A 69,084-nucleotide genomic window follows, 5' to 3' on the forward strand; every position below is an offset into this window, starting at 1 on the left:
TGGTCCTGAAACACATCCGCTATTGCAAAATTATTACACTTAATCCATATTTTATTTGAAAATCAGAAGACCTGGGTTTAGTGCTACATATCTACAAATGTAAAAACATTGTGTCTATGCTGAAATGTAACATTAAGCTCATAAATAAGAGACTATAGGTTTCTGAAATTAAATGTAAAATTGCTTAAAGTTTCAAAGTGAGTTTCCCTATTCTCAGGGCTAAAACAAGTAGTGCAACCCAGAATTGTCAATGTTAACATTCAGATACATATTCTACACACCCAGACCTTTCAAAAAATATATGGTGGTGAAAAAAAAATACCCTACGTGCTTGAGAAAACTAAAAGATTGTTGATCCTTTACACATTTTTGGCAATTTTTGGCCAGAAATGGGGTCAATATGTTGTCAAATGTCAAAATAAAAATGTCATTCAATTCCTGGGGTTAAAAATGTATGGAAAATGTGTTCATTTGTCTGTATGTTTTTTACTTCAAATGTTATGCCTCTTTCTATATCATTATTCGTTTTTTCGTGTTCCGGTCGGGTGCAACAAAAATGAAGCCTTTGGGACATTATTTCAGCTTGGTACCTGACAGATTCCGAAAATAGACACTTTAAGGATTCTAAAAAATCAGGTGGCATAAAAAAAGGCGGGGGGTGCGCGTGGACCCCTATTTCCATCTAGACTAATACAGTAGGTTTCTGAAATTAAATGTAATTTGTGCAGACAGGGAAATCATCAATTATATTGCTGAAGATATTTTGTCTACAGGGTAGCTGGCCACTGGCTTCTCTTATCATATCCATCTAGAAACATTAGTTCAGCTGTTTGCACCAACATGACAAGGAGGTGTTGAGCCAAAGGCATCTAATTATTACATCACTTGGGATCAAGAAAACTGTTGAGACATGTTTACCCACCAAAGAAAGCGTGAAGCCACCCACAGGGTTCCGATAATGTGACTGCACAAGCCTAAGAAGGAGATTGATTTTTCTACACCCACTGTAAGACAGTTGAGGTCACAGTATCCTTAATTAGATAACTGTGAGATGTTGGACATGCCATTCCATCTCATGTGTGACTCTTATGGGGACCCTCAGCTGTCTAGAGTCCTTGAGCCATCACCACCACTGTTGGGATGACGTCCCATCTCCTGAAGCATACATATTATTGGCATTGACAGACAGACTTGTTGTGGCAGGTGGCTACATGGACTCCCGTGACACCCTGGTCAAGCACACTGGGAGGTGTGTCTTGACTGAATGCATAATATAGTTTCCTTTTGTATGCATAACCTTGTTTCTCTACCCGTGTCCACATGACTTCACTGAGCCATGGCCGAGTTACAGAGCAGTGGTAACCCTGTGGTACCTTTACAGTTCTGTTTGCTAAGGACCATGAACAGATGTGGCATGGTCATAATCGAAGTTGTTGGATTCACTTACAGTAGTACATGTACTGTAACTCATATATTCTGCTCATGGAAGTGTATTAAGGACTTTTTTTTTTATTTTGTTAGGTTTGTGAGAGGCAAAGTGACCTTTGACCCCTTACAAAGAACCACAACACTACCATTCAAGCAAGTCAACGTCATCATGCCGGCTCAGCTGCTGATGTTGTAAGCACCTTAATTTTGACTACTACTACATGAAATAGATACATCTGAAGAGGCTTTGTAATTATGTATAGCATGATATCTGACTTTGTTTAATGTATGTGGAAAAAAATTATCAGCAGCATACTGTTTAACACTTAACAGCAATGCAACTGTTGTTATTTTGCTGTGATGGACATGTGAACACTCAGACCAGATATATGAAATTGCTGTATCAGCATGTTTTTAGCTTCAACATTTTGACAGTTTATTAATTTCACAACAGCGTGTGTCTAAAGTGGTGCTCATGGGCTACAGTTAGGGGCAGCCGTGGTGTACTGGTTAGCGCATCGGGCTTGTAAACGGAGGGTTGCCAGTTCGATCCCCGACCAGTCCACCACGGCTGAAGTGCCCTTGAGCAAGGCACCTAACCCCTCACTGCCCCCTGAGCACCGCTGGTTGGGCAGGCAGCTCACTGCTCTGGGTTGTGTGATTCACCTCACTGTGTGTTCACTGTGTACTGTGTGTTCACTAATTCGGTTAAATTGGGTTAAATGCAGAGAACTGAATTTCCCTCACGGGATATTTTCTATTCATTTTGTGGGACAGAACAGGGGTGCGTTTCTAGAAGAGTTAGCAACGGCGTTGTTAAACCACCGTGGTGCGACGCAACTTGCGATCAAACAACGACAGTGTTACACCTGTTTCCAGAAAGCATCGTACTTGTGTCGCAATTCGCTACCTCCGGTGTTCGAACACCGTTGTTGAGGACGCAGCGGCACATTTCATTGGTGGAAAAAGTGTCAACGTATAATACCCCACCCACTAGAAATTCTCTGTCACTGGATGCCTATCACTTGTCTTTTATACTGTAGATCCTCCTTTCCTTCCTCGATCCTCGTCCTCACTGAATGATGGGGCGGCAACAATGGGATAGAGGACCGAGGATCGAGGAGGGATGTTGAGAGGCACCCACTATGTGTCGACGTGTCTAATTTAAACCCAAAGTGATTCATGCTGGCATTATCATTGCTATCAGGAAAAAACGTAAACCTATGCAAGCACATGAAACACTTTGCTTAAGCTGTCCAAATGTACTTATTTGAGTGAAATATCTAAAAAATATCTGTACAAAATATATATGGCCTAGACTAATTACAAATTATCACAATACTAAATCGGTGTCTGGTGGTTCAGCTGTTGCATGTCAGTACATTGCGCGCGCGGCTCAAGTTCGCATCTTACCTCTCCATGTCACTTTTGAGTAAGAGCAGGCATACCACACACAACAATAGACCCTAAATATATTTAATTGCTTTACGTCGAGTGGCCAGGAACACGACATCAGTTTAATAGTTCCACGACATTAATTCCACGTTTCACTAGTCAGAAACAAAAGCATGTATGATGCATACGGGAAAAGAACCTACGATGTTGTGATGATAAGCCACCTGCCTTAACCACTATACTAATGAACGGTGTGCTTGATCCGAGGGTTTGTAAATATCATAACAGTAGCCTACCAAAACGCAAACCAACACGCAAATGAACGCAAGGTAACACACGTAGCAAGAATGAGCCCAACGGTATTTTAATTTATATTAGCCTACAGTATAGCGCAATCATTGAGTCACGAGAAAACAACAACTTAGTGATTTTTGGTTGGGCGCTTGTGATTTTTGGTCAGGCGATCTTGCACTGACGACATCACCAACTGGAACTCCCAAGGTACGACACAGGTGCGACTGCCCATGGGCAGTAGTTCCAACGACCAAACTTTGCGTCCTTGTTTGCGATTGAGAGTTTGAACTACCTTTTCTAGAAACACCAAATTCAAGAACGACGGAGCGAACTCCCAAGATTGCGACGCAAGTTAGCAAACGACGCTTTCTAGAAACGCACCCCTGGGGGTTGCTAACTTTTCTAGAAACGCACCCTGATGAGTGAGTCCCTGTTGGACTGCATTGCCCTCTCTTGGGTGTCCTCTAACCATTTAGAGACGCATGGGTCTGTTGCTGTCCCTCAAGCTGCTAAGAGAGTGACTTGAAGGCCTTGTGCTGTTTTGTTTACCAAGCACATGCGTGCCTCCTTCCCTTTGTCCTTGAGTACAAAGATAACCCTGTGAAATTCTTGCTAAATGTCACAGAGACTGAGAAATATTGAAATCTAATCTGCAACAGATGGTCTTGCAGATGCAACAGTATAGAAGCAGGTGCGCACATCTGAATATTTAAAAGTAGGTGCTGGACTTAAAAAAGCAACAGTAAAAAGGACAAAAAAAGTCCTCACACTAAAGCTCCAATATTATTTATTTTTATTCACCACAAAAAAAAATAAAAATAAATGTGACGTTTCGGGACACACTGCCCTTTGAAGGGCAGTGTGTCCCGAAACGTCACATGTGGTGAATAAAAATAAATAATATTGGAGCTTTAGTGTGCAGACTTTTTTGTCCTTTTTACTCTTGCAGATACAACAGACATCCAGGCGTGGATTTTTTCATACAAATACTCTATCTCTACACTCCTTTTCATTATCCGAGGCTTCTTGGGTTACAACTTAAACAATATTTTGTTCTTCAGTAATAACTGAAATGAATGTGCTTCAATGAAAGTAGGTTATTGCTGAAAAGTTTTGATTTGATCATCCAAGGAGGTTGCTATCATATTCAGTTTAGGGTTACATTAGATATGTAACCATCACCTTCCATACACACGGAGATGGGTATAGATGGCCTCTCTGACCTACTTCCATACTGAGTGTGTGTGTGTGTGTGTGTGTGTGTGTGTGTGTGTGTGTGTGTGTTGATCTGTGTTGTGAAGTGAAGCACAACAGGTGTTACCTTGTCATCTCCTTGGAGAATCTCAGTTGAGCAGCAGCCAACAGACTCCTCCTCTGTGACCAGAGCCAGATCATTCATTTCAGTACACAGGCATTTCATTGTAGGATCAGCCTAAGACAAGCACAAGGATATGGAGCAATTCTTATTGTTTTTAACCTGTACTACATGGGTTCACTGAAGTTAAGGTCAGTGTAGTAGAAGTAGTGATAAAAAAAATGCCTTAACTTAAATGCTATGCATTTGTCTATGCTATTTAAATGCTCTGTATTTATACTATTTCTCTCTTTCCGACTTTGTCATGCAGAAGAACCTTGTGGATGAGTCTTTTTTTCGGCTTTGACAATACAACTGAAGAGCTCAAATGGAAGATTTCTCTGGTCCTTGAGGTGGACCCTCCCAGTTCAGTGTCAATACAACAGGAGATTTCAAGGTGTAAAAGTAAGCAGGCTTTACTATTTTGAGCATGTGCTGTGATATAAATCTTGATTTGGCTTTTTCAATGGGTGTGGTAATTTGTTTATACTGTATTCATAGGTAATGTCTCAGTGTTTTCAAAATACTTCAGAATTATGACTATTTCTAAAGACCTGTCACCTTTTTATCACTTCAGTAGAGTTAGAATATTTTCTGACATTGTTTCTTATAGTTCCTGTGATAATTACCCCAAATAGCGTTTATTATTTTGTATAGAACATTTAAATCTTTTCCTAGAGGGTTTCCGATTGACACGTTCAAAACCAACACAATGCTTTGAAATGAAAAAGAATCAGACATTACCGGAATGCTATACAAGATATCAACTTTTTTTGTTGTTGTTATTCGTCCCCTTTTGACCATCAGCTCAATGTTGTTTTATGTGCCACTGGAAATGCCTTAGGAATGCTCGTGTTTGTTGGAAGGATCTAAAAATCTGATTGAACCAGTGGTTAACATTCTTAGCCTTCAGTATTAATCACATCATTGCATATCAAGATTGCAGTAGAAGAGATTGATGAGCTGATGATGATTAATCAACATGATATACCATTGATATATTATCTATATATATATATTATCTACACACTGTAAAATATTTCCCTGTTATTTATAGTAAACCACTGGCAGCTACAGTTGCCAGCATGATACTGTCATTCTACGGTGTAGCTACTGTAATCTAGGAATCAGGACGTTTGTTCCCAAAATGCAACAGCCCCAGTCAACACATTCTCAAAGGTATCACATATAACGCCTTCCTGAAATTTAATCTTGAAATAAAATACAACAAATTAGTGACAGTGGCAATAAAGGCTATACTGTTGTTGTCATGTTTATTGGTGCCACAAACCATCAAGTAGATGACCATCCACAACACACTAATACTGTGCATAGTTGCTCTACAATGGTGCAATGCCAGTTCGAACTTCCCAATCTCAAATGTTTTGGGCGGGGCTAAGTTCTTTGGCCAGTGCATGTAGTTCACAAAAGCAGCCACTAGGTGCTGGTGTAGAGTCAGGTTTCATATTAGTTTCAAAGCTTATACTGAAACATTGCTCTAAACTGTGTCAAAGCTTCCTTGTGTCCATCACTAGTGTGAGATTCGCCTTCATTTTTAAAAATCGAGATCCCAACTAAATTGACTAGTTGCACGAAGATCTCTCGTGGGCTTGTTTCCTGTGGAGCCAGGAGTGTTTGAATCTGCCACTAGTCTGAATGTAGTTAGTGTCTACGCTAGGCTGGGTGAACCCTGCCTCAACTTCCGGGGAATTTGAATTTCGCCCGGCAGCTTAGGCTGGAAACCAGCAGATCTATCACCTCTGTTTTACTGCCAGAACCTTTGGCTCCAATCAGAAACTAGCTTATCCAGAAGATGCACTGGATCGTTGGTCTGATTGGGTAAAAGGACTATCCAAGCGCACGGAGTCATTTGAACGATGACCATTGATCACGCCTCTTGTGCAGTAGAAACAAAGCGCAGCCTCCCCAGACTAATGTTCAGTCTTAAAACATTGAGCTTAGTATGGTGAAAACCAGACTGTCTACACTTCTTTATCGTAACATGCTGATTCATTAGGTGCAACACCTGAATGTATTTCTTGTTGGTACAGAAACTCCACCAACCAAACCAACCATTCTATGCCAATGTGCAATCGGTTTGTAATCTTCTATTGTGAGTATTTGTAAAAAAAAATCGGAAGAAATTAAATCTGCTCTGGTGGACTGTGAAGGTGTTGCAGGTGGTCCCTGACCATGTATCCTGTAACACTGCAGCATCATTATGTGCAGGGCATCATTATGACAGTGGTCTTAGTCACGATGGTGGTTGAAACACTTTTTTTGTATTTCATTTATTCTGAGATATGATGGTTAGTCATTGTCTTAAACAACTCATATTACATTTTCAGACCACCTACAGTGGTTTGACATTCTTGCTGAATATCAATGAGACTGAGTAATGTTTAAATCTATGTATATAAATGTTTAAATCTATCTATGATCATATCATACATCTTTTAAATAAATCTTTTTTAATAAACAAAAAACAGTGGGGGGGCTTTGTATGCCTTTAATTGGACAGGACAGTAGAGTCACAGGAAGCAGAAAGAGAGAGAGAGAGATGAGGTAGGACCGGGAAATGACCCAGGTTGGACTCGAACCCGCAGACTCCCTTAAAGATGCTTATAATGTCCCTTGCCGTACTTGCTTTTCTGAGTTTGCTATTGGTCTAAGGTACAGTAGATGGACAGTAGAAAGCGATAGAGGAAGGATGTCAGAGACCTTTCTGTTCCAGTCCAGTCTAAAAGGTGTAGTTTGTTATTATTATTTCTGCTACTGTAGCCCATCACAATGTCGCTTCTCCATCACAGAGATCATCAGAAGATATGGGACACATGCTACAGTAGCTCAGGGATAGTCACTATATCAAGGTAGGTAAATAACAGTTGATGAGAGGGAGATTAGATGAGTCAAGTGCATTTCATTTCATCCTTGTCATAGTCGTTTAGCATTGCCACTGTAACGTATGTTTACAGTTGACTTGAACCTCCCTTGCAGTTCTTCTCTTTAAATAAACCGATGGGGTTTTAAAGAAGAAGATGGGGATTTTAGCAATGATGTCTAAAGTATACTATACTATACGAGAGCTATCAGCCTACAAATGTTCCTTTAAGAGCTATTGACGAAGATGGTTTTCACCAAAGTCAAGTTAGTCAAGATTTTGAAGATTGTCAGTTCCTAGTTTTTACAAATGCACTCACTTGTAACAGATAATGCTAAATACATGTGGCAGTGGTATAGAATAAGAGTGCTGGAACTGGAAACAGAAGAGTCAGAGTAGGTGAAGGCTACTTCTGCATTTTGCACCTTGTATTTGAGAGGCTAAAGAAACCGGTCTGTTGGGGAGGGATCTCACCTCTTTCAATATCTCAAACTTTTCAAGTGTGTGTGTGTGTGTGCGTGTGCGTGTGCGTGTGCGTGTGCGTGTGCGTGTGCGTGTGCGTGTGTGTGTGCGTGACTGCAAATACACTCATGCATGTCTAGAGGGTGGGGGTTGACAATATCTTTGCCACTTGTCCCAGCTGAATGTAGTACTGGAAAAACTGCTTAAACCGAATGTCAGTATATTAAGATAAAACATCTATAGTAGTTGATATTGTTTTTAGTATAAAGAAACTTACCTAACCTTGTCATAAAAAACATTTCACTTAATTGAATAAGAGTTTGACTTATTTTAAAACAGCACTAAAGAAGATTTGTTCTTAGGGTCCCCATTCAGTTGAGAAGCAGCAATAAATTACTGTAACTAAAGGCGTGTCTTTGTACAATAACTCCGATACAATATAGAAGGAATGCACGGACAGCTGTCTGTAGAAAGAGAGCTACGGATCTTTGCCATTCCGTTTTCAGAGTTCATGTGCCATCAAAATCATTTTGGAAATGTTTTCAGGTAAAAAAGAGCTCCAATAGGGGTCTTTGAAGGAGAAATACTGATTTTTTTTTTCTAGTCTGTTTTTCGAGGTCACTGATTACTGTTGGTATATCAAAAATAGTGTTTTTTGATTATTTTTAATTAGTTTTCCCATATACCGATAGGACTCTGCGATCTGTTTTATCGTATACAACAAGTATATTTTGCTGCCAAATTTGTTTCGATTAGATGCCTTGAAATAATTCAAGTCTTATTAAATTGAGCCAAAATGATCTTATGAGAGAGCACTAAGTAAGTCTTTTTAGGCTACAAACAATACCAACTAGATTTGTTTTTGTCTCAATATAAGATTAATAGCACTTTGCGCTGTACTTTATACTGATTAAGTGTCATTTCAAGTCTTGTGCCTGTATTAGGCAGAGAGAGTGCACATTTTAAGAGTAAGTAGGTATATTTTCTGAGATTATATCTACATGGAATGCTGTTCTTGTCAGTCTTCTATGTGAGCATATAAATTACAGCTGATTTGGTCCCAGCAGTCTTGACTGTCAGTCTAATGAAGTTCATAATGGCCCAACTTTTTTCATAGCGTCATCATTTCCCCCCCTTCTTCTACAGTATGTAGGCCTGTTGTGAATGTATAAGTGGGGTCCTTAATGAATGTAACATGCATGTATTTTATGAGCATACAAACAACAGAAACACTTTTTAAGTGATTGTATTGGAATGCATTCCATACTGAAAACTAGAACACAGCAAACAAGAGCTTTTCAGACAAGTCAATCATGAGAGCTTCATTCTTCATCGTGTCCTTTCTGTAATACAGTAAAAAAAATATTGTCAGCAATATATGACTCCACGGCGAAACCTTCTCCATTTCTCTCTTGGCATGACAGGATGAACTAAACTCCTTTGAATGTTTATATTTCAGTAATATGACAGATAATTCATTAGATATAGGTATCGTTTTGAAGGTTGATTATGCCCTTTCGTGAAAACTTATTAACTATAATTTTGAAAATTTGAACAATGTGACTGATTTCAGTGTGGAGGGTCACATGTGGATAAATATGATTATCAAGTATTCAAATTACTACTATTAATCTACCAGCTACTTTTACGCTTTATCAGCAAAATTGGCTATGGCCAATGATAATTATGAATGACTTTAAACACTGTAGGAGTTCCTAGTGCTGCTAAAGATTGTTGCCCTCACCTTGCCACCTGTATCACGGCTCTTGGTTCTCATCTTGTTGACCTGAGACTCGGCTATATCAGCTCTCTCCTCAGCCTCATCCAGCTCATGCTGCAGCTTGCGGAACTTGGTCATGTTGCTATTGGCAGCTTCCTCCTGAAATATGCACACAAATTAGTTGTATTTTGTTCATTGTGTATTTGCACGTTCAGAAGTTAATTGATTAAACAACTTTGATGACAGATAGAATAAGGAGAAGGAAACACTAAGGAGAAGAGAATGTCACTTACAGCCTCCTCTGATGTTCTCTTGAAGGACTTGACCTTCAGCTGCAGTTTGTCCACCAGATCCTGAAGACGATGCAAATTCTTTTTGTCCTCCTCAGTCTACAGATTGGAGAGGTGGGTGAATTTTAGCATTAAGCATTATATATTATAAAAAGTATTTTTGGTATATGGTATAATTTAATATACCTGATAGGTGAGCTCCTTGATGCGACGCTCATATTTACGGATTCCTTTCACAGAATCACCGGCCTTCCGTTGCTCCATTTCCACCTCACTTTCCAGCTCTCTCACCTAAAAGTAGACAAGTAAAGCAAATGTTGTACAAATGGTGATATGTGTACCTGTAATTACATGTAGTTAAGCACTTATTATTAGAAGAAAAAATCTTTAGCAAAAGCACAGCATTTACCCTTGACTCCAGCTTCTGGATCTGCTTCTTGCCACCCTTCATGGCGATTTGTTCAGCTTCATCCAGACGGTGCTGCAGGTCCTTGATGGTCTGCTCCATGTTCTTCTTCATGCGCTCCAGGTGAGCACTGGTGTCCTGCTCCTTCTTCAGCTCCTCTGCCATCATGGCAGCATCAGTGATGGCCTTCTTAGCCTTTTCCTCTGCATTCCTGCACTCCTGCACAGCCTCCTCTACTTCATTTTGCAACTGGGATGTATCAGCCTCCAGCTTCTTCTTCTGGTTCAGCAGGCTGGTGTTCTATGTGGCAAGACAAAAATGTTCACATTGTGAAATAATCTCACCAATATGAATAAATCTGAAAAACACTATATTTAAGATTTTACCTGAGAGTGCAGCAGCTGCACCCTCTCACTGACGTCCAGCAGCTCCTGTTCAGCCAGTTTCCGGCCTCTCTCAGTCTGCTCCACCAGGGACCTGAGCTCATCCAATTCAGCCTGCAGCAGATTGCTGCGTCTCTCCACAATAGCAGTGTTCTCTTTGAGATCATCATTATTACGAAGAGCGTCATCCAGCTGCAGTTGGGCATCCTGCAATGTACACATGTTAGAAATGAAAACATGTATTCCTCAGATTGTTAAAGGTTACAGCCTAGCCTTGTTGCAGTTATATCTTGTTTGATTGTGTTCAGCTATTCAAAAAGATCGTTTTTTTCAGACAAGATGGATGGAATATAGCCTACAGTAATACAAATTATTTTAAGATACCTTACTTCATGCACAACTATCAGTAAGTGAATACACTACAAAAAATTGCTTGTTTAATAAAATCTAACCAAGTGTTTTAATCCTATATCAAGATAAAAAAAAAAAAAAAAAACTAGTTGGTATTGTTTTCACTACAAAAACAGACTCACCAAGGAAAGTTTTACTTATTTTAAGTCAATTCTTCATGAAAACAAGCAAATTGATCTGCCAATGCAGTAAGTAAATTTGTTGTAAATAAGCACTTTTATCTGCCAGTGCAGTAAGTAAATTTGTCTTGATGAAGACGCCTTAAAATAAGTGAAAGTCTTCTGAAATTAAGTCAAAATGATTTTTTGAGAGAGTGCTAGAATTGCATACTTAAAACAATACCAAATAGATTTGTGATCTTAAGTAAGGGATAATGGACGACACGCCGTTCGGTTATACAAAGTTAATGTACGTTCTAGATGGTGATAGAAAAGTGCACTGCCACCCAACTAGCTAAAAGCCACCTCCATTATATGCTAAATGTTACTGTGTTCTTCTGAACGTCTGAACGTCTGAGTTTTACTTGGATGGAAGGTGACAGTTCATTTAAACTTCACTACGAGTTACGAGTTACGTCTGTGCCACTGTTACGTCAAGTTTAGGAATTTTAGGAATTTAGGAATGCACACCAATGCAGTTAGTGATCTCTTTACTGTCAATGGGATTACGGAGCTCTGTGCTGCATTGTTTTACCAAAGATCCTTAATTACTGACAAGATAGAGCAACAAACTGCATCTCTATGGAAGAAAAATTCGAACAGTTCCTGTCTGCCTAAAGAGGTGTGTCATAAAGACGTCATAGTGGGATATCGATCTCTGTCAGATTGGCAAGCAGTTCAGTTCGAATGTTAGCAGGTCTGCTTAAAGGGGGATTTAGCCCCCCTCCCCTTTGTGAAGACAGAACGCGGAAATGATCGAACGTTTGCGCCTCTCGCTCCGCTTTAACCCTCTCTGGTTTTACCTTCATATGTCCATGGAGACCCTTGAGCTGCTTCTGGGCCTCAGCTGCCTGCCTGTTGGCCTGGCTGAGCTGGATCTCCATCTCATTGAGGTCTCCCTCCATCTTCTTCTTCACTCTAAGAGCCTCATTCCTGCTGCGAGTCTCAGACTCCAGGGAGGTCTGCAGGGTGTCCACCACTCTCTGCTGGTTCCTCTTGGCCTGCTCCATCTCCTCATCCTTCTCAGTAAGTTTGCGCTCAATGTCAGCTTTGACCTGATTGAACTCCAGCTGAGCTCTGAGAATCTTACCCTCCTCATGTTCAAGGGTACCCTATGGAGATATAGGAACATAATAATCTACTTAGTTATATATTTCTGTAAAAAACAAGCATCCTATGATACCTTTGAATGAGGGAAACTAGTTTTCTGATCATTTTGATCTGTATAATTCTACAGTACCTCAGCTTCCTCTAGGGCAGTCTGGATCTCTGCTTTCTCTTGCTCAAGTGTCTTCCTGGCCTTCTCAAGCTCATGAATGCTCTTTCCAGTCTCACCAAGTTGCTCAGTGAGATCAGAAATTTCCTCTGGAAAGCAGATGAAGATTAGTTAGTTGTGTGGTGTCACTTTGACAGTTATACGTTTTGTCTTAAGGGAGCATCAAACAGACCTTGGAGATTTTTGTTCTCCCTCTTCATGGTCTCAAGGTGATCTAAAGATTCCTCATAAGAGTTCTTGAGTTTGAAGAGCTCAGTGCCAAGAGATCTGGACTCTTTCTGGGAGCTCTCCAGCTCAGTCTGGGACTCCTCATACTTCTGCTTCCACTCAGATAAGACCTGTTCAGGCGAAAATCTTTCAGTGAAATCTGATAATCATGTGAAGGAATATTGGCCATGGTGTTTTTGATAATTTCACTGTTTTCTTACCTTATCAAAGTTTCTTTGTCTCTTGTCTAGAGCAGCAGCAGCAGCATTGGATCTCTCCACATCTACCATGAGATCTTCAATCTCATTCTGCAGTCTATGCTTAGTTTTCTCCAGGGAGGAGCATTTGGCATTGACAGCCTCCACAGCTTCCTCTGCATCTTGCAGACGTTGAGCCAGCTTTTTCCTGAGGAAAAAAATATTGAAAGTGAGTGACATGTCAAAGCAATGGTTTTAAACAATTCATACAGACTCAGTTCCCCAGGGCCTTACTTGGCATCTTCCAGCTCCTCAGTCCTCTGGATGGCATCAGTCTCGTACTTGGTTCTCCACTGAGCCACCTCAGAGTTGGCCTTGGAGAGACTGCGCTGCAGCTCAGCCTTGGCCTCCTGCTCCTCCTCATACTGCTCCCTCAGGAGGTCAGAGTCGTGGCGAGCAGACTGCACTGCATGGGCTAGTGCGTTCTTGGCCTGTGGATAGGATAAGATTAGACTGGGAAAACCGAGCCTGCTCTGCCGCCGATTGGATTTCGCCCTGCAGCTCAGGCTGGAAACCTACACATTTATCTATCCTGCTTCCTGTCCACATTTGATGGAACCAATCACAAAATAGCTCATCCACCAGGCACTCCTGGATCATTGGTGTAATTGGTTGAAGGACTATCCAGATGTGTACAGAGTAATTTGAACTATGCCCATTGATCATGCCTCTTGTACAGTAGAAACATAGCAGAAACTTCTCAGACTAATGTTCAATCTTAAAAGTTTGAGCTTAGTCTGGTAATAATAGAAATATTTTTTCTGCAAGTAATCAATACCTTCACTTCCTCCTCAAGTTGCCTCTTGAGATCCTCAGCCTGCTGCGTGTAGGACTGTTTGCCTCTTGTCAGTTGAGAAACAAGTGAGTCTTTCTCTTCCAACTGTCTTGCAAGCTCACCTTGATGAACAGAATATACATATTTCAATGGTAATGCTTCTTTTCTTCTTTTTTTTTCTTGATACATTAAATTAATAAGTTGTTTTACCAATTTGACTTACCATTTTCAGTTTGAAGCTTGGCTTTCTGCATGGTGAAGTCATTGATGGAGCGCTGGCCTTCCTCAGCCTTGGTTCTGTATTCAGTCATCTGGTCCTCCAGTGTTCTGCACATCTTCTCCAAGTTTGTCTGACAAAATAATGCAGAATGTTGTACTGATGTACTATTTCCTGAAAACTGTTGTCGATATAGAGAATTCAGTGAGACCCATTATACAGGTTCTTTCTTTTATACATTTTATACAAACCTTGGCCTTAGAGACCTGCTCCATGTTGGAGACAATATCATCCAACTCCAGACGGAGTTCACTCTTCTCCTTCTCAAGCTTTTGCTTCACTCTCTGAAGGTTGTCAATCTGCTCCCCAAGGTCAGCTACACTGTCTGCATGCTTCTTCCTCAGTGTGGAAGCAGTGGCCTCATGTTGCAGAGTGGACTCTTCGAGGTCTCTGCGCAGCTTCTGGAACTCAGCCTCCCTCTTCTTGTTCATCTCAATCTGGGCAGCAGTGGCACCTCCAGCCTCCTCCAGCCTCTCACTGATCTCCTCCAGCTCTCTGGCCAGGTCTGCCCGCTGCTTCTCCACTTTGGCTCGGGCAGCTCTCTCAGCCTCTAACTCTTCCTCCAGCTCCTCAATGCGAGCCTAAGGACAGTAAAATAGGAAGTGTATTTTATTTGTATTAAATTCTGTGATAGATATACATATGTTTTCACAAAATGTTATGTTTTCTTTCTTAATAGTTTTTATTCTTCATTTACCTGCAGCTCCTTCAGTTTCTTCTGGAGCTGGGCACTCATAGCTTGTTCATCTTCAATCTTGCTATTAAGTTGACTGATCTCAAAGTCTTTCCTGTATTGAAACAGCCAATGAAAATATCAATGGAATATATGTTTTCTCTGTTTTTGTTACCAATAGGTGACTGTCTGGTTTGTACATACTTCTTCAGCCGCTCTTCTAGCTGCTGTTTGTCATTCTCCAAATCCATAAGACTTTCTTGGGTCAACTTTAAGTCACCCTCAAGCTTCCTCTTAGCTCTCTCAAGATCCATCCTGAGTTTCTTTTCCTGTTCCAGGGACCCCTCAAGCTATTTCGGATGGGGAAAAAAAGGAATTGTGTAAGTGTCTATCAATTTCACGCAGCGATAAAAAGATGCCTCTTTTTTTATTGCCTACATCATCAACTTGCTGTTCCAGCTTGGTTTTGGCCTTGGTCAGAGTGTTAACTTTGTCCTCCTCACTCTGAAGGTCATCCAGCGTTTGCTGATGAGCCTCCTGCAGTGCTTTCTTCTCCTTGGTCAGCTTGGCAATGATTTCATCCAGTGCTGCCATCTCTTCAGTCAGATTTTTAACCTAAAAGTAAAGTCGAACATTGTCAAATTATTGCTTGATTACTTAGTTACTTGACTTGATTAGTAACATTTTTCTTGGTGATTAGAAAGATTTTCAGTTCTGCTAACCTTATTCTCAGTGGCATGTTTCTCTTTCTCTACTTTAGCTAGAGTGAGCTCCAGATCATCAATATCCTTCTTTAGCTCAGAGCACTCATCCTCCAACTTCCTCTTCTTTGCAGTCAACTCTGAATTCATCTCCTCTTCATCTTCCAGTCTCTCAGCCAGCTCCTTGGATTTGGCCTCAAGCTGGATCTTGCTCTTGATCAGACCTTCACATCGCTCCTCAGCATCACAAAGACTGTCTTGTTCCTGTAATGAAGTATTGTAGATTGTCGATCATTAATATTTAAGTTTATAATTTAACTTTGAGTAATAAATAGTTGCTGGTTAAATTGTAGAGTATACTCACAGTCTGGACTTGAAGTTGGAGGTCATTTTTCTCTTGGACAATCGAAACCATTTTCTCCTCCAGCTCTTTTCTACGAGCCTCAGATTTGGCATAGGCCTCCTTCAGCTTCAGGAATTCTTCCTTCATGTTTGCCATCTCTTTCTCAGACTCAGCAGACTTCAGCAGGGGCTTGATCTTGAAGTACATTTTCATCCAGGGCCAATTCTTGACCCCCATGAATGCACGGACGTTCCACTGAATGACAAGAAGGGCATCCCTGAAGATTTGAAAGGGGAAAAATTTGCAATGAAGAGAAACACAGATGATATTATTCAGAATTTGTGTGTTTGCATTGTGTGTTGTGGTCACACTTTCATATTTAACACATGTTGATTAAGCAATGTTTTGTTGCTTACAGAAAATAATTGCAATGAATAAATGGAATTTTCCAATAGAATGGAAAATTCTCAAATTCACCTGCATACCTGATATGAAGAATAGTTTCTTGATCGATTGAATGATTATTTAACCACTGTAACTTGCTTGCTGTGTGTACATTTTTGTGGAATGACATTCGTCATTCAATCAGTAAACCCATTTACCTGCGTTCAACAATCTTCTGGAATTCAATTCTTGCCAGCATGCCTCTTGCTCTTGATTGCAAACCAGTGATGATTAGAGCAAGACGGTCGTCTCTCATTTCCTCAAGGACACCCAGGAGACCAGCTTTGAAGAACACCTTTGATTCAACAGTTTTGTTTAGAATTAGAATGCTATATTGCTTAACATGCATTTTAGAGTTTTGGTGCATGAGATATGTCAAAGACATTGCAAACTCTGCCAGCAGCCCATTTGTTTATGACCCAAAAGCTATTTAACACTTTTTTTTATCAATATTAATTTGATTTTTCTGGGGTTTCCAACTCGAATCACCAAGTACATTGTGCTTAGCCTGCATGGTTTATGAAAATGACAGATGTGTTAATCAGTCCTGTGCTTGTCCATATACAATCAATATGAAATTGAACTGATGACACCTTTCAGAAAAGATACCTCAGAAAGTGTTGCCGTTTTTACTTTAACATTGAATGTTTATGAACATTATACTGTAAGGCACCTTAGTGTGTCCGAATCTGTACTGCTCATGGTCAATATCCAGGGATCCAAGCAGTTTTTCTGCTCCTTTCTTCGGGTCAATGAACTGTCCCTCAGGGATAGCTGCAGGATTCAGGATACGGTATCTAAAGAGTTTAAAATAGTCCTGATATAGACATGTTCTCTCAATGTTGTTATGAGAAATGTATACTAAAACATATTGTACCTCTGTTTGAAGTCAGGATACTGGATCCTGTTGGGGAAGCCCTTTCTGCAGATCCTGATGCCTTCCAGCACACCGTTACAGCGCAGCTGGTGCATGACCAGAGGATTCTCCATGGCCCCAGGAGTCTTGGTTTCGTTGGGGATGATGCAGCGCACAAAGTGGGGGTGAGTTGACCGCAAGTTGGTCATCAGCTTGTTCAGATTCTCCTGTTGTTCAGACATTAAAATGAAATCATTTATCAGTAGCACTACACAGAACCCCAGTTGGCGCATTAATTTATATAAATTGATAGATAGATAGTTAAATAGATAGATAGATAGATATGGAGATAGATTGATATATTTCATTGCCACACAACAATATTGGCAGTGATTATTTACAGAATGTAGGCTTCAGTAGGTCAAGCCAAAAAGGGAGAGAAGTATGACGGAGGATTAGTGCCACATGAAAATAATATTTTTTCAATAAATTTGAGAATAAAGTCATAATGTTACGAGAATAAAGTAATTAATTACGAGATTAAAGTCATTAATTATGAGAATAAAGTTGTTTGTTACGAGAATAAAGTCATAAATTACTAGAATAAAGTCATTAATTATGAGAATAAAGTTGTTTATAACGAGAATAAAGTAATTGATTATGAGAATAAAGTCATTAATTATGAGAATAACTTTGTTTATTATCCTCGCAGGACTCGAGTTTCAGTTTCATGAATGAGCCAAATCAGAGATTATACAAAACTAGCTCGAATCTAACGAGGTTTCAAACTTAGCTTGCGTAAAATGTGTAACGTCTATGCATTTATGGACGATTTCCAGAGAGTATAGAAATCATAAACAGCAACAACGCAACCATCTTATTGTCAATATAGGCCTACGACTTTATTCTCGTAACTTACTTCTTTATTCTCATAATAAACGACTTTATTCTCATAATTAATGACTTTACTCTCGTAATGAACAACTTTATTCTCATAATTAATGACTTTATTCTCGTAATTAATTACTTTATTCTTGTAATTAACTACTTTATTAATTACTTTATTCTCGTTATTAACTACTTCATTCTCGTAATTAACTTTATTCTCATAAGTTATGACTTTATTCTCGTAATTAACGACCTAAGGAACGAAAATATGTACGATAAAAATCATTTTAAATAAATGAATAATTCGTTTTGTGTTCAGGGGTCTGAAGCATCTCTAGCATCTTCCAGAGATGCTTAAAAGGCAGATGTCATTCTAAAAAATGCCCTCACTTAGGTTAAATCAACATACTGCACTTGTCATACTTACCCTGTGAAGGGCAGATACAGTCTGGAAAGAAGAACCCTTCTTCTTCTTGCCGCCAGACTTCTCTTCTGCGGCTATTAAAATGTCACATCTCCATCAGCTCTTTACACATTAATTCATCATTATCACAGGATTAGTAAGGAAAAGATTGACAGAATACCTGATTCAGCACCAGCATAGCCAGCGAAGAGAGCACACAACATCTTAAGAGATGATTTCTGAAAGAGTCCGACCACAGTCTCATTGAGAGGGTCTTTGTTCTTCACCAGCCAGTTGCCAATATTATAATCAACAGTGCCAGCATAGTGAACCAGGGAGAAATGGGCCTCTGGTTTCCCCTTGACAATCCTTGGCTTCTGGAAGCAGGCATTTTTCCCCAAGTGGTTGTCATAAAGCTTAGCTTTAAATGTTGAATCACTGGCCTTGGGGAACATGCACTCCTCTTCAAGGATGGACATGATACCCATGGGCTAGGGAGGAAAGAATATGGAAGTATGATTATGAAGTATGAACATTTTACAACCACACAAATAAGAAAGCTAATATAGGTGTCCTGAGTGCCATGAAAGGTGCTCCAAATAAAATGTATTATTAGTATTATTAACTCATTGAATGCCGCATTGTTTTTGGAAGCTATGTCCCAGAGTGCCGGCAAGCTAGATCGTTGTTGACTATTTTTGTAGAGCCACAGCGTATTCTATGTTATAGTTATGGACATATACTATGGCTCATTTGAAAGGTAAGACTCTGAGCTCTCAGTGGGTGAAAACCGTTTATCTCTTCGTGTCTCCATTCCTGAGAAATCGCAAGCTAAACAGTGGCTAGTTTTCATCAAAATCCCCGTTGTTCCTCTAGAAACGGAGATATAAGCCACTTAAGACAGACGTACATTTCCGGATTGTAGGATTCCATGAGTTTTTAATCGTCATCTACTTCAGTTCTCTTCATGATAGACTTCCAAAAATCACACATAAGGTGAGTTAGAGTGTCTAGTTTCGTAATTTAAAAAAAAAGCGAAAAACGCAATATTGCGTTGTTGGCACTCTACGCATGGGAGCTAAAAACGCAATATTACGTTGTTGGCACTCAATGAGTTAATAGTGATCTTTGCCTTAAAATAAATATGTCCGTAATTAAAAAAAAGTCACTCACTTTCTCAATGAGCTCAATGCAAGCAGCCAAGTCCATGCCAAAGTCAATGAACGTCCACTCAATGCCCTCCTTCTTGTACTCCTCTTGCTCCAGCACAAACATGTGGTGATTGAAGAACTGCTGCAGCTTCTCATTAGTGAAGTTGATGCACAGTTGTTCAAAGGTGTTGAACTGAAAGACAATGGGGATTTTGTTAATGTTATATATTTTGTTTAAAATCATAGTGTTTGTCTTAGCTTTAAAAACTCACATCAAAGATCTCAAATCCAGCAATATCCAGCACACCAATGAAGTGCTGGCGAGGCTGTTTGGTGTCCAAGGTCAGGTTGATCTTGACAACCATCCAGTTGAACATCTTCTCATACACTGACTTGGAGAGGGCTCCAATAGAGTAGTACACCTAAGGATGAAGGGGAAATCAATAATATGAAAAATACCAATGGATGAGGTTTGATAGCTGTACTAATGATGCAGTTAAACACTCAACTTGTTAGATAGGCATGGGTTTATATCAGCGCTGTTATTTAAAGTAACGCTAAAGCACTTTTCCTCTGTCTCATGAACACTCTTGTTTATCCAGCTAATAACAATGTCCACAGACAAGGTAGAGTACAGTATGTTGCATGATTTTATGATGCATGATGTATTGCGACATTGAAGCAAGTCAGATTTGTAGTTTCGTATGTCTTATTCCATCATACTACAGAACGGCTACCCAATCTGCTACACTTACAAAAAGGCATGGGTTTATAACAGCCCTGTTATTTAAGGTAAAAATCTTGCATAATGTACTTATAATAGCTATACCTTGTACAAAACATACAGTATTAGTGACTCAGTGTAGTTAGCTACTATCAATATGTATGATACTTCTAACACTGTAATAACACAAGAGCTCTGATTCTGAATTCTGATATTACCTGATTTACATTCTGTCCTTTGGTGACCCACTCGTTTCCTACTTTGACCCTTGGGTGACACAGACCCTTGATGAGGTCAGCAGAGTTCAGGCCCATGAGGTAAGCGACTTTGTCGGCATCTGGCATTAAAACCGCACAGTTACAGTTATCTACCCATATTTAGCTATAATATGTAAGGGATAATGCATAGAACGCTGGTCATTATCGGGAAAATATGTCCTGACAGCACGAACAGGACCCTGGTACGCCAGCGGATTTTCCCAATAATGCGGCGTTCTTTACATTATCCCGCTTATTACACGGCTGCTTGCCAAAGCTAAAAAGTATACTCCACATGATATGACTGCACATTATTTGTTACGGTTTCATCGTGGCTTTTGCTTAGAAACAAAGAGTTTGCAACACAGCTGAACTTCAATCAAACATTCTTTAGAACGCAGCAGATCAACCGATTGCTTTCACTTTTGAATGAAGTTTTGCTGGTGACCGGACTACTTGGGAACGTCCTTGACAGCGGTCTGTTATATTTAGCAACAGTCAGTTATTCAGAAATAAAAGACGAATGTTTGGAAGGCCCATTCAAGTGCATGGAGCATTCTTCAGCATTATGGAGAGTGGTGTAATAAGTGGGAATAACATCCAACATGCAAAATGTATACACACCCTCAGTGCCATCAGCTTCTGCCTGCTCCTCTCTCTGCTTGTTCTTGAACTTCATGTTGCCATAGTGCATAATGGAACCAGTCAGCTTGTAAATACCGTTTTTCTCCTCTTGAGAAAAGCCCAGCACATCAAAGGCATCCTGTCACAAAACAAATATTCCATGAAGTAACTTAAGTCAAAGAACCCCCTCCACCCCATATATGTATATGGGAAAGTGAAAGCAGGCCTACGCACATCAGTAGCCATCAGCTCATCAGCATCAACAATAGAGGCTACTTGTGTCTGTCCTTGGGAGATGAACGCGTAGTCATAAGGGTTGGAGGTGATCAACAGCATCTCTGAAGAAAGCAAGACCATAGGCCAAGTAAAGCTACTATAACTGAGCTAAGGAAACAATTTATTAATTAGACCCTGTGTCCAACAATCATCTTTATGTGCTGACAGTGCCCTCAACCACCTTTTAACAGCGCTTTGCTCTGCACTCTCAGTGTTTGTTGTGAGGTTATGATGTTTCCTCCTCTTCAATCATGATTGGCCGTCCAGAGAGAACAAGTGACATTGACTAGTCCTTTGCTGTTCTAAAAGTTGAACAGATTTCAACTTTCAGCACTCTGAGCACTGTGTAAAAATACAGTCAGCGGCGACTGCGTTTTACCACTGAGGGCGCTGAGCGTTGTGAATGCTGAAATTCATAGAATTTGTATTGAAAATAGCTGCTGTCAGTGCAAAAAACGTGATTGCTGGACATACAGTAGGCCTTTATTTCTCTTTCATGCACTCAAATGCCTGGAGATGTATGCATTTCTCACCCAGCAGCTCCGGTTTCTGTTGGGACAGGATCTGGTAGAAGATGTGGTAGTCTCTCTCAGCCTTGAGCTGAAAAGTGACACGGGACTTCTCCAGCAGATCTAGGGGATTGAAGAGTAATTATACATTTCAAGCTATTGCTTTGGTCTCCACAGATGAAGACGGTCAAAGAGGGCTTATACTGTATACTTACAGGTCTCAATATCTGCTGAGGCTAGCTTGCCACTCACACCGAAGTGGATACGGATGAATTTACCCTAGCATGGGTGACACATCAAAATTAAATATGGCAGTGATAGAAGAGTGGATTTTGAGTGGGAATTCACAAGAGTTAATTTCGAGTTGAAAATCAATAGAGGGCTTACGAATCGGGAGGAGTTGTCATTTCTGATGGTCTTGGCATTGCCAAAAGCCTCCAGAGCAGGATTACACTGGATGATTTGATCTTCCAATGTACCCTGGGAAAAAATACAGAATATAATGTACTGTATCAATTCATCTTTATAATGGAGTCTTGGAGACTCGCCTGGCCCCAGCCACCTAGTATCTCTGCGCGTTTTCATTTTACTGAGAAGATACTAGTTTGGCTCCTGTCAATGTGTATTCCTCAGCCACCAGGATGGCAGGTTAATCAACAACTAGAGTTTTAGTTTTAGTTTAGTTTAGTTAGTTTTGAAATCAGAAGTGGCCTTGGTAAAAGGTAACAGTCATACCTGCAAACATCTACAAGTTGCAGTTTGAAGAATACGTGAATTTATACAGGAAAGGTAAATACATAATTTCCTAATTGCCAAGTGTTGTTTATTAGCAGTTTGTAGAGGTTAGGCGAATTAGGAAATAGCATTAGGAATCACTGATCAATGCGATTGGTTAAGCTGGACCTGTGATTTCAAAGGTAACGTGAAATCCAAATCCAGTATGATGCAAGAGTAGGAAGCATTTCCCAATTTTGAGTGGCCAGAGTTCAAGTGAGTGAGTCTGGTGAAACCAGGATACTTGGAGACGCATCCCAAGTGGAAATTATGTCCAGCACACAGTGAGGTGATTTACCTTTTTCTCCATACTGGGGTCCTTCTTTCCAGGGGCTGCTGCTGCAATGCTAGCAAAGTACTGGATGACTCTTTTGGTGTTCACAGTCTTTCCGGCACCAGATTCTCCGCTGTTGGTTAAAAAAAAGTATGTAAAGGTTCACTCCCTCATCAACAAGTCAAGACTTTTAGAATTAAAGACTGGATTTTACTCACGTGATAAGGACAGACTGGTTCTCTCTGTCTGTGTAATAATGTACAAGCATGAAATGTTAATATAAAATCAAGAACATGTTATATTCATGAATTCACGCTATCAATTTAAATGCAACATGACGATTCGTTGATGACCTTTTGTCATTCATTTTCGATGTATTGTATACGCATTTAGTGCTAAGGTGGTTGTTTTAACAGAAGATCTTTACCTGCGAGCATGTACTGGTAAGCATTGTCAGAGATGGAGAATATGTGGGGAGGGGCTTCTGATCTTTTCTTGCCTCTGTAAGCAGCCACAACTTCCTTGTCGTACACTGGCAACCACTTGTAGGGATTGACAGTGACACAGAACAACCCAGAGTAGGTCTGTACAGATGAACATACTATTGATTATGATCAATGTAAGCAAATGAGGCAACAAAATACTGTACTGTAAGTGTATAGAAAGAAATATTTGTTAAGTTTGGACATTTGTTTTTGCTACTAATGGACAGAGTGTCATGTTTGTGCTCACGTAGATCATCCAGGCTGCGTAACGCTCTTTGAGGTTAAACAGCACAGCAGGCTCATGCAGGAAGGTGAACATCGCCATGTCCTCAATTTTGTCATACTTTGGTGGGTTTTGTTGGTGGACATTGTCCTCTTTTACAGTGACAGTCTGTGTAATAGAAACAAAATCAGTCTCTTTAGTCAAGCTCTCCTTCATCTTTGTGTATCATATATATATAGTCAGAGAAACTTATTCAAAAGAATGACAACAATTGCATTTCTATAGTAAGCTGAAAGTAAGTGGGCTTTCAAGTTAAAAATAATAGCTAAATGGAAAAATATATAGGAATGCCAGTGATTTAGTAAGGTCAATAAGTAAAACCTCATAAATAGGTTTAAAATGTATTTGCCATGCATTACCTTATCAAACTCCGTAAGAACAGTGACTTTGTCACCGTCTCTGCTTTGGACCACTCCCTTCACAAATTCAACCTCAGGGTCTGTCACGAAGCAGGCCCTCTTAATGTCAAAGGGGCGAGTCTGGGCCTCCAGACGCTCCATATCTGACTTCCTCAGAAATGGGGCCGCCCCCCCAAACTCTGCCATCAACGCATCACCCATGGTGAAGACTGCAATGTAAATTATTTGAACTAATTAATTCCTGCACAGAGAAAACCTCACACCTTATGGAGGAAGAACATGATTATCAGAATATGTCAAGCACTGACAAGTCAGAGTGTTTAAAAAAGTTCAATTTTACATCTTAAGACTAGCATGTGACAGTCAGAACTTAAGTCCCTTAGCCAATACTGTTAAGATACTGAGGTGAGTATTGTTGAGTTGTTTGAAGTAAGTAGAATCAGATTGGTGAAGTTAACCTGGTTTGAAACAAGATATTATAGTAAATGTATGGTCATAACAGTTAAAATGATGAAAAAAAACAAAAAAACACCAGTAGGTTTTATTATATTAGTTTTCATGATCTGCCTCAAATCTTTTATTCACCTCATAGCAGCATATATGCTTCATAATTTAATTGATTTCTGTCTGGCAATCTGAACAACCTTCCTATGGTCAAATTGGTATTTTGTTTACCCTTCAGTCAAGTTTTTGCCAAACATAACAGCACAAAATTGTTGGGGGAAAAAACACACTCCTAAATGCAGGCAAAATGTCAGTCCTCGTGTTATTGTAACTTAATGTAGCATATTGGTACACCAACACTGAGTTGGATTTACAGATAAAGTTATCAGTTGTCTCCAATTACACATACAACAGAGGAGCTTCTTTGTTAACATCAGCAGCAAATCTTCAAGAACAATTAGATTTCCTCATAGCTATGCTTATGACTCCCAAATGTACATGGCCCTGTCCCCTACTGACTATGGTCCTCTTGTTCTCTGGTCCTCAATATATCAATCAACTTAATCAATGTCCTTGAGACATAAAAGCAATAATCAAATCAGCTTTTTGCCACTTCAAAAACACTGGCAAACTGAGAGTTCTGATATCAAACACAACAAAAAACCCATCCAACTGTTTCAGGTGACACAAAATACATTAGTTAGGGCTCTCGTTAAAAATTAAGTAAACACTCTATCCCAATACCTACAGTCTGTCTCTACATTAGCTTCCACTCACATGATTGCTTGTTTATGAATCACTAAATGGAATGCGACAAAATTACTTATCAGACATAGTTGAATAGTACACACCCTTCAGACCTCTCAAGTTTCAGAAGAAATACTAACCCACTATTGCATGTGCACACTGAATTATCCCTGTGTATGACATGCGCTATATAAATAAACTTGACTTAACTATTTATTGTTTTAGTGATATTTTCACGTGTAAATCTCACCTTGTTTTGGTCAAGCCTGCAGTTGGTCTGTTAGGCAGATATGATGTCAATTGCTGTAAGTGAACAGACAAGAAGCATTCAGATCCAACAGTGTTACAGCAGCAGCGCTGCAGTTACACCCTGAGTCCTTGTACAGAATGCACTATGTCTGTCTCTCACTTAGAATGTGTGCCTATCTATAGCTATGCCTCTGTATCCACTACCCAAATGTCTGTTGATCCATTTAGCTATCATTCTGGCTATCCTCTTCCATCTAACTTGATCAATCTATCTGTCTGTCTATCTACAGTATCTATCTATCCTCTTCCATCTAATTTGATCAATCTATCTGTCTATCTATCTATCTATCTATCTATCCACCTGTTTGTCTGCTCCTCTTAGTAGCAGCAGATTGAATACTTACCCCTAGGTTGGTCTTTGTTGTATCTGGTGTCAAGGCCATGGTTGATTCACCCTTTTTGTAGTGGATGGTCCATCCTAATATGGACAGAGCATCAACTGACTCCCACCACATCAGAATTTTGTCAAAGGAAAACTGGCCAAAAGGGTGGAGGCACGTGGCAACAATTGGCTTATCCAGACAGGAGGGGACAGGCACATGCAGGCACAATAGGAGAGAATGGCAGAGCATCACCAACACCTGAACTTATTACCCTCTCCTAATTTGGAGTTGGCTATTGTAAGATAAATCTCTCGTGCTTTCTGTAGTCAGTTGTATTTTCAGTACATAGTGGATATAATACTTTAGAATCAGTGAGGTCTTTATTAAAACAATTTTATTTGATGCCTACTGTATGTCATTTTAGAAGACAGAAATTAATGTGGATCTCCCTTTTGTGGATTTTTTATCTTGAAACTGTACATTGTGTTTGTTGTTTCTTTGGATATACTGTAAGTATTCCCAATGTGTATAGAGCCAAGGACAATGACAAACTGATTTTTCCCCCCCTCTCAAACTTTTGTTTGTGGATAGGAGATAATTGTCTCTTGAGGACCAATAGCAGACAAAAATCTTGCCTTGTGCCCTTAAACGTCTTCTAGTTTGGAAACTGATTCAACAACAACCACAGCTGTCTTTTTTAGTAGATCAAGCACTGCACTACTGTCACCCACTGCATTATTTCCTTGAGGATAAAGATAAACCTTGTGAATTTAGTCTCAGGTTCCGCCATCAACTGTAGATAGCCTTTGACACGTTCATCAATGTTCTGCCCACCCTTATGAATTTATACAGCAGCTGCTGTTTGGACTCAGAGGTCAGAAAGCACACACAACTGCTCCTACTATGTGTTAAACAGATCCTGCTGAAACACGTAGGACAATTATTTACAAAAGTTTGATTAAGAACAAATACTTAATTCATAATTTATTTTAAAATGAGTTGAAGATCTGGGTTTGGCCATTTTTAACTGATTCGCATGACCACACAATGTTGCACTGCATAGCGACACATGCACACTAGATGCTTACAGATCCACAAATATAAAAGCATTGTTCCTGTGTTCAAATGTATATTAACATTATAAATAAGAGACTGAATGAAATGTAAGGGAAATCATCCATTATACTACTGATTATGCTATCAATCTACAAACTAGTTCAGCTGTTCACACCACGAAGTGAATGAGGTGTAGAGCTATAGGTCTCTGGGTCTTATGCCGCTAAGCAACTTGCCTTGGGGTCAACTCAAGACATGTTTACACACCAAAGAAAGTATGAAGTCACACACAGGCTTACGATAATGTAACTGGTGTTGCAAGAGAGAGGGTGATTTTTCTTCACTCTCTGTTAAACATTTGAGGTCACAAGATCCGCGACCTTTATTCTCCCAAATCCTTCTTTAGATAGCTGTGGGATGTTAGACATGCCATTCCATCCCTTGTGTAACCCTTATGGTGTTCAGTCTCAGCTGTCAAGAGTCCTTGAGTCATCACCACTACTGCCTGGAGGTCATCAAATCTCTTCTTGGAGGGTTTATAGGGGCAGCCGTGGTGTACTGGTTAGCGCATCAGGCTTGTAACCGTAGGGTTGCCGGTTCGATCCCCGACCAGCCCACCACGGCTGAAGTGCCCTTGAGCAAGGCACCTAACCCCTCACTGCTCCCCGAGCGCCGCTGGTTGGGCAGGCAGCTCACTGCTCTGGGTTGTGTGATTCACCTCACTGTGTGTTCACTGTGTGCTGTGTGTTCACTAATTCGGTTTAAATTGGGTTAAATGCAGAGAACTGAATTTCCCTCACGGGATCAAAAAAGTATACATTCTATTCTATTCTATTCTATTCTATATCATTGGCATGGGAGGACCTGCTGTGGCTGGTGGCTACACAGAGTCCAGTGACACCCTGCTCAAGCCCACTAGGAGGTGTCTGGACTCTGAATTCATCATATAGTTCCCTTGTCTATGCCTGAGCTTGTTTCTCTATCCATGTCCACATGAACTCTCAGACAGCCATGGAAAAGGGACAGATAAGTGGTAATCATTTGGGAAATGTATACTTTTTTTGCTAAGGACTGATGTGGCATGGCCATAATCAAAGTTCAGTGTTATTGTATCTACTCAGTACATAACTTTCTAGTCATTGAATATACTCTGTTCATTGTGATTTAAAGCACTGTCTTTATTTTATTTTATTTTATCACTGAACTATGATGTGAACTATCAGATCAGATGTATGGTTTCTATCTGAAACTGCTATATCAGCGTACTGTATTTTAACTGCAATATGTTTTACATTAATTTCCCAAATATATGTCAAATGGCGTGGTTTTAACATTGTTTTGGGTACAGTGGTGCAAAGGTACACAAAAATACATTATTTATAGACAACATACAGTAAGTATCAGTATGTATACATATTGTTACACTGTACTGTAGATACACTGAAACAAGGACCCCTTAAAATAAAGTGTTACCGTACATTTTATTTGTTTAGCCTACTGTTTTTTTGGATATAAGTATTGTCATTGTGTATAGAGCCAAGGACAATGGATACTGATGTAAACTGATGCTTGATTTTTTTCCCTTTGCCAAACTTTTGATGATGGATAGGAAGCGAGTCCAATAGACAGGAACAGCTGTCTCTTTAGGAGTCATGTCCTTATCGCTATCTCACTGGCACCACATTGTTTCCTTGAGGATAAAGATAACCCTGTGAAGTTCGTGTCAGATTCCTCCATCAACTGCTGATGGCCTTTGAAGCACTTGTCAGTGTACCTTCACACCCTTATGAATTTGTACAGCAGCTGCTCTTTGGACTCAGGCCTGAGTGCACACACAACTGCTGCTACTGTGTGTTATTCAAATGGTACTGAACACACATACTGTAGGTCAATTAGATTGCAAAATGATCTGTATTCTGTTTGAAAATGAAGTGAAAAAGATGGGTTTGACCATTGATTCGCATGACCACCAAACTGCTGCACTTGACTTGATACACATGTACATCTAGGTGTTACGGACCTATAAATGTAAAAGTGTTGTGTCTATGTTGAAATGTAATATTTAACAGTAAGGTATCTGGAATTAAATGTAAATTGTGCATAAAGGGCATCAATGTGTTATATTACTGAAGATATTAAGTCTATGTGATAGCTGGGTGCTGACCTCTCTTATCATATCCATCTAGAAACACTAGTTCAGCTGTTTGCACCAAGAAAAAGTCAAGGAGGTGTTGAGCCAAAGGCATCTAATTCTTACATTATCACTTGACTTGGGGTCAAGAAAAATGTCAAGACATGTTTACACACCAAAGAAGGTGTGAAGCCACCCACAGGGTTCCGATAATGTGACTGTGATGTCCTAAGAGTGAAGGTGATTTTTCTTCACCCACAGTAAGACATCTGAGGTCACAGGATCCTTAATAAGATAGCTGTTAGATGTTGGGCATGCCATTCCATCTCCAGTGCGATCTTTATGGGGACCCTCAGCTGTCTAGAGTCCTTGAGCCATCACCACCACTGTCGGCAGCACATCAGATCTTGTATTATTGGCATGGGAGGACTTGCTGTGGCAGGTGGCCTCATGGACTCCTGTGACACCCTGCTCAAGCCCACTAGGAGGTGTCTGGACTCTGAATGCATCATACAGTTTCCTTGTCTATGTCTGAGCTTTATTCTCTATCCACGTCCACATTAACTCACAGACTAACACATGGGAGAGGGAAAGAGAAGTGATAATCCTGTGAGAATTGTACATTTTTGTTTACTAAGGACCATGAACAGATTTGGCCATATCAAAGTTCAGTTCTGTTGGATTTACTCTGTACATGTACTGTAACTTATCTATTCATCATACTCTGTTCATGGTGGTATATTTTAAGCGCTGTCTTTTTCTTTTGTTTTGTTAGGTTTGTTCAATGGTCTCCTAATGTGAAAAGGTGACTGTTGACCCCCCCCCCCCCTCCATAAAGAACCACAGCACTACCATTCAAGCAAGTGAACTTGGATTTGAACATCATCATCAGAGTAAGCATCTGAAGAGGCTTTGATGTTATGTATTAAGTATATCTAATTTTGTTTAATGTGTTTGGAAAATGTACCATACTCTGTAACACTAAACAGACACTGCAATGCAACTGTACTCAGGGATATATGTTGAATCCCAGCAGATGCTAAAGTTAGTTATCTATGCTCTCTAAGTCTTTTTACTGTTATGGACATTTGAACACACAGGCCAAATGTGTGGTTTCTATATGAAACTGCTATAAGCATACTGTATAAGCATACTGTACATTTTTGGGGGGATGTTCATGGGCTATAGTTTGTAGGGACATAACAGATTTAGACTCATAGGTCTGTTGCTGTCCCTCAAGTTGCTAAGACAATGACAGACCCCTGTGCTCTTTTGTTTACCATGCGCATGCATGCCTCCTTCGCTTTGTCCTTGAGTACAAAGATAACCCTGTGAAATTCTTGCTAAATGTCAACTAGACTGAGAAATATTTAAATCTCATCTGCAACAGATGGTCTTGCACGTAAAACAGAGGTCAAGACAGATAGATTTCCTTTTCTTTTTCTTTTTTTAATGATCCCTTTTATTCTCCTTGGCTTATAAGACTAGAAGAGAACAAATATTTTGGGTAGTTACCATGCCATGATGAAGTTTGAGGTTAAAAAAAAGTTTCAAGATCACAGCACTCCTCTGTCCATCACCTCCCACATACATGGAGATGGTCTGCGTCTCTGACCTACCTCCATCCCGTGTGTGTGTGTGTGTGTGTGTGTGTGTGTGTGTGTGTGTTTAGAAATGTTGTGAAGTGTAACACAACAGGTGCTACCTGGTCATGTCCTTGGAGAATCTCGTGGAGCAGCAGCCAACAGACTCCCCCTCAGTCGCCAGAGCATTCGTTTCAGTACACAGGCATTTCAGTATAGGATCAGCCTAAGACAAGAACAAGGACATGGAAATATTCTTATTATTTTTTACCCCAGTACCAGATTGGTTGACTTAATTTAAAGCCAAGGTCAGTGTAGCAGAAGTAATCAGTAAAAACACATTGAATCATTAAATATACCTCAACTGAAATACAGGTATGTATTAATCTAGACTATTTTACATTACTATTTATACTATTCCTCGCTCTTTCTCACTTTGTCACATGTAAGAACCTTAAAAGTAAGCAGGTGTTTACTTTGTTAAGCATGTGCTGTGATATAATATTCTTGATTAGTTAATAACTATCTTAAATTTGTTGATATTCATAGTTTATGCCCTCAGTCTTTTCAAAATTATACAACATTATGATTGGGACCCATCACTTTACCAGACTTGGGATCTTCTAAAATTGTGATAGTATTGTGGTAGTTACGCCAAGTAAAATTTACGTTTTTTTTTTATTTTTTTTTTTTATGTATTTTGTAATCATTTCTTATAACATATAATGCTAAATACTTGTGGCTGTTGAATGAGAGCACTTAATATCAGCTTGAATTGTAAACAGAGAAGTTAAAGAGTATGCGAAAAAAGATGCCTGTTGATGAGGGATTCTCAAACCATTTAAAACCTGTTACCATTCAATGTTAAGTTTATGTATGTATGTGTTACTATGTGTGTCTAGAGGGTGGGGTTTAATTTGATCTTTGTCACTGTATGTAGTACTTTGTGCTGATCAAGTGGCATGTTGCATAATGCAAGTAAATCAGGTTCATTTTTCTAGGTTTATCAGAATCAGAATTAGCTTTAGCTTTATTGGCCAGGTTTGCGTAAACAAACAAGGAATTTTTACTCTCTCAAGTACGACACTCAACAATAACATAGAAAAACAGTCAGAACAGAATAAGGGCAATAATGTACCTTTACAAATAAATAGATGCTAAGGAACACTTAATTTAAGTAAGGGATAATCAACGACGCGCCGTGCGTTTATAGGAAAATAATGCACGTTCGAAGTGGTAATAAGGACCCGACGCCGCAGGCATATCAAATAATTCTGATTTGGTCCCAGCATGCATGACTGTCAGTTTAATTAAGGGCCAATTCTCTTCATAGCATTATCAGAGAAGAAAGCCCTTAGTTTAGTTTTTGTAGGCCTGCTTTGAATGTACAGTATACTGTAGGTCCTTGATAAAGATGCAAGTACCTTATGAACATTTTCCCCTAATGTTTGTATTGTGTGTTTTAGTCAATTTCACCATTGGTGCCAAATCTGCCAATACATGTAGAGAGTTCAGTATAATAAATAATAATGGCCGCATTTACCAAACATGGTAAGAAGCTCTTAACGCTAAGATCTTCTTTGGAGCGCTCTTAAGAACGCTGTGAAAGAAGAACTTGTTTCCCAGAATTGCTCTTAGCTTAAGAAGATCTTTCACTAAGAAGGAACCGTAAGATCGAGCTGACCCACTCTGTCCCAGCCTTTTTAGCGATCAAATGCTCAGTGATCATAGCCTGCCGCTAGGGGCACCTAGATTTCTAGGCTTTAGTGATCAAGCTGCGTCAAGGAAATGTATATCCTCCACTTTTTAAAACAATAAAACGATTTTCAATGTTGCAATGCACTCGTGGCTGTGGACCACTGGCGCAAGAAACATAGACTTAATAAAAAATAATATTGAATTACACTTTTAAGTTTTCAACACATCTGCATTTGAGTTTTTAATACTTCACATACAAAAACACATCAACAACCCTGTGGCATTTCACAGATACCAAGGGAACAGATGTAATTGAGCTCAGCTGAACCTAATCCAATGAGTCTTCACCTGCTACTCTAGGCATTGCCAAAGTCCGCGATGTAAAAGTCTGGTTTACATTAATGCATACGTGCACCCCATTCGCAGGCCACATGGGCTGAAGGGTTACATCTTCTCGGATATATTAGTAGACTAGCCTACATCACATGCCTACTACCACACTATCTCTAAGAGAGATGGGATGCGTCTTGCATGAGTTAATATATGAATGGCCTGAGCTAATAAAAAATAGGCCTAGGCTATATTGATAATCACTGTTTTATCAGTGAGTTTTTTGGCAGACGTAAGGAGCCGAGACTGCACAGCCCAGGCTGCAGAAGTGCCGCAAGGGCACAGCAAATTATCTTCAGAAACAATATATTTAAGCTCACAATATTCAAATTAAAAGATCAATCTAGGAAGGAAGTTGCTAACATATTCTGTTCAGGGTTACATAATGGCATTTCATGGTCAAATTTAAGGTTAAGAAAAAGTTTCAAGATCACAGCAATCATCTGTCGATCACCTCCCGAAGACATGGAGGTGTGAATGTCTGTCTGTGTGGAGTGGAGCACAACAGACATTACCTTATCATCTCAGTAGGGCAGCAATCCAGACTCCTCCTACTCCTCTGTAACCAGAGCCAGAGCATTCATTTCAGCACACAGGCATTTCAGTGTAGGATCAGCCTAAGACAAACACTATGACATGGAAAGATTCTTATTGTTTTTTTTATCTATACTATTTTAAATTCTTTGTATTTACACTGTTTCTCTCTTTCCTATTTTGTCATACAGAAGAGCCTTGTGGATAAGCCTTTTTACAGCTTTGATAGTAAAACTAACTGCTCAAAAGGAAGTTCTACTGTGAATGGAAGTTTTAGCTGGTACTTGAGGTGGACCCTCACAGTCTTCAGTGCCAGTACAACAGGACATCTCAAAGTGTAAAAGTAAGCAGATTTTTTTACTACTGTTGAATATGTGCTATGATGTAATTCTTGATTTTGGCTTTGTTAATGCGTGTTGTAGTTTGTTTATTCATAGCTTATGTCTTCAGTGTTTTCAAAAAGTACAAAATTATGACTATTTCTAAAGAGCTTTCACCCTTTCAAGATCTTTCACCTTATCGATATTTTTTTATTGTTTGCTTTTTATTGTTTTTTTGTGCCAAAGAACACACATGTTTGCTTATGCAGTTGAAAGGGTCTATACAAATCTTATGCTTGAAGCAATGGTTGAAATTCTTCAGTATTAATACAACTAATAGAACAGACTGATGAATTTATGATGATTAATCAGCAACCAGCATCTGTATTTATTTACTTATCTATGACAATAAATCAGTTATTTCAGTAATAACACTGTAATATCTCAGGTATTTATTTAACAGGTGTTCAGTAAATGGACAAATATTCATCAAGTTTAGCTTTGAAACAATGTTTAAAATCCTGAACATTCAGTATTAATCATTGCAAGATTGCAATTGGACAGATTGATTAATTAATTATTAATAATTAATCAGCAGCCTTAATCAACATTTATTTATTTATTTATTTTCTAGTATGATAATAAATCTATGATACTACTATCTATGATAATATTGTACGTCAGTGTTATAGCAGCAATAACTCAGTAGCATCTCAAGTGTTTATTTAGGCTGGATGAACCTAGCCTGACCTGCCGGCAAATTTGGATTTCGCCCGGCTGGAAACCTGCACATCTATCTCACCTGCTTACTGTCCACAACCTTTGGGTCCAATCACAAACTAGTTTATCCAAAAGATGCACCGGATTGTTGATCTGATTGGTTGAAGGACTATCCAAGTGTACGGAGTCATTTGAGTGATGCCCATTGATCACACCTCTTGTGCAGTAGAAACAAAGTGCAGCCTCCCCATACTAATGCTCAATCTTCAAAGATTGAGCTTAGTATGGTGATGGCCAGACTAGTGTTTATCTCATTTTGAATGAATATTCATCAAGTAGAGATTAGCTAGACTGCAGGGCAGGAGCTTTCTACCAGTTGTACTGCAGTGCTCTGGTGGTGTGTGAAGGTATTGCAGGTTGTCCCTGTCCAACACCGCAGCTTCACTGTGGGCAGGGAATCATTATGCGCACCTCACATTCCATAACAGTAGTCCCCAGGTTCTCAGTCGTGATGGTGATTCAAAAATGTTTTTATATTTCATTTAATTTGGGACATGATGGTTAGTATTAATTTAAATAAAAAGAGTTGTACTTATTTTAAAGCAGCACTAAAATTTGCTCTCGGGGTCCGCCATCAGTTGAGAAGCGCAGTAATGAATGAACTAAATGTGTTTCTTTGTAACAAACTATCAACATAAAGCCAAAATGATCTTACGAGAGAGTACAAGGTAATTCTCCTTATACTAGAAAAATACAAACTAGATTTGTTTTTTATCTCAATGTAATAATCATTTTTTGCAGTATACTTTGTACTGACTAAGTAGTATTTCAAGTCAAGTCCTGTATTAGGCAGAGAGAGTGCATATTTTAAAAGTAAGTGGGTTTATTGTTTGAGATTATCTATGGGACTCTGTTCATTTAGACCAGTTAATCTGTTGTGTTGTATACAGGCCTGTTGTGAATGTATACAGTAAATGGGGTTCTTGATGAATTTTACATGCAAGTATATCATGAATATACAAACAACAGAAACACTTTTGAAGTGATTGTATTGGAATGCATTCCATACTGAAAACTAAAACACGGCAAACAAGAACTTTTCACTTTTCATGTCCATCTTTAGAGCTTCACTCTTCATCGTGTCCTTTCTGTGATAAAGCAAAAAAATAAAAAAATATATAATATGTGGATGAATATGATTGTCAGGGGTCAAAATGAGCTATTATTAATCTGCCAACTACTTTCACGTTAAACCAGCATTTCACTGATCGCTAAGGCCAATTTTGAGCCCTAATGACTTTAAACACTATGAGAGAGACTATAGTACTGCTAAAGGCTAAAAGTATAGTGCAGTGTTTTATAGTAATATATTGGTCAGTGGCATCTGTTGCTCTCACCTTGCCACCTGTATCCCGGCTCTTGGCTCTCATCTTGTTGACCTGAGACTCAGCTATGTCAGCTCTCTCCTCAGCCTCATCCAGTTCATGCTGCAGCTTGCGGAACTTGCCCAGGTTGCTATTGGCCTGCTCTTCCTGAAATGTGCACATGATTTGCATTTAATGTATTGTGTATTTGCATATTCAGCAGTTAATTGATTAAACAACTTTGATAACAGATAAAATAAGGAAGAGAAGGAAAAACTGGAAGGAGAAAGTGGATGTCACTTACAGCCTCCTCTGATGTTCTCTTGAAGGACTTGACCTTCAGCTGCAGTTTGTCCACCAGATCCTGAAGACGATGCAAATTCTTTTTGTCCTCCTCAGTCTACAGATTGGAGAGGTGGGTGAATTTCAGCATTAAGCATTATGTATTAAAAAACGTCTTCTTGATATGGTATAATTTAATATACCTGATAGGTGAGCTCCTTGATGCGGCGCTCATATTTACGGATTCCTTTCACAGAATCACTGGCCTTCCGTTGCTCCACTTCCACCTCACTTTCCAGCTCTCTCACCTAAAAGTAGACAAGTAAAGTAAATGTTGAACAAATGGTGATATGTCTACCTATAATTATATGGAGTTGTGCACTGATTATTACAAAAACACAGCATTTACCCTGGACTCCAGCTTCTGGATCTGCTTCTTGCCACCCTTCATGGCGATTTGTTCAGCTTCATCCAGACGGTGCTGCAGGTCCTTGATGGTCTGCTCCATGTTCTTCTTCATGCGCTCCAGATGAGAACTGGTGTCCTGCTCCTTCTTCAGCTCCTCTGCCATCATGGCAGCATCAGTGATGGCCTTCTTGGCCTTTTCCTCTGCATTCCTGCACTCCTGCACAGCCTCCTCTACTTCATTCTGCAATTGTGATGTATCACCCTCCAGCTTCTTCTTCTGGTTCAGCAGGCTGGTGTTCTATGTGGTCAGACAGAAATGTTCGTGATGGTCTGTTTCACATGGAATCTGTGTCTTAATATATCTGAAAAACACCATGCTAAGGGTTTACCTGAGAGTGCAGTAGCTGCACCCTCTCACTGACGTCCAGCAGCTCCTGTTCAGCCAGTTTCCGGCCTCTCTCAGTCTGCTCCACCAGGGACCTGAGCTCATCCAGTTCAGCCTGCAGCAGATTGCTGCGTCTCTCCACAATAGCAGTGTTCTCTTTGAGATCATCATTATTACGTAGAGCGTCATCCAGCTGCAGTTGGGCATCCTGCAATGTACACATGTTAGAAATGTAAACATGTATTCTTCAGATTGTTAAAATACGGCCTAACCTTGTTGCAGTTAACTCTTGTTTGATTGTATTCAGCTATTCAAAAAGATAGTTAACCTACAGCAGAAATAAAAAGAAAAGTTGCACTTTTCAGACAAGATGGATGGAATGTAGTCTAATACGGATTATTTTAAGATACTTTTGACTACATGCACAACTATCAGTAAGTGAATACACTGCAAAAAAAATGCTTGTCTAATAACATCTAACCAAGTGTTTTAATCCTATACCAAGATTAACATTGTTTAATAAGTTGGTATTGTTTTCACTACAAAAACAGACTCACCTAGTGCTTTCTTATGAAATCATTTGACTTACGGTAATTTAAGGAAAGGTTTACTTATTTTAAGTCAGTTCTTCATGAAAACAAGCAAATTTATCTGCCAATGCAGTAAGTAAATTTGTTGTAAAAAAGCTGGCATATCTCAGGATTCTGATTAACGTTAACTTTGAAAGATCGCTATTTTTCTTAGCCTACTGCCACTCAACTAGCTAAAAGCCACCTCCGTCATTTGCTAAATGTTACTGTGTTCTGAACGTGTGTATTTTACAGCTTGGATGCAAGGTGACAGTTCATTTAAACTTCACAACGAGTTTGGCGAATTAATATTCAAGTGTGATACGGCCAACAATTTGGAACTACTTCATAGGTGTGCAAATCTATAAAAAATAATGCACACCCTTATAGAACGCAGGACAATGGGGAATTCAACCAAGCAGTGGAATAATATGATAATCACACTTGGTTAGATTTAAATTTTGCAGTGTCGAGAAGATGGAAAAATCATTGAGGGAAATCTTTGGTATATAATGAGTAAAAAGTGCTATAGGTGAATATGTAAGTGGTAAGGTATTGTCTTTTCAGGTTGAACCAAAACCCCTCAGCTGCGCGTCGGGGTTCTGTTCACCCTGCCAAAACGAGAAAATAAACTTAACATAGCCTACTATGCATTAAAATATGACTTGGCTACCATTTCGTGGCTTCTGCTGACAAAAGATATAGTTTGCCACACATATAGAACTTGAGAGTTTCAGGTGTTACATGGTAACATATTACTAGCTGGACTGTCAGTGAAAATGTGATGTGAAAGACGTGAATCAAAAGCACAAGGCCTATTGCTATTGACAGCAGTCATTTTACACTTTGTAGCGGTAATTATATAGATTTAATATTGGGAAGGTGCTTTCAATTATGTAAGGGATAACAAATTGTCCACCGGTAATTATCGGAAAATAAGTCTCAACAGGACGAACAGAGCCCGGAACGGAGGGGTTTTGCTTTGTCTTGAAGGGACACCAGTGGACAATACATTATCCTGTTTATTATACAGCTACTTGCTAAAACGAGAAAAGAAACTTAACACAGCGTGTCTTTAGCAATGACTTTGCTACCTTTCGTGGCTTCCGCTAGCAAAATAAATAGTTCTCCACACAGAAAGAACAGTTTCAAGTGTTGTATGGCAACATCTTATTAGCTGAGTTTCACTTTCAATGAAATTCCATCAAGCGAACAGATTAGTTGCGGATTGATATGAAAGAGGTGGATCAAAAGCACAGAACCAGTTGCCATTGACGGTCATTATTACCTCCGCCAAGGAGGTTATGTTTTCTTCTGGGTTTGTTTGTCTGTCTGTCTGTCTGTCTGTTTGTCTGTCTGTTAGCAAGATAACTCAAAAACTAATGGATGGATTTCGATGAAATCAGGTAAGGTCAGAAATGATCCATGGAAGAAATGATTAAATTTTGGGAGTGATCCGTGATTCCGGAGGAATTCATGTTTTTTTGCTTAGCAGTGTAATGGCATGGTATGGCCACGTGGTGGCAATCTGAATAGTTTAGGTTCAAATGTATGACAACCTAGGAAGAACAATACAGGCGGAGGTCTGCGCTCTCTTGAGTGCTTTTCTAGTATGCAGCGGTCATTATAGATTTAACTGACCTCGTTGTCTCATTCCTAAACTTGACACTGTTACGTCAAGTTTAGGAATTAGGAAGTTTAGGAATGCACACCAATGCAGTTAGTGATCTCTTTACTGTCAATGGGATTACAGAGCTCTGTGCTGCATTGTTTTACCTTCATATGTGAATGGAGACCCTTAAGCTGCTTCTGGGCCTCAGCTGCCTGCCTGTTGGCCTGGCTGAGCTGGATCTCCATCTCATTTAGGTCTCCCTCCATCTTCTTCTTCACCCTGAGAGCCTCATTCCTGCTGCGAGTCTCAGACTCCAGGGAGCTCTGCAGGGTATCCACCACTCTCTGCTGGTTCCTCTTGGCCTGCTCCATCTCCTCATCCTTCTCAGTAAGTTTACGCTCAATGTCAGCTTTGACCTGATTGAACTCCAGCTGAGCTCTGAGGATCTTACCCTCCTCATGTTCAAGGGTACCCTATGGAGATACAGGAACATAATAATCTACTTAGTTATACTGTATATTTCTGTAAAAAAACAAGCACCCTATGATATCTTTGAATGAGGGAAACTAGTTTTCTGATTATTTTGATCTGTATAATTGTACAGTACCTCAGCTTCCTCTAGGGCAGTCTGGATCTCTGCTTTCTCTTGCTCAAGTGTCTTCCTGGCCTTCTCAAGCTCATGAATGCTCTTTCCAGTCTCACCAAGTTGCTCAGTGAGATCAGAAATTTCCTCTGGAAAGCAGATGAAGATTAGTTAGTTGTGTGGTGTCACTTTGTCAATTATATAAGTTTTGTCTTAAGGGAGCATCAAACAGACCTTGGAGATTTTTGTTCTCCCTCTTCATGGTCTCAAGGTGATCCAAAGATTCCTCATAAGAGTTCTTGAGTTTGAAGAGCTCAGTGCCAAGAGATCTGGACTCTTTCTGAGCGCTCTCCAGCTCAGTCTGGGACTCCTCATACTTCTGCTTCCACTCAGATAAGACCTGTTCAGGTGAAAATCTTTCAGTGAAATCTGATAATCATGTGAAGGAATATTGGCCATGGTGTTTTTGATCATTTCATTGTTTTCCTACCTTATCAAAGTTTCTTTGTCTCTTGTCTAGAGCAGCAGCAGCAGCATTGGATCGCTCCACATCTACCATGAGATCTTCAATCTCATTCTGAAGTCTATGCTTAGTTTTCTCCAGGGAGGAGCATTTGGCATTGACGGCCTCCACAGCTTCCTCTGCATCTTGCAGACGTTGAGCCAGCTTTTTCCTGAGGAAAAAATAATTGAAAGTGACAAATGTACATGCCATGTCTAAGCATCAGTTTTAAACAATTCATACAGAGTCAGTTCCCCAGGGCCTTACTTGGCATCTTCCAGCTCCTCAGTTCTCTGTATGGCATCAGTCTCGTACTTGGTTCTCCACTGAGCCACCTCAGAGTTGGCCTTGGAGAGACTGCGCTGCAGCTCAGCCTTTGCCTCCTGCTCCTCCTCATACTGCTCCCTCAGGAGGTCAGAGTCGTGGCGCGCAGACTGCACTGCATGGGCTAGTGCGTTCTTGGCCTGTGGATAGGATAAGATTAGACTTGGAAAACCGAGCCTGCTCTGTCGCCGATTGGATTTCGCCCTGCAGCTCAGGCCGGAAACCTACACATTTATCTATCCTGCTTCCTGTCCACGTTTGATGGAACCAATCACAAACTAGCTTATCCACCAGGCACTCCTGGATCGTTGGTGTAATTCGTTGAAGGACTATCCAGATGTGTAGAGAGTCATTTGAATTATGCCCATTGATCATGCCTCTTGTACAGTAGAAACATACTGTAGCACAGACTTCCCAGACTAATGTTCAATCTTAAAAGATTGAGCTTAGTCTGGTGATAATTGAAAGATTTTTTCTGGAAAATATCAATACCTTCACTTCCTCCTCAAGTTGCCTCTTGAGATCCTCAGCCTGCTGCGTGTAGGACTGTTTGCCTCTTGTCAGTTGAGAAACAAGTGAGTCTTTCTCTTCCAACTGTCTTGCAAACTCACCTAAATAAACAGAATATACATATTTCAATTGTAATGCTTCTTTTCCTCTTTTTTTCTTGATACAGTACATGTATTTAATTAAAATAAAATAAGTTGTTTTACCAATTTGACTTACCATTTTCAGTTTGCAGCTTGGCTCTCTGCATGGTGAGGTCATTGATGGAGCGCTGGCCTTCCTCAGCCTTCGTTCTGTATTCACTCATCTGGTCCTCCAGTGTTCTGCACATCTTCTCCAAATTTGTCTGACAAAATAATACACAATGTTGTTCTGATGTACTATTTCCTGAAAACTGTTGTCGATATAGAGAGCTCAGGGAGACCCATTATACAGGTTCTTTCTTTTATACATTTTAAACAAACCTTGGCCTTAGAGACCTGCTCCATGTTAGAGACAATATCGTCCAACTCCAGACGGAGCTCACTCTTCTCCTTCTCAAGCTTTTGCTTCACTCTCTGAAGATTGTCAATCTGCTCCCCGAGGTCAGCTACACTGTCTGCATGCTTCTTCCTCAGTGTGGAGGCAGTGGCCTCATGTTGCAGAGTGGACTCTTCAAGATCTCTGCGCAGCTTCTGGAACTCAGCCTCCCTCTTCTTGTTCATCTCAATCTGGGCAGCAGTGGCACCTCCAGCCTCCTCCAGCCTCTCACTGATCTCTTCCAGCTCTCTGGCCAGGTCTGCCCGCTGCTTCTCCACTTTGGCTCGGGCAGCTCTCTCAGCCTCTAACTCTTCCTCCAGCTCCTCAATGCGAGCCTAAGGACAGTACAATAGGAAGTGTATTTTATTTGTATTTAATTCTGTGATATCATATACATATGTTTTCACAAAATGTTATATTTTATTTCTTAATAGTTTTTTATCTTCATTTACCTGCAGCTCCTTTAGTTTCTTCTGGAGCTGGGCACTCATAGCTTGTTCATCTTCAATCTTGCTATTAAGTTGACTGATCTCAAAGTCTTTCCTGTATTGAAACAGCCAATGAAAATATCAATGGAATACACGTTTTCTCTGTTTTTGTTACTTAATATAGGTGATTGTCAGGTTTGTACATACTTCTTCATCCGCTCCTCTAGCTGCTGTTTGTCATTCTCCAAGTCCATAAGACTTTCTTGGGTCAACTTTAAGTCACCCTCAAGCTTCCTCTTAGCTCTCTCAAGATCCATCCTGAGTTTCTTTTCCTGTTCCAGGGACCCTTCAAGCTATTTCGGACGGGGAAAAAAAGGAATTGTGTAAGTGTCTATCAATTTCATGCAGTGAAAAATAAATGCCTCTTGTTTTTATTGCCTACATCATCAACTTGCTGTTCCAGCTTGGTTTTGGCCTTAGTCAGAGTGTTGACTTTGTCCTCCTCACTCTGAAGGTCATCCAGCGTTTGCTGATGAGCCTCCTGCAGTGCTTTCTTCTCCTTGGTCAGCTTGGCAATGATTTCATCCAGTGCTGCCATCTCTTCAGTCAGATTTTTAACCTAAAAGGAAAGTCGACCACTGTCAAATTATTACTTGATTACTTAATTACTTGACTTGATTAGTAACATTTTCCTTGGTGATTAGAAAGATTTTTAGTTCTGCTAACCTTATTCTCAGTGGCATGTTTCTCTTTCTCTACTTTAGCTAGAGTGAGCTCCAGATCATCAATATCCTTCTTTAGCTCAGAGCACTCATCCTCCAATTTCCTCTTCTTTGCAGTGAGCTCTGAATTCATCTCCTCTTCATCTTCCAGTCTCTCAGCCAGCTCCTTGGATTTGGCCTCAAGCTGGATCTTGCTCTTGATCAGACCTTCACATCGTTCCTCAGCATCACAAAGACTGTCTTGTTCCTGTAATGAAGTATTGTAGATTGATAGATTGAAGGTACAAATAAAAGTAGACATGCGGATATGTATATGCTTTTGGATATTTCGTGGATATAGGTCGATCTTTCATTAATATATAACTTTACAATTTCACTTTGACTAATATATAGTCACTGGTTAAATTGTAGAGTATACTCACAGTCTGGACTTGAAGTTGGAGGTCATTTTTCTCTTGGAGAATCGAAACCATTTTCTCCTCCAGCTCTTTCCTACGAGCCTCAGATTTGGCATAGGCCTCCTTCAGCTTCAGGAATTCTTCCTTCATGTTTGCCATCTCTTTCTCAGACTCAGCAGACTTCAGCAGGGGCTTGATCTTGAAGTACATTTTCATCCAGGGCCAATTCTTGACCCCCATGAATGCACGGACGTTCCACTGAATGACAAGAAGGGCATCCCTGAGGATTTGAAAGGGGGAAAAATGTACAATGAAGAGGAACACAGATGATATTATTCATTGTCTCTTAATAGAGAATTTCAAAAACATGTTGCGTGTTTAAAGAGGAATAATGCAGGATTGGCGATTTCATCTCTGGTTTCGGTTTCGTTTTTCGTTTTCGCTCGTTTTATGCTTGCATATTTCTCTGCAGAGCTTCCCCGACAGCTTTGGCGTGTATATTTATACATATATATAGGCTATATATAAATATATAAATTGCAAGCGTGGTTCTTCTTGTTCCTTTCGCGTCTCTGACTCCCAGATGTAAACAGCAGACGATCGTTTATCAGAAAGTTGCAATGTTGTAATAGCGGAGAGGGACACTAGGGGCGGGAGGAAATGTGACTGTTTTCGATAAAACTGGTCAGTCATGCAAAACAACGATTTCTAAGCGATTTTATGACTATGAAAAAGTTGCATAGGGTCTCTTTAAGTGGTCACACTTTCATATTTAACACATGTTGATTAAGCAATGTGTTGCTTACAGAAAATAATTGCAATGAATAAATGGAATTTAGGTAAAAAAAAAAAATAGACTATCAAATTCTCAAATTACTTCGCCTGCATACCTGATATGAAGAATAGTTTCTTGATCATTTTAATGATTATTAAACCACTGTTACTTGCTTGCTCTGTGTACATTTTTGTGGAATGACATCCTCCATTCAATCAGTAAGCCTATTTACCTGCGTTCAACAATCTTCTGGTATTCAATTCTTGCCAGCATGCCTCTTGCTCTTGATTGCAAACCAGTGATGATTAGAGCAAGACGGTCGTCTCTCATCTCCTCAAGGACACCCAGGAGACCAGCTTTGAAGAACACCTTTGATTCAACAGTTTTGTTTAGAATTAGAATGTTATGAGGCTTAACATGCATTTTAGAGTTTTAGAAAGCTGCATAAAATATGTCAAAGACATTGCAAACTCTGCCAGCAGCCCAGTTGTTTATGACCCAAAAGCTCTTTAACACTGTTTTAGCGATACTAATTTGATCTTTGTGGGGTTTCCAACCCTTTTTGCTTAGCCTGCATGGTTTATGAAAATGACAGATGTGTTCATCAGTCCTGTGCTTGTCCATATACCATCAATATGAAATTGAACTGATGACACCTTTCAGAAAAGATGCCTCAGAAAGTGTCACCGTTTTTACTTTAACATTGAAGGATTATGAACATTATACTGTAAAGCACCTTAGTGTGTCCGAATCTGTACTGCTCATGGTCAATATCCAGGGATCCAAGCAGTTTTTCTGCTCCTTTCTTGGGGTCAATGAACTGTCCCTCAGGGATAGCTGCAGGATTCAGGATACGGTATCTAAAGAGTTTAAAATAGTCCTGATATAGACATGTTCTCTCAATATTCTTATGAGAAATGTATGCTAAAACATATTTTACCTCTGTTTGAAGTCTGCATACTGGATCCTGTTGGGGAAGCCCTTTCTGCAGATCCTGATGCCTTCCAGCACACCGTTACAGCGCAGCTGGTGCATGACCAAAGGATTCTCCATGGCCCCAGGAGTCTTGGTCTCATTGGGGATGATGCAGCGCACAAAGTGGGGGTGAGTTGACCTCAAGTTGGTCATCAGCTTGTTCAGATTCTCCTGTTGTTCAGACGTTTAAATGAGAACAAAAATCCGTAGGACTGCACAGAACCCCAGTCGGCCCATTGATTTATATAGATAGATAGATATACTTCATTGCCACACAACAATGTTGGCGGTAATTGTTTATAGAAAGTAGAATGCATTAGGTCAAGCCAAAAAGGGAGAAAAGGAACGAAAAAATTTACAAGAAAATAATTTAAAATAAATAAATAAGATGAGTACAGATGAGTTTTGTTTTCAGAAGTCTGGAGTGTCTATAGCATCTTCCAGAGATGCTTAAAATAAATATATGTCTTTCTAAAAAATGCCTTCACTTAAAGGGATATTCCGCCATTTTTGGAAATACGCTCATTTTCCACCTCCCCTCGAGCAAAACAATCGATATTTACCTTGTTCCCGTTCATCCAGCCATTCTGTGAGTCTGGCGATACAACTTTTAGCTTCAGCCTAACATAGATCATTGAATTGGATTAGACAAAAAGTGACTAAGATTTCTGGTAATTTTCCCATTTAAAACGTGTCTCCTCTCAAGTTAGAAAGTGCAATAAGACCAACTGAAAATGAAACCTGGCATTTTTCTAGGCTGATTTGACATGGAACTACACTCTCATCTGGCGTAATAATCAAGGCAACTTGCACACTACTGGCACTACTACTGCTTGTTGTCTATGGGGACTATTTTCAGATGCTGCGTACGATATCACTGCGCCTATGATACGTTTGCAAGTTGCCTCGATTATTACGCCAGATGAGAGTGTAGTTCCATGTCAAATCAGCCTAGAAAAACGCCAGGTTTCATTTTCAGTTGGTCTTATTGCACTTTCTAACTTGAGAGGAGACACGTTTTAAATGGGAAAATTACCAGAAATCTTAGTCACTTTTAAACATGAAGCTAGCAGGCGAGAAGCTAATGGTCTAATCCGATTCAATGATCTATGCTAGGCTGAAGCTAAAAGTTGTATCGCCAGACTCACAGAATGGCTGGATGAACGAGAACAAGGTAAATATCGATTGTTTTGCTCGAGGGGAGGTGGAAAATGAGCGTATTTCCAAAAATGGCGGAATATCTCTTTAAGTGCAGTATGTTGATTTAACCTGTCACACTTACCCTGTGAAGGGCAGATACAGTCTGGAAAGAAGAACCCTTCTTCTTCTTGCCGCCAGACTTCTCTTCTGCGGCTATTAAAATATCACATCTCCATCAGCTCTTTACACATTAATTCATCATTATCACAGGATTAGTAAGGAAAAGATTGACAGAATACCTGATTCAGCACCAGCATAGCCAGCGAAGAGAGCACACAACATCTTAAGAGATGATTTCTGAAAAAGTCCGACCACAGTCTCATTGAGAGGGTCTTTGTTCTTCACCAGCCAGTTGCCAATGTTATAATCAACAGTGCCAGCATAGTGAACCAGGGAGAAATGGGCCTCTGGTCTCCCCTTGACAATCCTTGGCTTCTGGAAGCAGGCATTTTTGCCCAAGTGGTTGTCATAAAGCTTAGCTTTGAATGTTGAATCACTGGCCTTGGGGAACATGCACTCCTCTTCAAGGATGGACATGATACCCATGGGCTAGGGAGGAAAGAATATTGCAGCATGATGATTCAAAACATTTTACAACCACAGAAATAAGAAAACTAGGTGTCCTTGAGTGCCATGAAAGGTGCTCCAAATAAAATGTATCATTAGTATCATTAATAGTGATCTATGCCTTCAAAGAAATATGGCAGTAAATAAAAAGTCACTCACTTTCTCAATGAGCTCAATGCAAGCGGCCAAGTCCATGCCAAAGTCAATGAACGTCCACTCAATGCCCTCCTTCTTGTACTCCTCTTGCTCCAGCACAAACATGTGGTGGTTGAAGAACTGCTGCAGCTTCTCATTAGTGAAGTTGATGCACAGTTGTTCAAAGGTGTTGAACTGCAAGACAATGGAGATTTTGTTAATATTATATATTTTGTTTAAAATTATAGGGTTTTTCTAGGCTTTAAAACTCACATCAAAGATCTCAAATCCAGCAATATCCAGCACACCAATATAGTGCTGGCGAGGCTGTTTGGTGTCCAAGGTTAGGTTGATCTTGACAACCATCCAGTTGAACATCTTCTCATACACTGACTTAGACAGGGCTCCGATAGAGTAGTACACCTACAGTAAGGATGAAGGGGAAATGAATAACATGAAAAATGCCAATGGATGAGGTTTGACCGCTGTATTAATGATATAATTAAACACCAACAGGCATGGGTTTATAACAGCCCTGTTATTTAAGGTAAAAATCTTGCATAGTGTACCTTTGATAGCTATACCTTGTACAACATACAGTATTAGTGACTCATTGTAGTTAGCTACTATTAATATGTATAATACTTATATAATACTATCATTTCAGAAGAGCTCTGATTCTGAATTCTGATATTACCTGATTTACATTCTGTCCTTTGGTGACCCATTCGTTTCCTACTTTGACCCTTGGGTGACACAGACCCTTGATGAGGTCAGCAGAGTTCAGGCCCATGAGGTAAGCGACTTTGTCGGCATCTGGCATTAAAACCGCACAGTTACAGTTATCTACCCATATTTAACCATAATATGTAAGGGATAATGCATAGAACGCTGGTCATTATCGGGAAAATATGTCCCGACAGCACGAACAGGACCCCGGTGCGCCAGCGGATTTTCCCGATAATACGGCGTTCTTTACATTATCCCGCTTATTACACTTGCCAAAGTGAAAAAGTATACTCCACATGATATGACTGTACATTATTTATTACGGTTTCATCGTGGCTTTTGCTTAGAAACAAATAGTTTGCAACACAAGCTGAACCTGAATCAACCATTCTTTAGAACGCAGCTGATCAACCGATTGCTTTCACTTTTGAATGAAGTTCTGCCGGTGACCGGACTACTTGGGAACTTCCTTAACAGTGGTCTGTTATACTTAGCAACAGTCAGTTATTCAGAAATAACAGACCTCCGAATGTTGGGAAGGCCCATTCAAGTGCATGGAGCATTCTTCAGCATTATGAAGAGTGGTGTAATAAGTGGGAATAACATCCAACATGCAAAATTAATACACACCCTCAGTGCCATCAGCCTCTGCCTGCTCCTCTCTCTGCTTGTTCTTGAACTTCATGTTGCCATAGTGCATAATGGAACCAGTCAGCTTGTAAATACCGTTTTTCTCCTCTTGAGAAAAGCCCAGCACATCAAAGGCATCCTGTCACAAAACAAATATTCCATTAAGTAACTTAAGTCAAAGAACCCCCCCCCCCCCCCCCCCCTGTATATGTATATGGGAAAGTGAAAGCAGGCCTACGCACATCAGTAGCCATCAGCTCATCAGCATCAACAATAGAGGCTACTTGTGTCTGTCCTTGGGAGATGAACGCGTAGTCATAAGGGTTGGAGGTGATCAACAGCATCTCTGAAGAAAGCAAGACCATAGGCCAAGTAAAGCTACTATAACTGAGCTAAGGAAACAATTTATTAATTAGACCCTGTGTCCAACAATCATGTTTTTGTGCTGACAGTGCCCTCAACCACCTTTTAACAGCGCTTTGCTCTGCAGTCTCAGTGTTTGTTGTGAGGTTATGAGGTTTCCCCCTCTTCAATCATGATTGGCCGTCTAGAGAGAACAAGTGACATTGACAAGTCCATTGCTGTTCTAAAAGTTGAACAGATTTCAACTTTCAGCACTCCGAGCACTGTGTAAAAATACAGTCAGAGGCGACTGCGTTTTACCAGTGAGGGCGCTGAGCATTGTGAATGCTGAAATTCCTAGAATTTGTATTGAAAATAGCTGCTGTCGGTGCAAAAAACGTGATTGGTGGACACAGGCCTTTATTTCTCTTTCATGCACTCAAATGCCTGGAGATGTATGCATTTCTCACCCAGCAGCTCCGGTTTCTGTTGGGACAGGATCTGGTAGAAGATGTGGTAGTCTCTCTCAGCCTTGAGCTGAAAAGTGACCCGGGACTTCTCCAGCAGATCTGGGGGATTGAAGAGTAATTATACATTTCAAGCTATTGCTTTGGTCTCCACAGATGAAGACGGTCAAAGAGGGCTTATACTGTATACTTACAGGTCTCAATATCTGCTGAGGATAGCTTGCCACTCACACCGAAGTGGATACGGATGAATTTACCCTAGCATGGGTGACACATCAAAATTAAATACAGTATGGCAGTGATAGAAGAGTGGATTTTGAGTTGAAAATCAATAGAGGGCTTACGAATCGGGAGGAGTTGTCATTTCTGATGGTCTTGGCATTGCCAAAAGCCTCCAGAGCAGGGTTACACTGGATGATTTGATCTTCCAATGTGCCCTGGGGAAAAAATACTGAATATACTGTATCAATTCATCTTTATAATGGAGTCTTGGAGACTCGCCTGGCCCCAGCCACCTAGTATCTCTGCGCGTTTTCATTTTACTGAGAAGATGCTAGTTTGGCTCCTGTCAATGTGTATTCCTCAGCCACCAGGATGGCAGGTTAATCAACAACTAGAGTTTTAGTTTTAGTTTAGTTTAGTTAGTTTTGAAATCAGAAGTGGCCGTGGTAAAAGGTAACAGTCATACCAGCAAACATCTACAAGTTGCAATTTGAAGAATACGTGAATTTATACAGGAAAGGTAAATACATAATTTCCTGATTGCCAAGTGTTGTTTATTAGCAGTTTGTAGAGGTTAGGTGAATTAGGAAATAGCATTAGGAATCACTGATCAATGTGTTTGGTTAAGCTGGACCTGTGATTTCAAAGGTAACGTAAAATCCAAATCCAGTATGATGCAAGAGTAGGAAGCATTTCCCAATTATGAGTGGCCAGAGTTCAAGTGAGTGAGTCTGGTGAAACCAGGATACTTGGAGACGCATCCCAAGTGGAAATTATGTCCAGCACACAGTGAGGTGATTTACCTTTTTCTCCTGAGATGGGTCCTTCTTTCCAGGGGCTGCTGCTGCAATGCTAGCAAAGTACTGGATGACTCTTTTGGTGTTCACAGTCTTTCCGGCACCAGATTCTCCGCTGTTGGTTAAAAAAAAGTATGTAAAGGTTCACTCCCTCATCAACAAGTCAAGACTTTTAGAATTAAAGACTGGATTATACTCACGTGATAAGGACAGACTGGTTCTCTCTGTCTGTGTAATAACGTACAAGCATGAAATGTTAATATAAAATCAAGAACATGTTATATTCATGAATTCATGCTATCAATTTAAATGCAACATGACGAGTCGTTGATGACCTTTTGTCATTAATTTTCAATATATTGCATACGCATTTAGTGCTAAGGTGGTTGTTTTAACAGAAGATCTTTACCTGCGAGCATGTACTGGTAAGCATTGTCAGAGATGGAGAATATGTGGGGAGGGGCTTCTGATCTTTTCTTGCCTCTGTAAGCAGCCACAACTTCCTTGTCGTACACTGGCAACCACTTGTAGGGATTGACAGTGACACAGAACAACCCAGAGTAGGTCTGTACAGATGAACATACTATTGATTATGATCAATGTAAGCAAATGAGGCAACAGAATAAGTATAGAAATACATATTTGTTAAGTTTGGACATTTGTTTTTGCTACTAATGGACAGAGTGTCATGTTTGTGCTCACGTAGATCATCCAGGCTGCGTAACGCTCTTTGAGGTTAAACAGCACAGCAGGCTCATGCAGGAAGGTGAACATCGCCATGTCCTCAATTTTGTCATACTTTGGCGGATTCTGTTGGTGGACATTGTCCTCTTTTACAGTGACAGTCTGTGTAATAGAAACAAAATCAGTCTCTTTAGTCAAGCTCTCCTTCATCTTTGTGTATCATATATATATATAGTCAGAGAAACTTATTAAAAAGAATTACAACAATTGCATTTCTATAGTAAGCTGAAAGTAAGTGAGCTTTCAAGTTAAAAATAATAGCTAAATGGAAAAATATATAGGAATGCCAGTGATTTAGTAAGGTTAATAAGTAAAACCTCATAAATAGGTTTAAAATGTATTTGCCATGCATTACCTTATCAAACTCAGTAAGAACAGTGACTTTGTCACCGTCTCTGCTTTGGACAATTCCCTTCACAAATTCAACCTCAGGGTCTGTCACGAAGCAGGCCCTCTTAATGTCAAAGGGACGAGTCTGGGCCTCCAGACGCTCCATATCTGACTTCCTCAGAAATGGGGCCGCCCCCCCAAACTCTGCCATCAACGCATCACCCATGGTGAAGACTGCAATGTAAATTATTTGAACTAATTAATTCCTGCACAGAGAAAACCTCACACCTTATGGATGAAGAACATGATTATCGGAATATGTCAAGCACTGACAAGTCAGAGTGTTTAAAAAAGTTCAATTTTACATCTTAAGACTAGCATGTGACAGGCAGAACTTAAGTCCCTTAGCCAATACTGTTAAGATACTGAGGTGAGTGTTGTTGAGTTGTTTGAAGTAAGTACAATCAGATTGGTGAAGTTAACCTGGTTTGAAACAAGATATTATGGTAAAAGTATGGTCATAACAGTTAAAATGATGAAAGAAACAAAACAAAAAAACACCAGTAGGTTTTATTATATTAGTTTTCATGATCTGCCTCAAATCTTTATTTCACCTCATAGCAGCATATATGCTTCATAATTTAATTGATTTCTGTCTGGCAATCTGAACAACCTTCCTATGGTCAAATTGGTACAGTATTTTGTTTACCCTTCAGTCAGGTTTTTGCTAAACATAACAGCACAAAATTGTTGGGGGAAAAAACACACTCCTAAATGCAGGCAAAATGTCCGTCCTCGTGTTATTGTAACTTAATGTAGCATATTGCTACACCAACACTGAGTTGGATTTACAGGTAAAGTTATCAGTTGGCTCCAATTACACATACAACAAAGGAGCTTCTTTGTTAACATCAGCAGCAAATCTTCAAGAACAATTAGATTTCCTCATAGTTATGCTTATGACTCCCAAATGTACATGGCCCTGTCCCCTACTGACTATGGTCCTCTTGTTCTCTGGTCCTCAATATATCAAACAACTTAATCAATGTCCTTGAGACATAAAAGCAATAATCAAATCAGCTTTTTGCCACTTCAAAAACACTGGCAAACTGAGAGTTCTGATATCAAACACAACAAAAATCCATCCAACTGTTTCAGGTGACACAAAATACATTAGTTAGGGCTCTCATTAAAAAATAAGTAAACACTCTATCCCAACACCTACAGTCTGTCTCTACATTAGCTTCCACTCACATGATTGCTCGTTTATGAATCACTAAATGGAATGGGACAAAATTACCTATCAGACATAGTTGAATAGTACACACCCTTCAGACCTCTCAAGTTTCAGAAGAAATACTTGCTTGTAAAACCCACTATTGCATGTGCACACTGAATTATCCCTGTGTATGACATGCGCTGTATAAATAAACTTGACTTAACTTGTTTTAGTGATATTTTCACGTGTAAATCTCACCTTGTTTTGGTCAAGCCTGCAGATAATCTGTTACGCAGATATGATGTCAATTGCTGTAAGTGAACAGACAAGAAGCATTCAGATCCAACAGTGTTACAGCAGCAGCGCTGCAGGTACACTCTGAGTCCTTGTACAGAATGCTGTATGTCTGTCTCTCACTTAGGATGTGTAGTCAGCTATGCCTCTGTATCCACTACCCAAATGTCTGTTGATCCATTTAGCTGTCATTCTGGCTATCCTCTTCCATCTAACTTGATCAATCTATCTGTCTGTCTATCTACAGTATCTGTCTATCCTCTTCCATCTAATTTGATCAATCTATCTGTCTATCTGTCTATCTATCTATCTATCTATCTATCTATCCACCTGTTTGTCTGCTCCTCTTAGTAGCAGCAGATTGAATACTTACCCCTAGGTTGGTCTTTGTTGTATCTGGTGTCAAGGCCATGGTTGATTCACCCTTTTTGTAGTGGATGGTCCATCCCAATATGGACAGAGCATCAACTGACTCCCACCACACCAGAGTTTTGTCAAAGGAAAACTGGCCAAAAGGGTAGACGCATGTGGCAACAATTGGCTTATCCAGACAGGAGGGGACAGGCACATGCAGGCACAATAGGAGAGAATGGCAGAGCATCACCAACACCTGAACTTATTACCCTATCCTAATTTGGAGTTAGCTATTGTGAGATAAATCACTCATGCTTTCTGTAGTCAGTTGTATTTTCAGTACATAAAGGATATAATACTCATTTTAGAGTCAGTGAGGTCTTTATTAAAACAATTTTATTTGATGCCTACTGTATGTCATTTTAGAAGACAGAAATTAATGTTGATCTCCCTTTTGTGGATTTGTTATCTTGAAACTGTACATTATGTTTGTTGTTTCTTTGGATATAAGCATTACCAATGTGTATAGAGCCAAGAACAATGACATAAACTGATGCTTGATTTTTTTTCCCCCTCTCAAACTTTTGTTTGTGGATAGGAGATAATTTTCTCTTGAGAACCAATAGCAAACAAAAATCTTGCCTTGTGCCCTTAAACGCCTTCTAGTTTGGAAACTGGTTCAACAACAACCACAGCTGTCTTTTTAGTAGATCAAGCACTGCACTACTGTCACTGCATTGTTTCCTTGAGGATAAAGATAAACCTTGTGAATTTAGTCTCGGGTTCCTCCATCAACTGTAGATAGCCTTTGACACATTCATCAATGTTCTGCCCACCCTTATGAATTTGTACAGCAGCTGCTGTTTGGACTCAGAGGTCAGAAAGCACACACAACTGCTCCTACTATGTGTTAAACAGATCGTGCTGAAACACGTAGGACAATTATTTACAAAAGTTTAATTAAGAACAAATACTTAATTCATAATTTATTTAAAAATTAGTTGAAGATCTGGGCTTGGCCATCTTTAACTGATTTGCATGACCACACAATGTTTGCACTTCATAGCGATACATGCACACTAGATGCTTGCAGATCCACAAATATAAAAGCGTTGTTCCTGTGTTCAAATGTATATTAACATTATAAATAAGAGACTGAATGAAATGTAAGGGAAATCACCCATTCTACTGCTGATTATACTATCAATCTACAAGCTAGTTCAGCTGTTCACACCACAAAGTGAATGAGGTGTTGAGCTAATAGGCCTCTGGGTCTTATACTGCTAAGCAACTTGCCTTGGGGTCAACATGTTTACACACCAAAGAAAGTATGAAGTCACACACAGTTTTACGATAATGTGACTGTGGTGTTGCAAGAGTGAGGGTGATTTTTCTTCACCCTCTGTGAGACATTTGCGTCACAGGATCCGCGACCTCTATTCTCCCAAATCCTTCTTTAGATAGCTGTGGGATGTTAGACATGCCATTCCATCCCTTGTGTAACCCTTATGGTGTTCAGTCTCAGCTGTCAAGAGTCCTTGAGCCATCACCACTACTGCCAGGAGGTCATCACATCTCAACTTGGAGGGTTTATGTCATTGACATGGGAGGACCTGCTGTGGCTGGTGGCTACACAGACTCCAGTGATGCCCTGCTCAAGCCCACTAGGAGGTGTCTGGACTCTGAATGCATCATATAGTTCTCTTGTCTATGCCTGAGCTTGTTTCTCTATACATGTCCACATGAACTCTCAGACTGAGCCATGGAAAAGGGACAGAGAAGTGGTAATCCTTTGGGAAATGTATACTTTTTTTGCTAAGGACTGATGTGGCATGGCCATAATCAAAGTTCAGTGTTATTGTATCTACTCAGTACATGTAACTTTCTATTCATTGAATATACTCTGTTCATTGTGATTTAAAGCACTGTCTTTCTTTTATTTTATTTTATCACAGAACTATGATGTGAACTATCAGATCAGATGTATGGTTTCTATATGAAACTACTATATCAGTGTACTGTATTTTAACTGCAATATGTTTTACATTAATTTCACAAATATATGTCAAATGGCGTGGTTTCAACATTGTTTTGGGTACAGTGGTGTTCATGGGCTGATATGTGTGGGACAAAACAGAGTGAGGTCCTGTTGCAGTGCATTGCCTTGTAGCCTTCTGTTGGGAGTGTCCTCTGACCATAGACACTCATACTGTAGGTCTCTGTTCCTAAGAAAGTGACATTCAAGCCTTAGTGCTGTTTTGTTTTTGATGCACATCTCCTTCCATTTGTCCTTGAGTACAAATATAGCCATGGGAAATTCTTGCTAAATGTCGATGAGACTGTGACAGGTTTCTGCAACAGATGGTCTTGCACATGAAACAGACATCAAGGTATAGATTATTGCTATTATTCTCCTTTTCATTCGCCTCTGCTTCTTGGTTTACAACTGTTTACAACAAATCAAATTTGGGTGGTTGTATTTGTTAACTATTTGTAAGAAAAGAATATATGTTGTGCTGCCTATGGACATTGGTTACTTGTTGCCAACTTGTACCATGTTGTATTTATTGATGGTAAACATGTTTCTCAGTAATTGCTGAAATTCAATTTTCATTTGTTTTAGATTAGATTTGGTTATTGCTGAAAAGTAAAACACTGATTTGATCATCCATTTAAGAAGGAGATTGGTCAAATTTGTGGTTAACAAAAAGTTTGAACCCAGCACAGACAGGGAGATGGGTATAGATCCTTTCTGACCTGCCTCAATCCTGTGTGTGTGTGTGTGTGTGTGTGTGTGTGCGTGTGCGTGTGCGTGCGCGAGTGCGTGCGTGTGTGTGTGTGTGTGTCTATTTGTATGTTGAGTTGTGTTGTAAAGTGAACAGGTGTTACCTTGTCATGTCCTTAGAATCTCAGTGAGGCGGCAGCCAGCAGACTCTTCTGCCAGAGCATTCATGTCAGTGCACAGGCATTTCAGTGTAGGATCAGCCTAAGACAAGAACAAGGACATGGAAAGATTTATATTGTTTTTTACCGAGTACTAGATGGATTGACTTAGCTTAAGGTCAGTGTGACAGAAGTAGCGATTTACTGTAAGCACCTTAAATCATTGAAAACTTTCATATTATGAATGTATCTATTCTATTTTTAAATACTATGCTTTAGTACTCTTTTTTTCTCTCTCTCTTCCTTTTTTATGCAGAAGAATCTGCGGATAAGCCTTTTTATAGCTTTGACAGCAAAACGGAAAGATGGAAGATTTATTCTGGTCCTTGCGGTGGACTGTCACAGTTCAGTGTCAATACAACAGGAGATCTCAAGGTGTAAAAGTAAGCAGGCTTTACTATGTTGAGTGTATGCTGTGATATAATTCTTGACTTGGTTTGTTGATGTGTGGTCATTTGTTTATTCATAGTTTGTGTCTTCACTGTTTTCAAAATAATACGAATGTAGGACTTTTTAGGATTAGAATTAGTTAGGATAGCTCCTAACCTCGTGATAATTATTCCCAAGCAGACTCAGGATCTCCTAAAATCAGGCAGGGAATCATTATGTGCACCTCACATTCCATAGTAATGGTCCACAGGTTGCTTCTTAGTCATGATTGTATTGAATCCTTTTTTCCTTTTTCATTTCATTTGTGACACTTGCAAAGTTAAGTAGCCTAAGTTAGTGGTAATTGACGTGAAGAAATGAACCTGAAAATATGTTCACACTAGTAATTTCAAAACAGCAGGATGGGGTTTGAGTTTGGTTGATGTGTTTTTTTAAGTAGCTGCAGCTTCAGGTTGGAAGAGATGATGTTGAGTGTTGAATGTATCTTTTCCACTTGTCCCAGGTGAATACAGGCATGCGCCTGTCTTAGGCAGAGAGTGTATGTAATGCAAGTACACCAAGTAGGTTTATTTTCTGGGATTATATAGAACTCTGTTAACTCAGCCCTGTTAATCTGCTGATTTGGTCCCAGCAAGCATGACTGTCAGTTTAATGAAGTTTATAATAGGCAAACTTTGCTCATAGCATCGTCAAAGAAAAAAGAAAATCCTTCCCCTTCTTCTATGTAGGCCCGTGAATGTATGTGAATGTATAGGTGGGGTCTTTCATAAGTATTTTTTATAAGTATTATTTATAAGTATTTTAAGAATGTACAAACAACAGAAACGCTTTTTAAGTGATTGTATTGGAATGCATTCCATATTGAAAACTAAAACACGGCAAACAATAACTTTTCATAGACGTCCATCATGAGAGCTTCACTCTTCTTCGTGTCCTTTCTGTGATACAGCAAAAACATAGTCAGCAATATGTGGATAAACATGATTGTTAGGGGTCAAAATTAACTACTATTAATCTACCAGCCACTTTCACATTTTGCCAGCATTTGGCTAATGGCTAGGGCCAATTCTTGAGCCCTGATGATTATGAATAATTGTATACTCTATTAGAGAGCCTAGTTCTGCTAATGGCAACAAAATATAGTACAGTGTATTACAATAATATGCAGATACTGGTTATGGCAATTATATGAATATATTCATATATTGATACCATATGTCAACACAGTGATCTAAGTATATGACATTGAGTTCTAGTTGTGCAACTGGTGCTCTCACCTTGCCACCTGCATCACGGCTCTTGGCTCTCATCTTGTTGACCTGAGACTCAGCTATATCGGCTCTCTCCTCAGCCTCGTCCAGCTCATGCTGCAGCTTGCGGAACTTGCCCAGATTGCTATTAGCCTGTTCCTCCTGAAATGTGCACAGAAATTAAGTTCTTATTTCAACAGAAGATCCTTACCTGACAGCATACTGGTAGGCATTGTCAGAGATGGAGAAAATGTGAGGAGGAGCTTCACTCCTCTTCTTGCCTCTGTAAGCAACAACAACTTCCTGGTTGTACACTGGCAACCACTTGTAGGGATTGACGGTGACACAGAACAACCCAGAGTAGGTCTGTACAAATAAACATTCATTTGATTATTACCAGTGTGAAAATATGAAGCATCAGAATAGATTTACCGTAAGAAAAATATCATAGGATGAGGTTGGCCAGTTGTTTTTGCCACTATGGGATAAAAGTTCATTTCTGTACTCACATAGATCATCCAGGCTGCGTAACGCTCTTTGAGGTTAAACAGCACAGCAGGCTCATGCAGGAAGGTGAACCCGGCGGGTTTTGTTGGTGGACATCTGCCTATTTCACAGTGACAGTCTGTGAGATTTAAACAAAATCAGTGTCTTTGGACAATTTTTTGTTCACAATCCAAGCAGCTAAATTGAAATGTAGTCTGAGAAAAGTATAAAAAGTATGACAAAATTGCATTTACATAGTAATGGGTATAGATTGTGAGTGAATTCAAAATAATATTAATATGACAAATAGATATTTATATGATACTAGTAATTCAGTAAGTAAAACATTACCTTATCAAACTCAGTAAGAACAGTGACTTTGTCACCGTCTCCGCTTTGGATCATTCCCTTCACATATTCAACCTCAGGATTTTTCACGAAGCAGGCCCTCTTAATGTCAAAGGGGCGAGTCTGGGCCTAAAGACGCTCCATGTACGACTTCCTCAGAAAAGGAGCCGCCGCCCCAAACTCTTCCATCAACGCATCACCCATGGTGAAGTCTGGTGAATGGATATTACATTAACTAATTGAACTTGCACAGACAACACTTGAAACCTTAAGGATGAATAACAAAAATGTACATTTTTCAATTTTAAAGGCACACAATGTACTATCTTTACTTTAATATAACGTCTACAAAGCGAATGTGATGGTAATTTAACTTGTAATAGGGGAATTGTTCAACTAGCATAGCTTAGAGTATAGCTGTAGCGGGTCACTACAGAGAGAACCAGCAATGCAACTTCACGACCAGATGATCTTGAGAGAATCGTAAAATATTACCTTGTCAGTAGATATACAGTAGTTATTGCCTGTTGTTAGTCCTTTGCCTCCACAACAAAAACATTTCCATTATGTACAGCCACGAGAAGTCGTTACAACGACAAACGAAAATATAAATATATATATGGTGACTTGGCAGAGCTCTAGGGTCGCCAAAATACCATAAATACCTTAAAATCTTAATAACTATATGTAACGGATTGATTTTGTCAATACTGTTAAGATACGGAGTTGAAGTTAATGTTTTAAATGGTTTGAATATTGGGTTGGATTTACCTGTATACATATCAATTAGCTCAAATGATATCTACAACCGAGGAGCTTCTTTGTTAACATCTGCAACTGTACATCAACACCGACGCCTTACCAATTGTTTATGTTCCCTCTTGGACAAATCTTCAAGAACATTTTGATTTCCTCATAGCTATGTTGATGACACCCAAATTTACTTGGTCCTGTCGCCTAATGGCAATGGTCCCTTTGAATGACAATGTAATAACCAAGTTAACAACTGGATGTCGCAGAATTTTCAAAACGTTCACAAAATCTCTCTCCTGGTCAGTGATCTTAATTGCCACAAGAAAGCATTGCCAAACTTGAGGTCTGGTGTCAAAATATGATTTAGAAAAACTCATGCATGCATATGTCTCCAGCAGGGTTGATTACTGCAATAGGCTTTTCACAGGTCTTCAGGTGATACAATATGCAGCAGCAGGTAGCATATGTTTTTCTTTCGGAAAAAGAACTGACCACATTACTGCTCCCAGTCACATAATTGACTTTATAGCACTACTGCTTTATTATATCAGACACGCTTCAGCAGTGCACCCTCCAGATCTCTCAGATCTCTGGATAAACACTTGTTAGTAAAACCCCATTGTTAGAACTATAGAGGGTTAAGCAGCTTTTACCTGCTATGCGGTTACTATTATGCTTTTATTATTCTTTGTTTTTTGTAAAGCACATTGAATTGCTCAGTGTGTATGAAATGCGCTGTATAAATCAACTTTAGTTGACTAGTTGTTTTGTGATATTTTCAGTCTGTAAATCTCACCTTCTTTGGGTTAAGCCTCAGATGTTCTGTTAAGCAGATATGATGTCACTTGCTGTAAGTGAACAGACAAGAAGCAATCAGATAACACAGGTCACACACTTTGAGCCCCTGCACAGAATGCTTACCAAACAGATCTATGTGTCTGACTCTGACTAGTCAGCCATGTCTCTGTATCTTAATGTCTGTCCATCCATTTAGCTCCCATTCTTGCTATCTTCACCCATCCAACTCTCTCTCTCTCTCTCTCTCTCTCTCTCTCTCTCTCTATCTATTCATCTGTTGGTCTGGTCTCCTCTGCAGCAGATTGACTACTTACCTCTGGGTTGGTCTTTGCTGTATCCACCCCCACTGCCAAGGCCATGGTTGATTCGTCCTTTTTATGTGGGATGGTCACGAGACCATGAGACTAACTGATGGTAGGCATGTACAGTATGTCATGTAGCAACAATAGGCTGATCTAGACAGGAGCAGGCACTGTGGGGGAGAGTGGCACTGCCTGAACTTGGGTGCCTAATTTGGAGATTGCTATTATGAGATACCACTCTGACCCTGTCTCTGGTCAACTGTCCTTTCAGTACATCAAGCCTCGTTTCGGTAGCCTATCAGTAAGGTCTGTATTAGGTGTTTATTGGTAGCACTTTATTTCAAAGGAACACGGCAGAGTTTTATGAAATTGTCTTAGTCCGGCAGTGACCCTACTAGCTTAGCTTAGCATAGTAAATGGAATCTCTCGTTGCCAGATAGCATATCATTAGCAAAAGTGAGCCAACAACAAATAAAATCCCTAATTACTTCTTGTCACCTCCGTATTCACTCACGATGCTATCAGGCAACGAGAGATTCCATTCACTATGCTAAGCTAGTGGGTGCGCTGCCAGACTAAGACAATGCATGCAGATGAGCAAAAAAGTTTGCTCACTTATCAAACTCTAGGGGAGACCGTAAGTAACCCAACCCAAACCTAATTTCATAAAACTGTGGCGTGTTCCTTGAAGGGGTCCTTGTTCCTGTGCATCAACATAATGAAGTACAGTGTATTAACCTATGTAACCATATGTAATATCACATACAAATGTTGTCCATACAGTACATAACGTATTGTTGTGCACCTACAGATCATTAGAGGGCCTACACATGTAGTAAGATCACAACAAATATTAGCTAACCACTTACAATTCGCATCAACGGGGTCTAAGCATTTGTCAGCAAAGCCAAAATCATTATTATTTTCTTCTCTATTAATGACTTAAATATTCAAAATGTAAAGCACTTTGAGCTTCATTCTGTGTATGAAAGGTGCTATTGCAATAACACATATTATTATTATTATTATTATTATTACTGTTATTGGCCGGGTTTCCCAGATTCGTTAAGAAGCTCTTAAGTGCTAAGAACTTCTTAGGAGTGTTCTTAGAACGTTCTTAGAGCGCTCCTAAGAAGTTCTCAGCACTTAAGAGCTTCTTAACGAATCTGGGAGACCCGGCCATTGTTGTTATTATTACACTTTCGTGGTAGTGTGGTTAGGGTCCCAGCAGACAAACGTAAGTATTGTAAACTTTGAGAGTGTACAAGGTTATAACAACACCTGTATCTGAAGGAAGCAAGTTGCCTGGCTTCGTGTTCTGACTTCGCTCAAATCAGTGGGCGACGTGTTCAACTTCTTTTGCCAATGAGTAGATCTGGCTGAACATAAGGCAGGTTTGTATGGTAACTTTCAGCAAAGGTACACAAAAATACATTATTTATAGACAACATATACAACATACGACATCAGTATGTACATATTGTTACACTGTACTGTAGATACACTGAAACAAGGACCCCTTAAAACAAAGTGTTACCGTACATTTTATTTGTTTAGCCGACTGTTTTTTTGGAAATAAGTATTGTCATTGTGTATAGAGCCAAGGACAATGGATACTGATGTAAACTGATGCTTGATTTTTTTTTCCTCTCCCAAACTTTTGATTATGGATAGGAAGCGAGTCCAATAGACAGGAACAGCTGTCTCTTTAGGAGTCATGTCCTTATCGCCATCTCACTGGCACCACATTTTTTCCTTGAGGACAAAGATAACCCTGTGAAGTTCGTGTCAGATTCCTTGCTGATGGCCTTTGAAGCACTTATCAGTGTACCTTTACGCCCTTATGAATTTGTACAGCAGCTGCTCTTTGGACTCAAGCCTGAGTGCAAACACAACTGCTGCTACTGTGTGTTATTCAAATGGTACTGAACACACATACTGTAGGTCAATTAGATTGCAAAATGATCTGTATTCTGTTTGAAAATGAAGTGAAAAAGATGGGTTTGACCATTGATTCGCATGACCACCAAACTGCTGCACTTGACTTGATACACATGTACATCTAGGTGTTACGGACCTATAAATGTAAAAGTGTTGTGTCTATGTTGAAATGTAATATTTAACAGTAAGGTATCTGGAATTAAATGTAAATTGTGCATAAAGGGCATCAATGTGTTATATTACTGAAGATATTAAGTCTATGTGATAGCTGGGTGCTGACCTCTCTTATCATATCCATCTAGAAACACTAGTTCAGCTGTTTGCACCAAGAAAAAGTCAAGGAGGTGTTGAGCCAAAGGCATCTAATTCTTACATTATCACTTGACTTGGGGTCAAGACATGTTTACACACCAAAGAAGGTGTGAAGCCACCCACAGGGTTCCGATAATGTGACTGTGATGTCCTAAGAGTGAAGGTGATTTTTCTTCACCCACAGTAAGACATTTGAGGTCACAGGATCCTTAATAAGATAGCTGTTAGATGTTGGGCATGCCATTCCATCTCCAGTGCGATCTTTATGGGGACCCTCAGCTGTCTAGAGTCCTTGAGCCATCCCCACCACTGTCGGCAGGACATCAGATCTTGTATCATTGGCATGGGAGGACTTGCTGTGGCAGGTGGCTTCATGGACTCCTGTAACACCCTGCTCAAGCCCACTAGGAGGTGTCTGGACTCTGAATGCATCATACAGTTTCCTTGTCTATGTCTGAGCTTGTTTCTCTATCCATGTCCACATTAACTCACAGACTAACACATGGGAGAGGGAAAGAGAAGTGGTAATCCTGTGAGAATTGTACATTTTTGTTTACTAAGGACCATGAACAGATTTGGCCATATCAAAGTTCAGCGCTGTTGGATTTACTCTGTACTGTACATGTACTGTAACTTATCTATTCATCATACTCTGTTCATGGTGGTGTATTTTAAGCGCTGTCTTTTTCTTTTGTTTTGTTAGGTTTGTTTAATGGTCTGCCATTGTGAAAAGGTGACGGTTGACCCCCCACAAAGAACCACAGCACTACCATTCAAGCAAGTGAACTTGGCTTTGAACATCATCATCAGAGTAAGCACCTTTATTTTGACTATTACTACATGAAATATATACATCTCAATGAAGAGGCTTTGATGTTATGTATTAAGTATATCTACTTTTGTTTAATGTGTTTGGAAAATGTATCATACTCTGTAACACTAAACAGACACTGCAATGCAACTGTACTCAGGGATATATGTTGAATCCCAACAGATGCTAAAGTTAATTATCTATGCTTTCTAAGTATTTTTACTGTTATGACATTTGAACACACAGGTCAAATGTGTGGTTTCTATATGAAACAGCTATATAAGCATACTGTATTTTAACCGCACAATTTTGTTTGGTGTTCATGGGCTATAGTTTGTGGGGACATAACAGATTTAGACTCATAGGTCTGTTGCTGTCCCTCAAGCTGCTAAGACAGTGACAGACCCTTGTGCTGTTTTGTTTACCATGCACATGCATGCCTCCTTCCCTTTGTCCTTGAGTACAAAGATAACCCTGTGAAATTCTTGCTAAATGTCAATGAGACTGAGAAATATTTAAATCTAATATGCAACAGATGGTCTTGCACATAAAACAGACATCAAGACAGATAAATGTCCTATTCTTTCCTTGTTTTCTTGGGTTACAACAAATAAGACTAGAAGATAAAAACATATTTTGGGTTGTTACCACGCCATCATCAAATTTGAGGTTATATTTTTTTTTTCAAGATCATAGCACTCCTCTGTCCATCACCTCCCACAGACATGGAGATGGGTAGAGATTGCCTCTCTGACCTGTGTGTGTGTGTGTGTGTGTGTGTGTGTGTGTGTGTGTGTGTGTGTGTGTGTGTGTGTGTGTGTGTGTGTGTGTGTGTGTGTGTGTGTGTGTGTGTGTGTGTGTGTGTGTGTGTGTGTGTGTGTGTGTGTTGAACAGTGTCCTTAGAGAATCTCAGTGGAGCAGCAGCCAACAGACTCCTCCTCTGCGACCAGAGCCAGACCATTCATTTCAGTACACAGGCATTTCAGTGTAGGATCAGCCTAAGACAAGCACAAGGACGTGGACATGTTCTTATAGTTTTTGTTTTTTTTTCTTATTGGTTGATACTGTCACTTTACCAGACTTGGGATCTCCTAAAATTGTAATAGTTACTCCCAAGATCTCAGACCTTGTAAAACCTGATGATGAAGATTCAATGTGAAGTGTGTGTGTGTGTGTGTGTGTGTGTGTGTGTGTGTGTGTGTGTGTGTGTGTGTGTGTGTGTGTGTGTGTGTGTGTGTGTGTGTGTGTGTGTGTGTGTGTGTTGAAGTGGAGCACAACAGACGTTACCTTGTCATCTCAGTGGGCAGCAATCCAGACTCCTCCCCTGAGGCCAGAGCCAGAGCCATTCATTTCAGTACACAGGCATTTCAGTGTAGGATCAGCCTAAGACAAACACTATGATGTGGAAAGATTCTTATTGTTTTTTTATCTATACTATTTTAAATTATTTGTATTTACACTGTTTCTCTCTTTCCTATTTTGTCATACAGAAGAGCCTTGTGGATAAGCCTTTTTACAGCTTTGACAGTAAAACTAACTGCTCAAAAGGAAGTTCTACTGTGAATGGAAGTTTTAGCTGGTACTTGAGGTGGACCCTCACAGTCTTCAGTGCCAGTACAACAGGAAATCTCAAAGTGTAAAAGTAAGCAGATTTTTTTACTACTGTTGAATATGTGCTATGATGTAATTCTTGATTTTGGCTTTGTTAATGCGTGTGTTAGTTTGTTTATTCATAGCTTATGTCTTAAGTGTTTTCAAAAAGTACAAAATTATGACTATTTCTAAAGAGTTTTCAGCCTTTCAAGACCTTTCACCTTATCGATATTTTTTTTATTGTTTGCTCCCAAGTTACCATTAGCTCAATGTTGTTTTATGTGCCAAAGAACACTGTTTGTTTATGCAGTTGAAAGGGTCTATAAAAATCTTATGCTTGAAGCAATGGTTGAAATTCTAAGCCTTCAGTATTAATACAACTAATAGAACAGACTGATGAATTGATGATGATTAATCAGCAGCCAGCATCTGTATTTATTTACTTATCTATGACAATAAATCAGTTATTTCAGTAATAACACTGTAGTATCTCAGGTATTTATTTAACAGGTGTTCAGTAAATGGACAAATTTTCATCAAGTTTAGCTTTGAACCAATTTTTTAAATCCTGAGCATTCAGTATTAATCATTGCAAGATTGTAATTGGACAGATTGATTAATTAATTATTAATAATTAATCAGCAGCCTTAATCAACATTTATTTATTTATTTATTTTCTATGATAATAAATCTATGATACTATTATCTATGATAATATTGTACTTCATTGTTATAGCAGCAATAACTCAGTAGCATCTCAAGTGTTTATTTAGGCTAGATGAACCCAGCCTGACCTGCCGGCGAATTTGGATTTCGCCCGGCAGCTCATGCTGGAAACCTGCACATCTATCTCACCTGCTTCCTGTCCACAACCTTTGGGTCCAATCACAAACTAGCTTATCCAAAAGACGCACCGGATCGTTGATCTGATTGGTTGAAGGACTATCCAAGTGTACGGAGTCATTTGAGTGATGCCCATTGATCTAGACCCCGAAGCCGCCGCCACGCGCCGCCATTTGCGCCATTTAGAATTTCAGCCGCCGCCAGCCAATAATTTTGTAAGCCAAATTGAGCCGCCATCTGATAAACTTTGGCTGAGCCAAACCTAGACATAGACTTGTTGCATCTAAAAACAGTTATATCACAGAGGGTACGAAAAATAAACGATACACAAGGTTTTCCCACTGGATTCACCACATCAGTCTCGTGCTCGTTGCTACGATACACAGGACTCAGTGAGTTGACAGCCAATTAAAAGTCCACGTTCTCTGCAATGTTTTTGCTTTCTCGCACTGAGATGAAATGGGGGAAAGAAGCTAACGGTAGCCTTATTTTGATCTCGCTTTTCATATACTTTCCTAATTCCTACGAAGTTCTACTCGGACTTGAAAGTCTTCAGGGCCCGGTTGCACAAACATCAAAACCAAAGATTGATGATATGAAACGTATTCTGGAGCGGACAGATTTACAGCACGCGATTTTACTGCGACTGCAGCATTTCACCATCTCCAGAAATTGCTGCGCTAGCTCACAATGCATGCTTCAGTCTACATTGAAGTGAAATGTGCAGAGCTTTGTTAAAAATTATATAATAACATTGTGTATTGAGATCTAGTACAACATAGACATCTGTAGACATGAAGAGGCAACTTAAGCCATTATCAGCCATTAAAAATTTAGCGGCTGCAGCAGCCATTTAGGTTTTGGCTGAGCCGGCTAGCCAGCCAATAACTTCATCAGCCAGCCGTTATTCTCAAAACAAATGGCTTCGGGGTCTACATTGATCACACCTCTTGTGCAGTAGAAACAAAGTGCAGCCTCCCCATACTAATGCTCAATCTTCAAAGATTGAGCTTAGTATGGTGATGGCCAGACTAGTGTTTATCTAATTTTGAATGAATATTCATCAAGTAGAGATTCTCTAGACTGCAGGGCAGGAGTTTTCTACCAGTTGTACTGCACTGCAGTGCTCTGGTGGTGTGTGAAGGTATTGCAGGTTGTCCCTGTCCAACACCGCAGCTTCACTGTGGGCAGGGAATCATTATGCGCACCTCACATTCCATAACAGTAGTCCCTAGGTTCTCAGTCGTGATGGTGATTCAAAAATGTTTTTATATTTCATTTAATTTGGGACATGATGGTTAGTATTAATTTAAATAAAAAGAGTTTTACTTATTTTAAAGCAGCACTAAAATTTGCTCTCGGGGTCCGCCATCAGTTGAGAAGCGCAGTAATGAATGAACTAAATGTGTTTCTTTGTAACAAACTATAGATAGATAGATAGAAAACTTTAATGTCCTTTAAAAAGGCAATTTGTTTTGCAGCACAGCATAAGATGACAGATTACAGACATCAATACAAGACACACAAAAGACACATACAGCACAAATACACACCACTGGTCATCTGCATCAGGTTAATACAGCCAATAAATAGCCTAAATAATAAATAAATAAGACCCAGATATATGTAACAGCAACAGATACTAAGTATGTGTCATATCTTGTTTAGTTTAGTTTTTTGCTCTATTTGTTCTAATATTAGGGTATCTGTATCTTCGACCTGAGGGTAGTGTCTGGAACTTAACTGAGAGTGGGTGGGTAGTATCAGTGCATACTTTGTCTGCTTTCTGGGTCAGCCTAGTCAGGTACAGATGGTAAAGATCAGTCTGCTGACATCCAATTATTTTCCCACAAGTTTTGACAATCTTCCCCAGTTTACTTTTATGTGTTACTTTAGAATGCCCATACCAACAAACAATACCATAGCATAGAATGCTTTTAATAAAAGACCTGTAAAATAAGGTCAAGATTGTGTTGTCCACATTGAAAAAATTAAGTTTTCTCAAGAAATACAGGCGTTGTTGGCCTTTTTTAAAAATGGCATCTGCACACTTATCCCATGCAAGTTTGTTGTCTATAATTAGACCAAGATATTTATATTCTGTCACCACTTCAATCTCCTCTCCACTAATAAGTGAGGGAGAGACTGGCAACCTGTTTTGTCTGAAATCAAAGACCAACTCTTTTGTCTTGGATAAGTTGAGGTGCAAGTTTGAGACTTCACACCAGTTGACAAATTCATCTAACACGGGACCATGCTCAACATCACCTTGATTTAATAGGCTAACTAGGGCTGTGTCGTCAGCATATTTAACTATATGGCGACCAGAGTAATTGCTGCGACAGCAGTCTGTATACAGAATAAAAAGCAAAGGTGATAGGACACTACCTTGTGGAGTGCCAATAGATGTAAAACGCTCATCTGACAAGATGTTTCCTACCTTTACCTGTTGTGCTCTACCTTGTAAAAAGTCCAGGATCCATTTGATTAATTTAAAATCTAGACTAAAATGTTTGTCTAGTCTATCCGCCAGAATGTGTGGATGTATTGTGTTAAATGCTGATGAAAAATCAGCAAATAACACACGAGCATGTGTTTTAGTACCTTCCAGATGCATATACAGAAAATCCAAAAGTGCGACAATTGTATCATCAGTCCCTCTGTCAGGCCTGTAAGCAAATTGTAGTGGATCAAGGGCCTGCTTACATGAATTGATAATATGGGATTTAACAATCCTTTCAAATGATTTGACTACCAGAGAGGTGAGGGAAATGGGTCTGTAATCCTTGGGAGTGGATGGATGGGGGACTTTGGGGAGGGGAGCCACATAAGATTTTTTTTCCAAAGCCGAGGGACCACCTGTGTATCCAGTGAGCGTTGGAAAAGAGAGCTGAAAATCCCGCTCAATTGTGCTGAGCAGTATCTCAGCACTTTGCCCCCGATGTTATCAGGCCCTGGGCTCTTTTGTGTGTTGATTTTCCCAAACACCCGCTGCACTGTGTCCTCTTCAATAATGAGCGTGTCCACTGTCCCTGTGTCCTCTGACTCATCCTGTTGCCAAGTAGGATGGCTATCACCGCCCATATTCTCATAGCGGGTAAAAAATTAATTCAAGTTGTTGGCCAACAACTGGCGTGCTCCATCATCTGTGTGTTGATCTGTGTTTTTGTTTGTTTTATAAGGGGCATTTGCCATTAATTTTATGCCAGACCATGCAGCCCTAGAGTCTCCTGTCATTAAGGTCTTCTGTACCTTGTCTCTGTACTGGCATTTAGCTTTGTAAATCTCCCTATTAACCCGTCTCTGTATTTCCTTCATGTCCTGTCGACTGCCCGAAGCAAAAGTCCTCTTTTTCTCATTTAAAACTTCCTTTAACTCTTTAGTCACCCACGGTTTGTTGTTTGGGTACACCCTGCTGGTCTTTTTGGGAATCACGGACTCCACACAAAAGTCTATGTACCCAGAAATGACCTCTGTCAACTCATGCAGGTCAGCTGAAGAGTCTTGGAAGATGCTCCATGATGTAGACTCAAAGCACCCCTTCAGAGTCTCAACACTGTCTTCATCCCACACCTGGGTCTGTTTTACCATTGGTTTAACACGTTTTAAAATCTGCCTGTAGGTGGGTCTTAGCAGAATGCTGTTGTGGTCTGAGCCACCCAGAGGTGCTCTGACACT

The 69,084-nt window shown here is 39.8% G+C and overlaps 2 protein-coding genes and 1 pseudogene across 2 annotated transcripts; all 3 read right to left on the reverse strand.

The window, feature by feature from the left end:
- Positions 1-9,044: 9,044 nt before the first annotated feature.
- LOC134065835 (myosin-7-like) lies at positions 9,045-25,492 on the reverse strand. The gene is made up of 38 exons (XM_062520927.1): positions 25,440-25,492; positions 23,999-24,207; positions 23,604-23,747; positions 23,299-23,455; positions 23,090-23,117; positions 22,896-23,004; positions 22,211-22,303; positions 22,039-22,102; positions 21,848-21,946; positions 21,273-21,376; positions 21,039-21,177; positions 20,376-20,494; positions 19,706-19,855; positions 19,456-19,626; positions 18,464-18,773; positions 18,307-18,377; positions 17,013-17,218; positions 16,809-16,932; positions 16,294-16,430; positions 15,713-15,968; positions 15,370-15,612; positions 15,086-15,262; positions 14,852-14,997; positions 14,672-14,762; positions 14,166-14,555; positions 13,921-14,047; positions 13,701-13,819; positions 13,157-13,353; positions 12,887-13,070; positions 12,631-12,796; positions 12,423-12,547; positions 11,986-12,294; positions 10,617-10,820; positions 10,234-10,530; positions 10,011-10,115; positions 9,828-9,923; positions 9,559-9,693; positions 9,045-9,157 (listed from the first exon to the last, which is right to left on the reverse strand). The coding sequence occupies exons 2-38, from the start codon at positions 24,197-24,199 to the stop codon at positions 9,137-9,139; spliced, it is 5,814 nt and encodes a 1,937-aa protein (XP_062376911.1). The 5' UTR covers positions 24,200-24,207; positions 25,440-25,492; the 3' UTR covers positions 9,045-9,136.
- Positions 25,493-35,285: 9,793 nt separating this feature from the next.
- Positions 35,286-52,677, reverse strand: LOC134065833 (myosin-7-like). Its single transcript, XM_062520925.1, has 39 exons — positions 52,656-52,677; positions 52,247-52,299; positions 50,795-51,003; positions 50,398-50,541; positions 50,105-50,261; positions 49,896-49,923; positions 49,702-49,810; positions 49,021-49,113; positions 48,871-48,934; positions 48,680-48,778; positions 48,110-48,213; positions 47,868-48,006; positions 47,206-47,324; positions 46,782-46,931; positions 46,533-46,703; positions 46,046-46,355; positions 45,889-45,959; positions 44,572-44,777; positions 44,368-44,491; positions 43,864-44,000; positions 42,881-43,136; positions 42,463-42,705; positions 42,179-42,355; positions 41,944-42,089; positions 41,761-41,851; positions 41,254-41,643; positions 41,009-41,135; positions 40,775-40,893; positions 40,226-40,422; positions 39,947-40,130; positions 39,691-39,856; positions 39,481-39,605; positions 39,038-39,346; positions 36,697-36,900; positions 36,309-36,605; positions 36,103-36,207; positions 35,922-36,017; positions 35,651-35,785; positions 35,286-35,401 (listed from the first exon to the last, which is right to left on the reverse strand). The coding sequence occupies exons 3-39, from the start codon at positions 50,993-50,995 to the stop codon at positions 35,381-35,383; spliced, it is 5,814 nt and encodes a 1,937-aa protein (XP_062376909.1). The 5' UTR covers positions 50,996-51,003; positions 52,247-52,299; positions 52,656-52,677; the 3' UTR covers positions 35,286-35,380.
- Positions 52,678-56,796: 4,119 nt separating this feature from the next.
- On the reverse strand, positions 56,797-58,257 carry LOC134065846 (myosin-6-like; annotated as a pseudogene).
- Positions 58,258-69,084: the final 10,827 nt, after the last annotated feature.

This window comes from Sardina pilchardus, chromosome 19 (genome assembly GCF_963854185.1).
Source record: "Sardina pilchardus chromosome 19, fSarPil1.1, whole genome shotgun sequence".
NCBI lineage: Eukaryota > Metazoa > Chordata > Actinopteri > Clupeiformes > Clupeidae > Sardina > Sardina pilchardus.

Excerpts from the sequence above, each read along its gene's own strand:
- LOC134065835 (XM_062520927.1), bottom strand. The coding sequence starts at position 24,199 with ATGGGTGATGCGTTGATGGCAGAGTTTGGGGGGGCGGCCCCATTTCTG. Across the intron at positions 20,495-21,038 it reads AGAAGCTGATGGCACTGAGG|ATGCCGACAAAGTCGCTTAC; the intron begins GTGTGTATACAT and ends TTTTAATGCCAG. Across the intron at positions 12,797-12,886 it reads GACAAAGAAACTTTGATAAG|GTCTTATCTGAGTGGAAGCA; the intron begins GTAAGAAAACAG and ends TCGCCTGAACAG.
- LOC134065833 (XM_062520925.1), bottom strand. The coding sequence starts at position 50,995 with ATGGGTGATGCGTTGATGGCAGAGTTTGGGGGGGCGGCCCCATTTCTG. Across the intron at positions 44,492-44,571 it reads TATGCAGACTTCAAACAGAG|ATACCGTATCCTGAATCCTG; the intron begins GTAAAATATGTT and ends TAAACTCTTTAG. Across the intron at positions 42,706-42,880 it reads TCCAACTTCAAGTCCAGACT|GAACAAGACAGTCTTTGTGA; the intron begins GTGAGTATACTC and ends ACTTCATTACAG.